The 72089-nt window shown below is 36.0% G+C and overlaps 3 protein-coding genes across 3 annotated transcripts; all 3 read left to right on the top strand.

Moving 5' to 3' along the window:
- The first annotated feature begins 42428 nt into the window (after window positions 1–42428).
- On the top strand, window positions 42429–43626 carry LOC129892815 (uncharacterized). Its single transcript, XM_055968359.1, has 2 exons — window positions 42429–42555; window positions 43304–43626. The coding sequence occupies exons 1-2, from the start codon at window positions 42429–42431 to the stop codon at window positions 43624–43626; spliced, it is 450 nt and encodes a 149-aa protein (XP_055824334.1).
- A 4740-nt stretch (window positions 43627–48366) lies between these two features.
- On the top strand, window positions 48367–48789 carry LOC129892806 (uncharacterized). Its single transcript, XM_055968353.1, has one exon. The coding sequence runs from the start codon at window positions 48367–48369 to the stop codon at window positions 48787–48789; it is 423 nt and encodes a 140-aa protein (XP_055824328.1).
- Window positions 48790–49403: 614 nt separating this feature from the next.
- Window positions 49404–49970, top strand: LOC129892799 (uncharacterized). The gene has a single exon (XM_055968348.1). It carries the CDS (start codon window positions 49404–49406, stop codon window positions 49968–49970), a length of 567 nt encoding a protein of 188 aa, XP_055824323.1.
- The last annotated feature ends 22119 nt before the right edge of the window (window positions 49971–72089 follow it).

The following is a 72089-nucleotide window of genomic DNA, read 5'->3' as shown; positions in this document are numbered from 1 at the left end:
ACCCTGATGCTTGCAGTAAGGAAAGTAGTCTGGCATTCCCTCATATTGAATGGATTGCCACCTGCCATCTCCATTTTCATCTTCATCAAAGCCCATCCAGATGTGCTGGGGTCTTTGTTTAGTTAGATCAATTTGGATTTTGACTTTGGCCACACTACCCCTAGTTTTTTTGTATGTGGCCAAGTCCAAGAACAAAACCTTGCCAATAGGGGATAGTAAAGGGGTTACTACTTTAAGCCTATAGCAATGCCATGGTAGCTCAGGTAATATAGCCCAAATAGGGACCAGAGGGGTTTCTTCTTCTGGCTTGAAGGTGGGAGTCCATAATTGAAGTCTCATCAGCTGCCCATTGATATGCATTTTCCCTTTGGACCATATAGTAGAATGGTCATATTCATTGTCCAAGTCTATGTAGATGTGTCTAGAGTTAAAGTGAGTAAGTTTCACTCCTCCTCTAAGTTCAGTTTGAATGATGAATTCCTTTCTGATGATTTCCATCTTAGGCATGGTGTTGGTGAATTTGCCAATTAGTGTATACCTACAGTCAGTGGCTAGATTCACCATGAAGTCTTCTTTTGTAAACACCACAGCAGGATATCCCTGTTTTGTTGTGATTTTTGGAGGAGTAATATCAATATCATCAGCTTTCATAGCCTCCTGTGCTCTCAACTTGGTAGCTAAAGTGTGGGGGATGACAGGGTTAGGAGGGGCCAGGTTAGGATTTGTGTGGCTAGGCGGCTTGTTTCTAATGTTAGCCCAGGCTTGAGGTATCACATGATTAATAGGATTAGGGACAGTTAGGTTGGTTCTATTAACTTGGGTTCTAGTGGGATCAATTCTACCAGCCTTGGTTTTCACAGGTTCAAAGTTGTTGGAAACTACCAAAGGTTGGTTATTGGGAATGTAGGGAGTATGTTTGGCTTGGTTATGAGACTGCTGTTGGACAGTATCCTGGTGTTCTTGAACTTGGCCCTTGCCTTTTAACTTAGTTATCTCAGCAGCAGCTGTTTGAGTACTAGGTGGTTGATCATTTATATCAACTTTAGCCATGTTCAGCTCACCACAATCTTGAATATTACCCAATTCTATATGCTGCAGCACAAAGTTGTTATGAATAATATCATGAGTATTATGAGTAGTCAAGTTAAGAGACTTACCTGTTACTCCTTGTGCAGACAGTCTGAAATTCTGGAAGCTGTGGTCACTTCCTGTAGCCTTGTGACCTGTAATCAAATTATTTCTCACATGTTCCTGATTATGTTCATCATTTGTAGTTTGAGAGACTAATCCATGTTGTTGAGCCTTGTCCTGAGGCAGGTTCACTTCCTCATCTGCAGCACAGTGTTCTTCCCTCCTTTGGTCGTCTTGACGACTTTTCGAATTTGAGCTTTTTGGGGAAGTTTCACTATAACATGGATATTTTGTTGGGATTGTAACACCAATATGAACATTTTGGTCTGTTTGTTGCTGCAATTAATTCAGTAGAACTCCGGCAAGCCCACTTTGACAGTCGTCTTGACGACTTTTCGAATTTGAGCTTTTTGGTTGTAATTCGAGGCATTCAGTATGGCTGGGAGTCCTCTCCACATTGTTGCCTACCTGTTGACATTGATTGTGCCTCCATTGGATCTCCGGAGCTCCGGCGACTCCATGATTGTCAGGGTTAGAATGTAAATTCGAAGCTCCTGGTGTTGATTCGAAATGGCACTCCGGTCCTGGAAGATGTACCTCGACATACAGAGCATTTTGGCATTCAATTTGATCAATTTGGGTTACCGTAGTTCCGGCGACTCCATTGTTGTCAGCGGTTGACTGGAAATTCGAAGCTGCTGGTAATGATTCGAACTAAAGCTTGGTGCTTAAGTGGTGCTCCTCATCATGCTGAACAACTTGGCATTGTTTTTGTTCCATTTGGGACGCCGGAGCTCCGGCAAATACCACTCTCTCTTCGCCGGAGATGGTTTCTCCGGTGAACGATGTTCCTATAGCTACTTCAGGTGTTTGCGAACAAACCCCAGATGGTACAATGGATCGAATCTCGCCGGAGTTGGTTCGAATTTGAGGGCGCACCGACGAAGGTGCTGCGGCTGTTCTTTCAGATTGCGCCTCTTCATTGTGCACACTGATATCAATTTTTTCTTCTGAAATTTGGACTGTATGTTGTCCTGATGAGGATTCATTTCCTCCAATTTCTTTTAGTTGAATCAATCCATGACTTTGAAGATAATTGATTTTTTGAAAATTTTTTAGTTCCTCGGTAGTGACACAAATCAAACCAGCTTCACTTGAAATTGCCGTATTTTTTTGCAGATTCAGAGTGTCATTAGCTGGCGATGTTTGTTGATCTATATTTGGTGGCCACGGGAGCTTCACCGGCGGCGGTGAAGCCATTTAGAACTGACTGGAGATGAACAGTGTGAGATAGAGAAGTAGGTATTAAATGCAGATGCGCATATTATAAGGTTCAAATTTGAAAATACAATATAAGTCTTTGAATGATCCAAAAGACTGAAAAATAAAGATAGACTAGTGACGATCCAAATTCTGGGACCTCACCACTTATCTGAGAATACACAATCCGCTAGAATATCAACTGCCACGTAAGATACCCAAACTAGTATCTGCATCAAAAAGGGATAGAGAAGTAGGGGTGAGTACAATTCACATGTACTTAGTAGGTTTTAGCTGACTGAGTATAAGGAATTAATCAAACCTATGAAATAAACTAAGGAATGCTTCCACGTGCATATAGAAAAGTCCCACTTTGGCATCGGTGGCGCTAGTTTATATATATATAGTGACGCGAGTAAAGTAAACCCATAATAATAGCTCATAATCACAATTAATTAAATAATTCAAGTAGCACAGTTATCAATGCAATGCAATATAATATGATGATGCAATGATATAGTGGTACGGTGGAATCAAGACTATTACACAGCCTGTCGTATACACCTGCCGAGCGGTGCTACCAAGCAGGACCCATGGGGGTCTCGCAGACCATATACCTCAATCATAATATCTCATTATCCTTGCCACCTCCTTGTGGTCAAGGGATCACAATGCATCCACTACCCTGTCGTAATACTGCTTCGGACAGGGACTTAAGATACAAAGGTTTAAAGATATTTCATTTTCTTTCTCAAAAAGAATTTCCATATTTCTCAACTTCTATGATGAATGAGGATGAATGCATCAAAACACATATGAAATGGAAGTAATATTCAACTCACATATGGTAGAAGGTTCAAAGTTCTCAAAACATAACCTACACATGATATTCACCCTCAATAAATAGTAATAGGAATATTCATCCCTTTCTCAACAATATTCAAATACTCAAGTATTCTCAAAACCCCCAACTCAACCTCTCAGGTGAGCATCATAAGTCAAATAATATACTCAAGCCTCTCTGTTAGGCAAATCACGAATCATATGCTCTCAAAGCAAATAAGATAACAAATAAGGCCTCCACACGGGCTATGTAATACAAATAAACCCCCACATGGTAATACATTAATAAATAAGTCCCCATACAGGAATCATAATATATATAACATTCTCAACTCATATTACGACCTCATCCCAAATTCTATAACATATGAATGACTAATTACCCCATTTGAATCTCAAAAAAGGATAGCCAAACCTACCTCAATTGTCGAAACCACACTCGAACACCTCCACTGAATAAGCAACTTTTAAATTCAATGCCCGTACTGAAAACCCATTATTAATAATAAAACATACACATCACAAGGAGTCCAATGATACCCATATTGATAGGTTTCAGAACCAGGGGTAAAATAGTCTAAAAATTAATTATTTTCGAAAAAGGTCAAATTTGGAAATTTATTGAACAATCACATTCTACTTGTAATAAGGAACTCATGGTTGAAAAACCCATTAAAATAGATCTCAAAATGAGTTAAAAATCACCATTATCCTTAAATTAGAATTAGGGAAGAAACAAAGATTTTTGGGGTTTGAAACTAAACTTTAGGGGTTAAAATCATCAAAAAATTAATGAAAAGGGAAGGTTTTAGGTCAAAAATCACTTACCCAACACTTTGCCTTAAAAATCTCTTCTCAAATTACCTCAAGGAGTTCAAGAACTCAAACAAATGATGAAAAATATTGAAATGGGAAGAAAGGGGCATTTTCTGCCCAAAAAGCTACTGTTCACGCATGTTACTGTTCACGCCTGTTTTGTACAAATTTTCTAAAATCACCCTCAAGGTCATTACAGAAAGCATCTCACTAGCATTCATTCTTTCATTCAAAGACTTCCATAATCGTAGTCATTAGTTGCCATAAACATTAGTTTGGAGTCTATAACCTTAAAATCATGTTTTATTGAAAATAGAGTAAAACTAGGCGGGTTCAAGTCAATCCAACTTTTAACGTTTATATAAATGAAATCATGCATAACACTATGATGTTAATAGATTTAAAATCATGCTTTAAATAACCCACCCTAAATTTCAAGAACCTTTAAGGAATTAAGTAGACAAATTTCTTGTAATCAATAAATTCATGCATTTGAAATTATAGTGCATCAAAATTGATCAAGAATCAACGGTTAAATCATGATTCATGCTTTTGAATAAAATTTAGACTAACCCATAAGAAATGGTTACTTGAAATTAAAGACTTAGTTTGGAAGGGGCTTTGGGCTCCATGGTTGGAAGATCCCATAGGTAAAGACCCACTTAGCTTGATAAATTTTGACCTTGATATTGATAAGGGAGACTTGATCTTGAAGAAGCCTTAGAATTTGCTTGGTGATGAAGAAGACCTTTGAGAGGAGCCTTGGGGAGGGAAGGGTTTTGGTGGATTAAAGTTATTGTGAGAATGAGGGATTTGGGAAAACTTAGGATTATTAGATAGGGAGTATTTTGTCCCAAAACGACCACACTTCACTAATAAAACATAGAAAAAGACTAAAGTACCTAAACTTAGCCGGACAGACCCTACTATTGGTCCTTATGAGTCATTTAATTTTCTACATTTCATACAAATAACTCATTGACTTCCTCTAATACCTGTATAATTATCAAGATTTAGCCCTCCCTCTATGAGTCCACCTTATAACTCGTCAAAGAGTCTATGAGTTATAGACCCAACTCGTCCTGCAGGGTCTAAGAAACCTATAAATCCTGAGTCTCTCAAGTTTCTCCACGAGTCACTTCAATGACTCATCAATTCTTCTACGAGTCGTAACTCGGTGCGTAGACTCACTTCCTTACTTATTCAACTTTCAAACCTCAACATCACTTCTATAAGTTAGTACTATGACGCATGGAAGTACCTACGACTTTTAGGTTGAGTCGTACAAGATGATACAATCCATTTTCTTGAAATGTTTCCTTTTTCTCGACTTTTTGACTTATAGGGTCTTATAGTGTGAGCCATATGTTTCAACATAAGACTCATACGTTATAAATTATGAGTTATAATATTGTAATAAATAATCATATATTGCAACATTACTGTGATAACTAATAAACATGAAACATTGCATGGAGTTGACAAAATAAAATGCAACTAGTAAACATGAAACATTGTCATTAATTAAAAATATGATATCACTTTACACATCAAGACTCTAAGCTTCTAGACTCTATCCAGAAGCCTAATCCCATTGCATTCTATTAGCACAATTATCATTCAATAAAGTCTTGTTGGGTTCCAAAGTAGTGTCAGTTATCAAATGCTCAATAAATAAAAGCGCTTATGATCCACACACGACATTAGTCTCATTTTTTGGGGAGGTTCTATCAAGACCCAAGCCAAGCCCTAGGTATGACACATCAATTGAAATCTCGAAGTACCCCAACTAAGTCTATTAGCATATCATTCATGAGCATACATAAGGTAATTAAAGCTGAGACTGAAACATAGATGCGAAAGTAAAATCTCAACTCAAAGTCTCAATAAAAAAGAAAATAACTCCGAAAGAATATGAATACTCCATGAATGTAAGAGCTCGAAAGTTCAAAGATTGAAACTAGGGAAAATTTAGGAAAATTCTTGACTGAACAAGTTCCCATGAGTCGACCTATGACTCGTAGAGGATTCTATGGATCATAGGATATATTCATAGGATTGGTACTAAAGTCTGATTTTGACTAAGTGTCAAGGATGGTTGACGAGTCATCTTTACAACTCGTAGAAGAGTCGACAACTCATAGGCATAAGTTGTAGATGCCAGGTACATTTCTAGTAGCTACTGGTTTAGGACTTGGGAGTTTACTATTTAGTCTAACCCATAGAGGAAATGATGACCCGTAGGGGGCCATTCGTAGGGTCGTACCAGGTGATTCTTAATTTTTCATAGGTGTTAAGGTCAATTCTTCAGTGTGGGAATAGATTTGGAAATGTTTTAAGGTCACAAGAATCCTCTATCATAAAGTCGAATTGAAAGCTTCCTTACTGATTGAGTTTTGGTAAAAGATTTTACGTCGATTAACTTTAAACGATCATATATCCTATAATATAAAGAATTAGGTACCCATGACCTATCAAATTAAAGGTATTTGAGTCCTTTTTCCAAACCCACAAAGTTTGCCGCATTTTAATCTTGGAGTAGAATGTTATGACCATTGTACTAGAGACTACCAGATCAGAAAATTTAGGATCAGTAGCTATGACTTGAGCTACAACCCATAGAAAAAGCTACAAATCGTAGAAGTCTATTTCTCAAAAAATTCTTGCACATTTTCCAGGGATATTTTGGTCCTTTTCCAAGTTTTTAAGCCCTATTCTAAGTCATTCTTGAGTGCTTTAGCTGAGTATATCATCCAACTAACTAGTTTTTCTCTCATAATCAACAATCTAAACATCCTAGTCTCAAGAAATTCTCTCAAAACAAACCTAGGGTTCCTCGTCTCCATCAAGAACCCCAAAACTTTCAAGTCAAAAATTTCAAGAACTCAAGTCTCCTTTACTATTTTAAGGCTAGAATTAATGAAGGTATGTGGGTATTCATCCATGGGTTCCTTCCACTCATAGAGACTAAAGAAATGTCTACTTTTATACTTAATTCAAGTATGTATATTTATGGTTCTTCTCAATTTTTATTCAATTGCATGAATTATGATTTATTCTATGATTACAAATCTACTTCAACATGAGTTGATGATAATTGCATTAAATTGGTGATTTTCTTATGAATTCTCTACAATGCTATCTAGGGTTCATGATCTCATTATACATCTTATTTAATTCTTTTTGAATAGCATGAATTAAGATTTAATTATTGGTTATTTACTTAATTAAGTATAAATTACTATTAAGTTGCATGAGTTTTGATGATTTACAAGTAATTTCTCTATAAAGCTATTTAGGGTTCATAAATTCCTTAATGGGTCCTCTCAATTGTGATTCAATTAATATTGTCTTGTATGATTAAACATGATTTCCATTTAATTACATGATTTTAAGATGATTACATATAGTCTCCTGCATTATGCTATGATTTCCAATGATAAGCTAAATATTATGAGTATGATTTGATAAGGCTTTTAAGCAAGTTACATGAAAGGTTTGAAATAAGCTTTATGATGAAATTTAATTCAAGTATGAATGATAGTGGGTTCTTCTCGTGTAAGTATGAATGTGTAATGATGAAAGGCCTATACTCATATTATATTGAAGTAAGATTAAGAAGCTATTCTATGATTATATTTTTATGAATAGTGGATGGGTAGTAGATATGACCCCCCACATGATGTTGACTTCGTGATTTATAATTTTTCTATTCCAATGAGAGCTTACCTAGAACCGAGTGGACCTTGGGATAATCACTCTCTCCCATAGTTGAGGCAAGAGACCCATAGTAAGATCTCATTATCCCATAACTATATGTCACTATAGGATAAAGGATCGCCCAGAGTAGAGGCTCAATTCCTTAAGGGTAACCCGTAGTTAGGGCTTGATCCTTCATGTAGCTTAGTGGATCCACTTAGGCATGACGAAGTCTACCTCTGCAAGTAGTCTCCCCCATTTTCCGGTGTAGGGATAACATCAGGACTCCATGTTATAGCTCACATGATTTACGTCGGTTAATGGTTGCTCTCACAAAGGTAAAACATCTCTCTCACAGTGTTTAAGGTATTTCTTACTATGAATACTAATATCTCTCACATGTCCGCGATCTCTCATAAGGTTAAAGGTCCTATCCCACACAAGTTATATGAAATGAAGTTGTAATATGATGTTTATGATGCATTGACCACAAGTTTTTAATATGATTTCAAATTCTTTTCGAGCCTTATTCATTCTTTTCATTACATTGTTCAGGCATCCTATGTTCATATTATTTATGCCTTATTTTATTGTTTATGCATATCTCACATACTTAGTACTTTCTATGTACTAACACATACTTTTGCCTACATTGTATCATACTATAGGGGCCAATGATCACGTTCATCCTACTCATGACTTGATCTTGAGCTTCTTATCTCATTGTGGTGAGTCCTTATAACATCCCCTAAAAGTGTTGTATACAGTGTTCCAATTCTCGATGAAAATGATATTATTTCTATATTTTTGGCATAACTTTTTATACAATGGTCTAAATTAAGTGATTCAACTTTTTGAATAACCCCAACATCATTACCTACAACTTTTGTGAAGACTATAGCTTAAGTTCAGAGCTAAGTAGGTCAAACAAATTAATCTTTGCAAGATCTGGTGTTGTGATGAAATAGAGTGTTTGTAGAAAAAGTATCATATCTCACTATAGGTTAATCTAATTTTAGTTGATTCTTGAACGACATGAAAGGAGACTTCTAGAGCTACAATTCATATAAGATACCAAATCCTAATTACCAAGTTATCTTGTTCAAACATAGCTCTAAAAAAGGGTATTCCATAAAAAGAAGATTAATCTCACCAACCATAGAAGATCTAGATCCATATGACATCACCCATGACATGAATAGTCCGCCATTTGAAATAACACATGACATCACAATTCTCCATTAAATTTTCAGATTTTTATTTGTAATTATTTTAATTATTGTTAGCTCCCTCCTTCACACCTAAAAGTACTTACCTTATTTCATTATTTTATTCATCAAGCTTTCTCAAGCAAATCTTCTCTCTATACACTTCTTTAGTCATTCTCAAAATATAGTTTTAGTTTTTAGTAGTGTAAAAATACTATTTCGGTGATTTATATACTCCGGACAGTACACAAAAATTTACAACAAGGAGAAAAGGCTATAATTCAAGAGTGTTCATTACTTCCTTCGATTTTGAGTAAAAATTTAGATTCCAAGTATGTAAGACTTCAATATAACTATTTAGGGACCAGTGCTCCTCCTCATTCTCCTCCACGTGGCTAGTTGAGATTTTGTTTGAAGGCTAATTTTGGTGAGTTCCCATATTCCAGGAACAATACTCCTTTATCTTTCTAGCTTATGATATGTTGTGATCTTTAGACACTTACTATGAGATTTCTTTCTATTATGATTGAGCGTGAGCCCCCGTTAAATCTAAAAATTAGAGGTATTGTTAGGCATATATAAGTTCAAGATTTACTATTCTGGTTTCTGCTTATTTATTTATTGTCATTACCAATAAAAGGCTAAAAGAATGCTAAGAGGCTTATTTGAGGTACTTTTGGGTTTCTCATTCGCCATGTCACGTCTAGGCACTAGGCTTGGGTAGTGACAAACTTGGTATCAGAGCCTGAGGTTTTGAATAGTACTCAAAGTCTAACATACTGCGTCAAATAGGATCTTGTTCATGGTTGTGAAGTATTCCACAACTATGAATAGGAGACTATGGGACGTTTAGGAAAATTTTCACTTCTTTCAAATTCATGTCGTGCCTTAGAGTGTCCTAAGATTTCCTCTAACTAACGACCCATTTCGTGTTCTCTAGCTAATAACTCATGGAAGAGCACCTCCAAGGGCAAGGGTTGATGATGAGGACTAAGCTCCTCCGGTTCCTAATACCTCACATCATGAGAAGGGGGTAACCCATGCTGAGTTTTATAATATCATTACATTGTTGGCTCAAGTCTTAGACAACCAAGGGCATCAAGGTGTTCCTCCTCCCCAAATAAAAAATTTGGCCTCTAGGATTCGGGGTTTCTAAATAAAGAATCCGCCCTAGTTCGATGGTTTTAAACTAGATGAGGACCCTATAGAGTTCATTGATGAGGTGTACCATATTGTGGCAATCGTAGGTATGCCAGCGAATGAAAATACTGAGCTAGTGGCCAATCAACTCAAAGGTGTGGCTTAAATATGGTATGAACAATGAGTTGTTGAGAGGGATGAAGAAATATGGTCGATAGGATGAGAAGAGTTCAACGGTGCCTTTCTAGACTTCTTCTTCCCATTGTAGCTAAAGGAGACCAAAATCCAAGAGTTCATCAACCTCCATCAAGGGAATATGAGTGTCAGGGAGTATGCCCTCAAATTCACTAATTTGTCAAATTATTCCCCCTTCATGGTCTCTGACCCAAGAGTTAGGATGAGCAAGTTTATTTTTGGTGTCTCAATCATAGTGTCCAAAGAGTGAAAAACGACCATGTTGGTCAAGGAGATGGACATATCTTGGTTAATGACTTAGGAAGAACAAATTGAAGAAGAGAAGCTGAGGAAGAGATCAAGGGGGTTCAAAAAGGTCAGAGTGGATTGTGGAGGGTTTAACCCTCAAAGGTTCGATTATGGTAATAATGGCAAAGGCCAAGGTAGGCAATGGTTTATGGGACAAGGTTCCACCAATACTTCTCGTCCAAGGTTCAACAAGGACAAGGGTGCTAATCTAATAGTTTCAAGAGAGAATGTTGGTGCTCAAACTTTCCCCGCTTGCAAAAAGTGTGGAAGGACTCACAAAGGGGAATGCTTAGCCTTCTCTAATGCATGCTTTAAGTATGGCAAGCCGGGCCACCATGCTAGGGATTGTAGAGGTGGTGGTGGTAAGACTCAAGTACAAATTTCTCATGGTCAACAATCCCAAGTAGGTGGCTAATGCACCAACTGCTTTTATGCCTTGCAAGGAAGGCAAGAGGTTGAGGACGCACCCAATGTTGTTACTGGTATGTTAAAGGTCTTTTCTTTTGATGTGTATGCATTATTATATCTGGGTGCAAATTTATCGTTTGTTACTCTATTCCTTGCTAATAGGTTTGATATGTCACTCGAAATATAATTATAGCCTTATTTGGTATCTACCCCATTGGTGAGTCGGTTGTTACTAGAAAGGTCTATAGGGGTTGTCCCGTGTCTATCTTGCATAAAGTTATTCCTTGTGATCTCATTGAGCTTGATATTATAGATTTCGATATCAATATTGGGATGGATTGGTTACATGCATCTTATGCTTCCATAGATTGTAGGAATCATCGAGTCAAGTTCCAATTTCAAAATGAGTCCATTCTTGAATGGGAGGGTCATGATTCGGTAGTGAAGGGTAAGTTCATTTCTTGTCTTAAGTCTTGAAAATTGATTGCTAAAGATTGTATTTACCACATTGTACGAGTTAGGGATGTCAACTCTAAAATTCCTCCTCTTGAGTCGGTTCCTGTAGTCAATGAGTTCCCCGATATCTTTTCCGATGACCTTCTCGATGTCCCTTCCAAAAGGGAAGTTGATTTTGGTATTAATCTCCTCCCCGATACCCAACCTATTTATATTCCTCCTTACCGGATGGCCCTAATGGAATTGAAAGAGTTGAAGGAACAATTAAAGCACTTGTTAGAAAAGGGGTTCATAAGGCAAAATCCTAATTATGAAGTTATCTTATTCAAGAATATTCATCTTACCAACCACAGAAGATCTAGATCCATTTGACATCACCCATAACATCAATAGTCCTACATTTGACATCACCCATGATATCACAATCCTCAATTAAATTTTTATATTTTTCTTTATAATTATTTTAACTATTGTTTGGTCCCTCCTTCACACCTATAAATACCTATCTTATTTCATCATTTTGTTTATCAAGCTTTCTCAAGCAACTCTTCTCTCTATACCCTTATTTACTCATTCTCAAAATATAGTTTTAGTTCTTAGTAGTGTAGAAATGCTATTTTGGTGATTCATATACTCCAGATAGTATACAAAATGCTCCGGTGATGAAAAAAGGCTAGGATTCAAGAGTGTTCATTAAGTCTTTCAATTTTGAGTAAAACTTCAGATTCCAAGTATGTAAGGCTTCAATGCGAGTATTTCTTCCATTCTCATGCCTAAAGTATTTTGATTATATGATAAATTATGTTTATTTACCCAATTCTCTTCAAGCTTTACTCTAAGGTATGTGGGTATTTATCCATGGGTTCTTCCACCCATGGAGTCCAAAACTCTTTCAACTAAATCTTTTGATTTCTAGTAAGATTTTATTATGGGTAATTCTTATTTCTACTTAATAGCATGAATTATGGTTAAAATAATGATTACTGATGTATTTTAATGCAAAATGATTTCATATGTATGGATTAATGGTTTGCAAGTATTTTCTCTACTTAGATCTTTAAAGGCTCTTGAAATTCATGGTGGGTTGTTTAAAATATAATTTTTATTGATGAATTTCAAAGTATTTATGCATAATTTTATTTACATATATATATTTCAAAGTTGAAGTCATTTGAATCCACCTAGGTTTACTATGTTTTCAATGAAGTCTGACTTGAAAACTTTGACTCCAAATGAATGTTTATGAAAATAATGTCTATGATCAAAAGGGAATCTTATGAATTAAAAGAAGAATGAAATGATATAAATGATGAATTCTTTATGCAATAAGGATAATTTTCATATTTGAATCACCAAAGGTTTTAATGAGCTATTCCATCGAATATGATGTTTTGAATTTTCAAGATATATGCTATGACTATTTTGAAGTATTAAACTATTCTGTGGGATTGACTTAGCATCGAATGGGGCATTGAGATGAGATTCAGTAAGGGAATCCTAGTAGCAACCTATTATAACATTAACTATGTGCCAACATGGGAGCCCTTGTAGGCTTAGACTAATGGATCCACGAAAGCCCTTAAAGTTAAAGTAAAAATGTAAAGCTGACAGGGTTCTACCCTAGGCAGTGGACTCCCCGACCAACATAGGGGGTTATGTTGGATTCCATGTAATAGTTCACATGGTCTTAATATCAGTTATAGTCAATTTTCCATAAATGAATGTTTCAAATGCAATTTACATGATTACTCATGCATGTATATATCCACATATGTATGATTTAAATGATATTTACTTGATTACTCATGTATGCACTCATTTATGTACTTTACCTTATACATGTCCTAAATATTTTACTTTGTAATGTATGCCTACATACTTAGTACATTCAAAGTACTAACGCATACTCTTTTTCCTATATGATATCACCATGTAAAGACCGATGCTCCTCCTCATTTTCCTCCATGTGACTAGTTGAGATTTCATTTGAAGGCTACTTTTGGTGAGTTCCTATATTCCGAAAACAATACTTATTTATCTTTCTAGCTTATGATATGTTGAGATGTTTAGACACTTACTATGACATTTCTTTCTATTATGATTGAGGGTGATCTAGGGACTTGTCTTAGCCTCGTTAAATCTAAAAGTTAGAGGTATTATTGGACATATGTAAGTTGAAGAGTACTATTATATTTTATGCTTGCTTATTTATTGTCATTGCCTATGAAATACTAAAAGAATGCTAAGAGGCTTGTTTGAGGTACTTATAGGTTCCTTATTTGCCGTGTCACATGCAGTCCCTAGGCTTGGGTCATGACAGTCCTCATCCTCCGAGGATGAGACTTTACTTTCATGAAGCTTATGACTTTCTTTTATGTTTTGGGTGGCCAGAAACTTGTACTTAGCCCCCATCAAGCCTAGTATGTAGAGGCATTTTAGACACAGAGTTGATGTAGTCCATTTTGGACATATGGTTTGAATTATCACCGCTTATTTTTAGACTTCTATTATTGAGACTAATCTTCCGCTTTCGATTTTATGATATTTTATTTGACCTTATGAATGTTATGTATGCTAAGAGGCTTGGTTGGGATCCTTCGGGTTTTCAATCGCCGTGTCACACCCTCAGCCTAGCTTACATCATGACAATGAACATCTAACATGAATCTACTAGTCTAGATGGGGGTATAAGACAAGTTTCTAGCTCACCCATAATAGAAGATAAAAGTCATAAGAATGATGAAATGATAAAAAATTTATCCTCAGAGCATGAGGTTTCACCAACTATAAGAAATTAAAGCTCAACCCTAGCCATGAGTGTGAGGTGTATGATGATTGTCGCCCCCTACATTAAGGTGAAATGTAGGCAAAAAGTATGTGTTAGTACATGGAATCCATTAAGTATGTGAGAAGTATGCATGAATGATGAAAATAAGACATAATCAATATGAGAATGGGATGCATGACCAATATCTCAAAAACCAAAGTAAAAATTTGAAAACATTTAAATATCATAAGCATGTGGTCAATACATCAAAACATCATCACGAAAACTTATACCATTTTATATACCTTGGCATGGGATAGGAATTTTAACCGACATATAAGATCATGCGAGCTATAACATAGAAACTGATGTACCTCCCACATCGAGAAGAGAGAGGCTACTTTGCCAAGGTAGACTCTGTGAGAATATCATAACATCATGAGCTATATGTGGATCCACTAGCTAGGCCATATTACATAAGAAACCTATGCAGGCAACGTAGTTAAAGACTAAAGGTTGCTACTAGGATTCCCTTGTGAAACTACTTGAGTTTTCAGACCGAAACCCACCTTAAAGTCCTCTTGGTGCTTAGTCATTATCCCAATGAAAAGTCATAAATCATAGTCATTAACACAATTAGGAACGACAATAGATATCAATCCCCATCACAATATAATCATTAGAGTAGTTCATTAATATAATTGATTCATAAGAATCCAAGAGTCAGTGAGAAAAGTCTTTCACCTCTTTAACATGAATGTGTGAGGAAAACTCATCACAACCTTAATACTTTGCTTGAAACATCATTGAGTTCATAGTTCATCAACATTCATTACTTTAATGAGTCATTCATAAGACTTGATAAACATTCTTAGATTATTCACAGAAATTCCTTTATAAATCATGATCATAAATCCTTGAAATCATACTTGAAAATAGCATAATATATGAGTCAATGAAAATCAACTTGAAATCATGAAATGTAACTTGAATTATGTAAAATTAAATAAATAATAACGAAATAGACCATAATTGAGATGATCCAATGAAAACTTATGAAAATTAGGGTTTAGGAGAGAATTCATAAAAGAAAAATTAGATAAAACCTTGGAACTCTATTAATGAAAGGATCCATGAATGAATTCCCATATACCTTGATAAATTGAACCTCTAAATGCAATGAATCACAAGTTTTGAACTTGAATTCTCTTGGGAACCCTGCTTGTGAAAGAAGAAGACCTTGAGAGAGCTTTTAAAGAAAAGATTTTTTGATTTGGGTGTTAGGATGAAAATGAGGGAGTAGGATAGTTTGGAGTAGTTAATATAATAGGAATTAACCCCAAAAATCATCCAAATATATTAATGAACTAATAGAAAAATACCAAAGCACCCTCTTTAAATGACTGAATGAAACCCCTAGATGGACCATCTGCACGATTTGTTAAAAGATCCATGGGCGGTGTAGTGGTTCGTGGGAACTTCCTTGGTCAAGTCTAGACATGAGGAACTTGATAAGAGGGACCATTGTCTATGGTGGTCATGATAGGCCATGGTGGCCCTCATGAAGCTGAATTAGTTCCTTGGTTTTGAGGGCCGAGTTTCACGGACCATTACCATAGATCGTGAACCTGGTCGTGGTCCTCTCCTGATCTTTCCTTTGTTATCTAGCACTTCCACGGCCCATTTCTATTGGACATGGTGATGAGTACGGCCCGTGATGGGCCTCTTGAACATTATCTGGAATAAATTTTTCTATGATATCCATCTCAAACTCTATTTTTTGACTTTTCAACTTTCAGGATCTTACAGGTTCATAAGTCAATTTTATTTTGCAAAAACCATCGTTAATTAAGCAATTTTGCTGGAAAATTTTTTATTATTCCACTTTGCTTCAATAAAATTGGGAACACCTCCAAAATAGGCTCTATTAATGGCAAAAACTTACAATCTTCAAAAACTGGTATGTTGCGGTCATAAAGATTCATGACTCCCTTGTTCAAGATGATCTCAAGAGTCACAAAATAGTTTTTCTCTAAATACATAATTGCCAAAATTGTCTTTGCCCCTATCCAATCCATGGCACCAGAATATGGTCTTTTTTATCTAACATACTCAGTGACATCCTCATCCTTTTTATACTTAGCAAGCAATTGCTTTAAGCTTCTGCCACCAGCAGTTTTTGCTTATTCACACATAAATTTATAAATTTATTTGAAGGTATTATAGAAGTTGACATCTATGATTCTATCCATTATATCTTAGTGATCATCGAATTGGATATGCCTCTCTCACATGAGGTAAAGAACTTTATCAACATACTGATATAAAAATTAATTTTAGTTAGTAATTTAGATAAAAAATTAAGCTATTCATATATATCCTACCAGTATGGGAATCACATTGCCTCTATAATCAATTTTCTGGATGATTTGCTGAATGATCATTTCTGCACTTCTCTCTTTTTGCTGAAAGATTCTGTAGTTTCTTTCTTGACAAATTTAGTATACTGTTGTTGCCAGTGTCATTTTGTACACTTCAAGATGTATTGATTTTGTTGTTTCATGAGTTATGGACTAGTTCTCCTCTTGATTCCACTCTTTACTAGTTCTTGTGATGGATAACCATTGCAATAGTTTCTACCCGATCACATTGCTTATAGTATAAGTAAAGAATAAATGCTAATGAGTTTCAAGTTCTGTGTTACACAATGAGCATACTGAGTTAGTTTGTATCCCTCATTTGTCCAGTTTATCCTTAGTGTATTCCTTTGTATAGCCAGGTTCAAGATGAATATCCATTTAGGATTTCCATGATTATTGCATATCAACCTCCTCCATGGTACCTTAGTATAGTATCCTTTCATCTTCGTCTACATATCCTTAATGCTGAAAGTTGCTTCCTCTATGATCTCTGTCACTTACAAACCTGCTTTATCTATCCATTGCCTTACTTGAAGGAGTTTCCTCACAGTCCAAGAGGCTTGGTTGACTAATACCTCCCATGGTGTTTTTCCTTTTAGGCAGTAAGTACGGACCCAAACAATCCATAGCTTATCTTTTTTCTTTGACGGGTCCTACAGGTGTTTGAGTATGTCTGTCTTGTTCCACACATCCATATCTGTTATCTTAAGGCCTCTTACTACCTTTGGATTGCATATTTTATACCATGCTATAAGAGGTTTGTATTTAGTATGAGCATCACCAGTCCATAGGAATCTTTTACATATTACTTCCACTTGTTGTAGCACTTTATTTGGTAGGAGAAAGATCTGTAACCAAAAGGCTTGAATAGAGGTTAGGAAACTTTGTACCAACTGAAGACTCCCTGCATATGATAGAAATTTCACTGTCCATGCATTTATTCTTCCCAATACCTTTTCTAGAAGTGGCTGACGTTGGCTTATGTTTAGCTTCTTGGAGCTTAGAGGAACTCTAATATACTTGTACGGTAGAGATCCCTTTGTGAAACCTGTTTGCTGCAAGATCAGATGTTGAGTTATTTCTGTCACTCCTCCAAAATACATACTTCTCTTGGATTGATTGGCTATAATTCTTGATACTCTAGAGAACTTTTGGAAGAAGTCATATAGTAGAGTAGTGGATGGAATGTCGCCTCTGCTAAATAGGAGAAGATCATCAGAAAAACATAGTTGTATAATCTGTTGTTTCTAGCACCTGGGATGAATAGATTAAATTTTTATCCTTAGTAGTTTGATAGTAAAACAGGATTAGATGCAGGGATGATAAGCTATGCGACTGAGGATTATGTCCATGTCCTGAGTTTCAAAGATGTACACATTGAAAATCCAGTAATAAAAATACAGTTGCCAAAATATTTTTTAGTTAGTAATGATTGAAAAGATAAAACAAATAACGGATAGATCATATGTTGCAACTTATATCTGAATTGGTGGCAATATATGGTTCATCTATTGAATCTGTGACAACTTATACCTAAAAATATATATAAATTGAAAGTTATTAGAGAAAACTTAGCCAGTCCTCCCACCATTCAGTCATACTAGTCATCTTTTTAAAATGGTTTTCATCAAATTCGTGCGTGTTGTATAGTTGGAGTTCCTTTGTTTTCATCAATGCCACCTATTTGGCCTTTCTCCTTGTCACCACCTTATAGATATTTACTTTTTTAAGATTTGACTTCCCTCTTGTGGCCATCGGCAATTGTCCAATAGCTTTTTATTTTATATCTGATATTGTCTTGGCAAATAATTTTCTTCTCCTCTTAGCTTGTGGAGTAGTTTATGAATTCCAAATCTTCCTTGATGGAATGACACCTCTCTTGGATTTCTATTTTTTCACATCCTCAATCAATGCTTGAAGAGTCTTGACAATATTATTGTCTTTTTTCTTGCACTTTTTACATTGACAGGCACAATATTTATCCGTAGCAACCTTTGTTGCATACCCAAAAAATGGTGTTAAAATATTTTCATCATTTTTTTCAGGTCCAGAACTGCCAACACCATCCCTACCTTTTCAGCCCAATCCCCACCCTTTTTCCCACTACTAACATCAACACCAAGACCAGCATTAACACCAACCCTTATAGCTGCATTAACCATATCCTCATAAAAAATAACAAGTTGACCAACATCAACTCTTTTCCTTTTTATTGTTGTTGCTCAAAGCAATTCCCTTTTAACCCTATCCACCACAGGATCAAATAGGGTTTCAACATCACCTAGAGTAATAATGACATTTGCAACTTTTTTTCTGTTAGTACAAACCTTGGATGCAGAACATATAATCAAAAATATGAGTATGTTAGGTAATCTTTCAAGGCAATTTATGAGTCATATGTTCCAACATATGGGTCAGATGTTCCAACATATGAGTCACAAGTTCTAACATATCACCCATATGTTGTAAGTTGACTCATGTGTTCCAGCATATGAATTACAAGTTGACTCATATATCATCCATATGTTGTAACTTGTGACTCATATGTTGGAACACATATATCTTTCAAGAACTTACTGCATTATCTAGAGGGTTAAAAAGATCTAAAAGATTCTTGTTATTTTTGGCAGACAATTATCTCAGGATTCTTTGGATTGAAAGCTCTTCCTTGCTCATTACTTATTGCCTCAAATGAGGAATGGTTTCAAATGTCCAAGCCTATAAAAAGATGGTCAACAAATCAAATATTGTATTATTTAATAAGATATAAAAAATATCAAACAAGATATGTATTTACCATGAAAGTCCATGGAAAGCCAAATAAGTTATTTTTCTTTGAAGATAATGGAGCCAATAAATATTGGACAGTCAATCGATAGCTTGCATGGCCCTAAGGATAGTTGTTCAAAGCCTCAATATCCTCTGAGTACTTCACCAAATTAAGGGGTATGTTGTTGTGGACATCTTTGGACAAAATTATAATATGTACAATCCAAACTAAGCACAATGACTCCTTGTGCTTCTTTGAGATGTTGTCCACACTCAACAGAGCTACCAACCTGGGATTTTTGAAGCTTGAACCAACAAGGGACACCAAGTACTTATCACTTGACTCTTCTTTATTTGTTATTTTCTTAGCTTCTTCTATTTTTTGGTCGGTCTTTTGTTTGTGGGCTTGTTTTGGTGGTTTAAAATCAGGAATGGGCTGAGAAAGAGGACGAAATTTTAGTCCAGTCACTATAACAACATCCTTTTAACCAAAACAAAGTGACATACCACAGTAATTAATCCAAACCTCATCCTTCTTTTCACTATTTTCAAACATAAACCTTCTTTTCAGAAGATCATAGACCATTCTCATTTGAAAACGAATATTATTATCCAAAGTCAAATCAAGATATTTTCCAAAACAACTAAACAATTTTCCAAACTTTTCTTCTGGAGTATATCAACTCTGAACTTATCAAAAACTTTTCCCAAAGTTGACCTTATGATGATGTCACCAATAGCATCAGGCTAGAGATGCATAGAAAAACTTTCTGCATTGATAGTTTTTATAACTTTTTGAGGTGAAGAGCTGGTAGGATCAAAATCATATCATGTTTCCTTTTAGTTCTAATTTCAGCATTATTGATATCATTTTCTTCTTCCCCTTCATCATTATTTTTTTTCTTTTTTCTTATCATTATTTTTTTTCTTTTTCCTCTTCCTCTACTTTATCTTCTTAGTTTTCCTCTTCTCCATCTTTTGTTTCTTTAGAGGATTGAGAAGGGATTTCTGATTCTATAAAGGAGGATTGAGAAACTCCATCTTCTACTTGAGACACTGTTTGAGATGCAAGCTCATATAAAGTAGATTTATGATTCATCCTAATTGTTTTACATCTTTGTTTCCTTGGAGTTGTTTCTCCAATTGTTTGTTGCACTAGAGTCTTTTTATCTGAAAAAAGAGGTAGAAAAATGTAGTTATCACTGATTGAAAATATACCAATAAAATAGTTTACTAAAGGAGATTTATAATTCTTCCTAATTATTTTACTTCTTTGTTTCTTTGGACATTTTTCTCAAATTGTTTCTTTGACTGGAACCATTGTATCTGCAAAAAAAAGATGTAAAAAAGTAATTATCACTAATTTAAAATATGTTACTAAAATAGATTACTAAACTGTTTCTAGAGATGGGTCATATGTGGCAACAGCCAATTTGTGACTCATATGTTATCACGACCCGACCTAGGGTCTAGTCGTAACACGATCATCGAAACCCCGAAGGGCTCCAACAAAGGTTCTTGTTCATATCATAAGCATACATAAGGTAAATTAAATGCGGAAACATCATAGAAAAGAGTCTAACATAAAACGTAAGGGAAATATGATCTGACAACATAAGACTCTACATTCTTGTCCAACAATGCCTCTAATCATCAACGTGGGCGGGGGCTAAGACATATCTCTAGCTCACCCTCAAAGTAAAGAAGTAAATTTCTTTGAAAATAAGAACAACAATTCATACTTGTCCTCGACAGATGAGGACTCACCAAGACTTCGCCAATAGGAAGCTAATTGTTGACACCCAATTTTGACCGACCTATAATTACTTTTCGAATCACTATCTTAATAGATAGATATTTTTTTTTTTTTTTATTATTAAATAAATAAATTTATATTTAGTTTTATCCAATAAATCATATATTTTGATATTCATAATTTATAATATTTCTCTATTTATTAATATTATTACTATTAGCTTTATTATTCTTATTTTTTTTATGTAACAAGTTTCACACGTTCAAATATTTTTTGTGCCTAATTTACTGTATATGTGTAAAAGATATTTCTTAACTAAGTTTATTTTATATTGTACATATTACATATCAATTTCAATATGTCTTATATACATATGCATATAAAAAGTCATTACTTAATTAAGTTTACTATATCTTTGCTTAATTATGTTATTACATATTATACATCTATTTTGGTATGTATAGTTCTGAGAGTCCTCCCATTTAGGCCCTTGAGCACGGATGTACGAGTTCTAGTCTTAACTATTTTATTATTATTATTATTATTATTATTATTATTATTATTATTATTTTATAACTTTTTACTTATTCTTTAGGATAATAATATCTTTGTCGTATTCAAATCGCGAGCCACCTCTAGATTTAAGCATGTGTAGTACTTTTTGTTTTGCTTAAAATATTCCTATAAAAGGGGGAATTGTCTTGACTTTAAGTAATTTAATGCCATTTGTAAATAGGAGACATAATAATGAAAAGAATTAGATTAAATGTAAAGCATTGAAAATGTCATCGGATGCCTGCATCTCATTAACAAACGGAAAAGCATGCAATTTGATATATTTTAATATATACTTTTGAAAATGCTCCACTACTACATCACTTATGATTAAATTTGACACTCTTTAATCATTTCAACATCTTGATACATATAATTATATTCATACGTACGTTATACATACATATATTTATATTAGTGTATATATATATAAGTAGTTACTTTATGTATAAAATATTACTAATTGATAAAGTTTATGATTTTACTTATTCAATATATATTATGTTATTAATTAGATGGCAATCCATTTAATTCTCCTCCATTTTATTTAAAGCATAGTCCTTTTTATCCAATTTTATTTAGACATTTTCTTGACAATTAATTACATTTCTAGCCTAATTGAATTCAATATGATCTAAATTCCAAATCTCTCTTTTAATTACATCCGTCCATCTATACTAATCAACGTCCACAATTTAATTCCTCATTTTTTTAATCACTCAAACACTTATCCTAACTTTGACTTCATCTTAACCAGAAGGGAGAAGAAGAAAAATGATTTTCACTCTCTACTTCATCTAAAAGAAAAAATAGAGACAAACCAGGTTTTTCGCACGTAGATTCATGAATCTTTAGTTTTACTATTTTCCTTTTGTCTTCTTTGATTTTTGAGTTTTGAGTTGGAATCTTTGACAATAATATCAATAACCTTAGTTTGCTACACCACAAAAGGTAAACCTTTTGCCTTTATAACATTTGTTAATTTTTCCTGATTCGAGATGATATTTCCAGACTTGTAAAGTCTTTATTCTGTGGTTTGGGCTGCTATTACCTGTTGTTGAGTTCCTTGTTGTTGAATATGTCTTAGTTTTCTTGGAGGTTCATAGCTATCTACTGGTCCCATACCATGATCTTCTTTTCCTATAAAGATTTTGGGTTTTATAATGTGCCTTAAGTTTATAACCGTTTTGAGTCTTATGTTTGTTTAAACTTTGATTCATTTTTTGCTTACCTTGATTTATGTCTTCCCATTTTAAGTTCACTTAATATTCATTTGGTCGAGTCCATTCGATTTTCTGCCATCTGATTGCCATATTTTTATCGTCATGTTTCTTCATGGATGAAATTTGTTCAAGTAATAATTTACTGACTACTTATTTTGATTTCGAGTAAGTTCTTGTATTGTCATATAGTTTTTTTTGAGGTCATATTTTATTTAATATTCTGAGAGACCTTGATTTCAAACTCTTCATATTCCTTCAAGTGTAGTCGTGTTTTATTCAGAAAAAAATAAATCATTTCAAAGTATGGGATGGGTCGATGAACTGAATGATTTTAATATATGAGTGTCATATTTTCTCATCATTCCTGCTAATTCTTTTTTTATTTTATTAATATTGTGTCGTTGTGAAAATATGATCAGTTCCTCGTTTAGATTTATTTAGTTTGATATTTTGATAATGAATTTTTATAAAGAGTCTGCTCTTCGAACTATTTCTATGACAATAAATGCGTTCGGCATTGGTTGTTATTTGTTGAGTTCGAAATTTCTATTTTTAGCTTGAAAATTCTAAGTTCGATATCATTAGTTTCCTCTTTACTGGTTGTTAAGTGGTAGAAATATGTAGTTGCTCACGCTGTTGACATGGTACGAGTATAAATCCGTCTAGTTGAAAATGGTTTGGGTTAAAACCATGTTACTTTCCTCCTTCTAGGAACTATTGAAGAATTCTCCATGTGTATCCTTCGTATGATCAGCCCCTCCATGTATGTCTTAAGAAGATCTTTGTATGATTTTATCTTTATTTAAAATCAAGTTTGGTTTTGATCAAAACAATCTAATTTATTAAAAGTGTAACATTTCTGGTTGCAGTCAGTTATTATGTTAGAATTGTGTGTATTTTTTGTTTGCTTCTTGCTTCTGTTTTCCTCCTTTATACTTTTAGTATGCTACTCTTTGTCAAGGATGATTGATTTTAAGTTAGATTCCCCATTTAGCCCTCTTTGTTTGATCACATCATCATTTCTAATTGAATAGGTCCTACTTACACGAATAATACTCTCTGTTAAAGTTTTTTTTCTTCCTATATTTTAAATTTCTTCTCTTCAAGCATGAATGACAATAGCATGTCCTCCCCTGTTACATGTCCTCTAATGAATAATTTTGATTAATTTTTCATATTTTGCTTATCCATTTTCGAAAGCTTGCCATTTATGGGTCTTTTAGAAAGTCAGGTGATTTGATTTGATTCGTCCGTAAGCTTGTCAAGAGGTTGATCATATTTATAAATTTCTATTTTTTTTAGTTGGTTAATTAAGAATTCATTTGGTTTATCTTAATGTTCTATTATGAATAATCCCCATATCATTTCCTCTTTAAATTTAAATTGTCCTGTTAACTCTTCATCTTTTTTTTTCTTTTGGCCTGATTCATGTAAGATATTGAATATGTAGTATTCATTGACTTCAATGGATTCCTCCTTTTAAGTATCATATTTGTTCCTTTGAAATTTTTACTGTGCGCAAATTGATTTTGTGTTGGTAATCTCAAATTTCTTCCTCCCTGTTTGTATCTCTATCTATATTCAAACTTATGTTATTAAATATGGGGCATTGATTGGTGTTCTAAAACAAGTTTTGGCATATGATTATTTGTCCAATCACTTACTCCATGGAATTATTTTGAAAATATGTTCACTGCTCCATTTTCTTTATTTATATAATATTAGTTATTATACATGTGATGGCAGAATGTTATTATTTTACCGCTAATGAATGTTTGTTAATAATCTGCAGTGCTATTCTGTTTGATCACATTACTTATGATGTAGATAGAGTATTAATCCTTATCCTTTTTCTCTTCTTATTTCTCATGTACACCGGAGGGCTGGAGTTTCCACTTTTAAATTCATTTTTGGCCCAAACTATTGGGCCAACAGCTATTAGGATCACCACAGAGCTCGGAGTCTTGTAAATTAGGAGTCAACATCCCTTGGCCTTCCTCATTACTCTTTTGATTATGCTTTCTCTTGATACATTAATTGATTTATATGTTTACATATATGGAATATTAATACTAATCTCTCCTCTTTATTTGAGACCCTTTTTGCATATGGGCCAATATTATTTGTTAATTATTTTTTAAATGTGTTAGACACTAGTTTAAAGGCTAAAAATATAGATTTTTTTATTATCAAGAATAGATATGGCCTTGCACCATATTTTTTGCAAAACAAGATAATTATAGAATGAATCCCAATAGTTAGGTCATCTTAGATTCTTTTGATAAATTTCCTTATAAAATAATTTGTTATTCACATCTTTGGCCATTTAGATTAAAAAATATAATTTATTATTTTCTATTTTAAGGCCTAGATGTCTTACTTGTTTCCCTAATATATTATTTCGAGATTTCAGATTTATAACAGATTTAAAATGCAAGGTATATATATATATGTCATACATACAAGGTATTATTTTATTTTACTGTTGCCCTAATTTTACTATACTTGATGTATTACTTTGTTATAGATAACATATTTTATATACCCACTATCCCTTTTATCAATGCTATTTTTCATTTTTTTTTGTAAACTCTTACACTTTAACACACACATTATTTTACTACATATATATCTATTATCGTTTTGTCCCTACATATATCTACAAAGTGGTGGTTAGACCGGCTATGTTGTATGAGGCAGAGTGTTGGCCAGTTAAGATCTCTCACATTCAAAAGAGGAAAGTTGCCGAGATGAGAATATTGAGATGGATGTGTGGTCACACCAGGAGCGACAGGATTAGAAATGAGGCTATTCGAGACAAGGTAGGAGTGGCCTCGGTGGAAGACAAGATGCGGGAAATGCGACTGAAATGGTTTGGACATGTGAAGAGGAGAGACACAGATGACCCAGTGAGGAGGTGTGAGAGGTTGGCCATGGATGGTTACAGAAGAGGTAGGGGTAGGCCGAAGAAGTATTGGAGAGAGGTGATTAGACAGGACATGGCTCAGTTACATCTTATCGAGGACATGACCTTAGATAGGAGGGTGTGGAGGACCCACATTAGGGTAGAAGGCTAGTACATAGTCTCGTTATTCTTCCCTATTCGTAGGCGCATTAGCACATTACAATTCATTGTGCTCTCATTTCTGCTATTTCTGTTACTATTTATTACTTTCTATACTTTTGATTACTCTATTTTATCTGTGACGCTGTCGTTATTTATTTTCCTATAGCGCCTTGAATTTCTTAACCTTATCTGACCCCCTTTTTATGCCTTTTATGCCTTTTTTAAGCCGAGGGTCTCTCGGAAACAACTGTCCTACCTTGGTAGGAGTAAGGTGTGCGTACACTCTACCCTCCCCAGACCCCACATTGTGGGATTTCACTGGGTTGTTGTTGTTGTATACTATTTTTAGTTGTGATAACTCCATTTTATCAATTATTTGCTCGAATTATATTTACTATACAGTGCACATGTGACTATATTTGACACCCATCTTTGTCTTTTATTTATTTATTTATATATTTTACATCTTAATTCTAGATAATAAAAATAACAAATCCTCGTGTATTTCCAACATATGGCAAACACTTATTTATTACAAATATATTATTATTAATTTATTTATTTTTTTATTTTTTATTTTTTTTTACTTAGTATATACGTATATATGATATACCTTCTATTTTCAACACTTTTTTCAAAACTAATGATGTAATGACCCATTTGATCATTTTGAGAATGAGTCATCTCTCTTCATAAAATACTCTCTATGTAAATTTAAATTAGAAATTTGGACCTTTCGGTAACTTTGGTTAATTAGTTGAGGGATAATGTTAGAGAATTAATTTAATTGATGGGCTAAAGTGTTAATTTATTTAATATCATATACCAATTTTCTTATATTTATTAAAATAGGTTAGTAGGGTTTGTAAATTTTAATACATAATTAGTTTGGAAAAGGAAAATGAATAATAATAAAAGAAAAAATAATAATTATATATATATATATATAATATGATGGCTTAATGCCATCAGATGTAACGATAAACAGAGAACAACGATGAGAAAACGAGAAACAGAAATGGGAAGGAAAAAAATACGGAGGAAGAAAAAAAAAAGGGGAAAAGAAAAATAAAGGAGAACAGAAAAATAGAGATTTTCATTCCAAAGCGTCAAGGTAATTATTTTTATCCTTTCCATTAAATTTTCATGTGATTATGAACATATTTTTTGGGTATATTAGTGGAGAAACAATGCTGAAATAAGAAAATATGACCCTAGGGTTCTTTATATAAAATCTTGATTTGAGGGTCGAATAATGATCTATTTTAGCTGAAATTTGACATGTGAGTTTATTTTATCATGAGTGAACATAATCGAAAAGAAAATTTCAGATTTAACTTCAATGACATAGAATGAGTTAGTTCCCAATTTTTGATATATTAAGACAAATAATTAAATATTAGTTATATTATATTTTATGAATTCCATTAAATTTATGATGTTGGGGAAATTAGAACCTAACCCTAGGCTTAAAATTTGGAAATATGAGAGTTGACATGTTATTTGACATCAATATTAGGAACTTGATTATAGATTTGGGTAGGCTTTGGGTCTAGGCTAGACATATAATAATATGGGTGTTGTTAGTTTCAAAATCTTATTGTGGTTATTTATTTGATTAGATTTTACTTATTTGGAGGCCCAACGAAAAGCGAAGGCTCATGTACTGGAGTAATTGCTTGATTAATTAAGGAAAGTAAATTTCTAAAACTCAGTTTAAGCTTGTAGATACTTGTATTTCTGTGTTATGTGTACTGGGGAGTAATGTGAATTAGACTGGGTTATTAACTATATGATTGACCTTAAAAATGGAGATGCGGGGTATAAAATGGTGATCTAATGACATGTATTGGTGAGATTGATATGTTGTGATTATGGGTTTATTTCGATAGGTGAAATGACTATGTTGATGTGAGATAGGAAAAATTATTGTTGTTGTCATGTTATTATCATGAATTATATGAACATGAATTGATTGCATTGGTTCTAACATATTGTATTGAGACTGAAAATGATATGAAACAAAAGGGATTGGGCCACACGCTTCGTGGCAGATATTATGAAACAAAGGGGTCAGGCCATACGCTCCATGGTAGGTATTATGGAAATAAAAGGGTCTGGCCACACACGCTGTGGCAGGAAATATATATTCAGGGGTCGGGACACACGCTCCGTGGCAGGTTACATGGACAGAAATGTCCCCTATGGGTTCCGGACTGTAATTTAGTGGATGTGTACCGATAGGACAGACATGCATCATCTCATTTCATTGCATCGCATTTTGTTGATATTTGTGAATTTGTGTTTACCCCTTTATTGCTCTGTATATGCTGAACTTGACTTGATATGATTTATTGATGAGACTATTGATGAGTATTCCTGGACTGTATTACTGTTATTACTATACAAGTGTAGAGTTGGGCTAGTTTTATGCAGGTTGTAGTTGAGGAGGTTCGGTTGGGATGACAGAATTACTTGTATCTATCAAGCTTTGCTTTGTTTTAGTTATCAACTTGCTGAGTACCATGTTGTTTGGTACTCAACCTTTGCTTCTACACTTGTGTAGGTTGTGAGCCCGGACCTGCTTTATCTCCTAGTGCTTCCTACCAATTTTAAGGGTATCATCTCGAGTATTGATGTAACTGTTATATCCATCTAGCGGACACCTCTTACTCTTTTATTATGTTTTAGTCCTATTCTAGAGAGAAAGACATTGTGACTGTATTTTCTTTCGTATTCGGTAATGTATTAGTGGCTTGTATAGATGACAACCAATCTTGGGGGATTTTGAGTTTATTTTACGTCTTTTTGCTTAAGTTAAATTTTAATTCCTTTCTTTTTCTTCCGCATCTACTTTCCATTGGGTATTAGGTTGACTTATCTCAGTGGGTTGAGATGAGTGCCATCATACCCAGATTTAGGTCATGACAAAAATGGTATCAGAGCCCCAAGTTCATAGGTCTCACGTGTATACAAGCCGAGTCTAAGTAGAGTCTTAAGGATCAGTATAGATACATCTGTACTTATCTTCGAGAGGCTATGAGGACTTTTAGGAATTTTTCCCTTTGTTCTTTCACTTTGTATCGTGCGTGTTGTGTTGATACTGAATATTCATGTGTCCTTTGTGACAGATGGCTAGGACCAGGACTACAGCTAGAGGTAGAGGAAGGGAGACACTCCCTGAGGTTGATGTTGGGACCCCAACTAGGGTTAGAGATAGAGGCCGAGCTAGAGTCTGTTGTCGGGGTGTGGCGGCAGGCAGAGGTTGTGCCCGAGGAGCGGCGCCAGCTAGAGGTTATGCCAGAGAGGCTTCTCTTGATCCATAGATTGATGCTAGAGAGGAACAAGTACCTCCAGAGCCTCCTACTGCACCATTTCTTCAGGACACTTTGATGCGAGTATTGGATGCGCTCGAAGGGTTTAATTAGAGTGTGAGGGCGAATGGTACATCTAAGGGTTCTCATACTAGAGCAGGAGCCCAGACCCCAGGGAAGGATCAGATTTCAGTTGTTTAGGGTCCGGTGGGCCAGCCACCTACGGGCCCTAAAGCATATAAGGATGGAGTGCAGGTAAGGGGAACCCAGGGTGCACCTGTAGTCATGTTGACTAACGACGAGCAACGCTGATATGAGAGGTTTCAAAAAATGGACCCACCACAGTTTCAAGGTGGGAAGACTGAGGATGCGCACGATTTCCTGACCACGTGCTGAGAGTTTTTGGAGGTGGTAGGGTTAGATGAGACTCACAGAGTTCGTTATACTATACTCCAGTTATGTGGGCCAGCCAGAGAGTGGTGGAGAGTGTATCTAAGTTCCAAGCCAGTTGGGTTATCCCAGATGACTTGGGATGAGTTTGCTAGTGACTTTTATGACCGTTTCATCCCCTGGAGTGTGAAGGAAGAGAGCCAATTATGGTTTGAGAATTTGAGGCAGGAGAGTCTTACAATTGCTGAGTATAAGACTCATTTCTACCAGTTGTCCAAACATGCCATGGCTGTACTTCCTGGTGAGACAGAGTGGATTCACAGATTTGTGCGAGGACTGAACTATACTATTTGTACAAAAGTTTTTTGACCCACCCATGAGGGAATTTCTTTCCAGTCCATCGTGGGTGCCGCCAAAGAGGTGGAGTTAATAGAGAGAGAAGTTTGGGGACCCCAAGAGGGCCCGTGCTTCTGGTCAGTTTTAGGGGACCTCACTTGGAGGTAGAGGGTCTTATAGAAGAGGTGGTTCCTTCCAACGTAGAGGACCAGTTCATGCATCTATGCCTGCTTCTGAGGATGGTCAGACACTTTATGAGTGCTACAGTATAGGTCAGAGTTACCAGGGGTCACAGTAGAGGCCGGTGAGCCAGGGTGGTTATACAAGTTCTTCAGGTTCATCGCAGAGGTTTTTGTACGGGAGAGAATGTTATACTTGTGGTAATTCGGATCATCTTTTATGGCAGTGTACATCTCAGGGTCGAGGAGGAACCCAGCCTAGTTCTTCAATTTCAGTTAGAGGACCAGCGCCGCCGGTCAGAGGTTGAGGTAAAGCCTAGACTAGTAGAGGTGGTCGCACTCCTAGTAGGGGTGCTGGTGGTGCTATAGTCCCTCAAGAAGGAGGTAGAGGTATTAGGCAGGTCGTAGGTGGTAGGGGAGCTCAGTGTTATGCTTTTCTAAGGAGACCCGAGGCTGAGGCTTCCGACGCAGTTATCACAGGTATTGTCCCAGTCTGCCATCGACCTGCATCTGTATTATTAGATCCAGGGTCTACATTTTCCTATGTTTCTACCTATTTTGTATCTAACTTTGATTTGACATGTGACCGTATGTCCGTGCCCATTTATGTTTCTATACCCATGGGTGAACCCTTAGTAGTGGATCGAGTATATCGATCCTGTCTTGTTTCCTTGGCTGGGTATGATACTTGGGTAGATATGATTATTCTGGGGATGTTAGACTTTGATGTGATATTGGGTATGGGTTAGCTTTCTCCCCATCGTGTTATTCTTGATTGTTATGCTAAAACTATTACCTTAGCGATACCTGGTGCCCCAAGGATTAAGTGGAAAGGTACTAGTGGCTCCTATCTTAGTAAGATTATCTCATATATTCGTGCTCAGAGATTGATTAATAGGGGGTTTATGTCTTATTTGGCCTTTATTCGGGATACCAGTATTGAGTCACCTCCTATAGAGACTGTCCTAGTGGTTAAGGAGTTTTTTTTGATGTATTTCCTACTGATCTTCCTGGTGTTCCTCCGGATAGGGACATTTATTTTTCTATTGACTTAGAGCCTGGCACTAAACCCATTTCTATTCCTCCATATCGCATGGCTCTAGTTGAATTGGAGGAGTTGAAGGATCAATTGAAAGACTTGTTGAGTAAGGGGTTTATTTGCCCTAGTGTATCTCCTTGGGGTGCACCAGTTCTATTTGTAATGAAGAAAGATGGGACTATGAGGATGCATATCAATTACATACAGTTGAACAAGGTAACTGTTAAAAATAAGTATCCTCTTCCCTATATTAATGATTTATTTGATCAGCTACAGGGAGCGACATTGTTTTCCAAAATAGACTTGAGGTCCGGTTATCATCAGTTGAAGATTAGGGTATCAGATATCCTTAAGACAGCTTTTCAGATTCGTTATGGTCACTACGAGTTTTTGGTGATGTCATTTGGGTTGACCAATGCCCCTGCAACATTTATGGAGTTGATGAACGGAGTGTTTTGCCCGTACTTGGATTCTTTTGTGATAGTATTCATTGATGACATCTTGGTGTATTCTAAGACTGAGGCAGATCATGTCCGCCATTTGAGGTTGGTACTTCAGAAGTAGAGAGAAGAAAAGTTGTATGCAAAGTTCTCCAACTGTGAATTTTGTCTTGATTATGTTACATTCTTAGGACATGTAGTGTCCAAAGAGGGGATTGGAGTGGATCCAACTAAGATTGAGGCAGTTAGAGGTTGGACAAGGCCTACTTCTCCTACTGAGATTCATAGTTTTGTAGGGTTAACCAGTTATTATAGATGATTTATGCAGGGCTTCTCCACTATTGCAGCTCCATTGACTAGATTGATTCAGAAGGCCATGGATTTTCATTGGTCCGATGAGTGTGAAGCGACCTTCCAAAAGCTCAAGACTTTATTGACTTCGGCTCCTGTTTTGATGCTACCCGAGGAAGGTGTGGGATTTACTGTATACTGTGATGCTTCCGGTGTTGGTTTAGGCAGTGTGTTGATGTAAAAGGGGAAAGTGGTTGCCTATGCCTCGAGACAGTTGAAGGCCTATGAGAAAAACTATCCTACTCATGATTTGGAGTTAGCGGCTGTGGTTTTCGTGCTTAAGTTATGGCGTCATTACCTATACGGTGTGCATTGTGAGTTCTTCACTGATCATAGGAGTCTTCAGTATATATTTCGTCAGAGGGATCTGAACTTGAGGCATCGTAGATGGCTTAAGTTGCTGAAAGACTACAACATGACTATTTTGTATCACCCAAGAAAAGCCAATGTGGTGGAGGATGCCTTAAGTAGGAAGTCCTCTAGTATGAAGAGTCTTTCCGCAATCCGAGTTGAGGAGCGACCATTGGCTAAATATGTTCAGAGGCTGGCTAATAGCCTTGTCCGGTTGCAGATTTCAGAGGATGGTGGTGTTCTTGCCTTTGTGGAGGCACATTCTTCCTTGGTTGAGTAGATTCGGGAGAGACAGTTTGAAGATGAGAAGTTATATATCATTCGAGACAAGGTGTTAAGAGGTAAAGCTAATAAGGCGATAGTTGATTCGGAAGGAGTATTGAGGATTAGCGGAAGAATCTGTGTGCCTAAGGTGGGTGACCTGACTAGTCTTATTTTGGAAGAGATCATTGTTCAAGGTATTCCATCCATCCAGGAGTAGCCAAGATGTATCATGATCTAGGCCAGCACTATTGGTGGTGTGGAATGAAGAAGGATATCGCAGAGTTCGAGTCCAAGTGTTTGACTTGCCAGCAGGTAAAGTGTGAGCACAAGCGGCCTGGGGTATGAGTCAGAGGATGCCTATTCCCACTTAGAAGTGGGAAATGATCACCATGGACTTCATTGTAGATTAACCTCCCACCGTGGGTAGTTATGATTCTATATAGGTAATTGTTGACAGACTGACAAAGTTTGCCCATTTTATTCCGGTTAAGGTGAGGTACATAACAGATAAGCTAGCCCAGTTGTATATTAGAGATATCGTTCGGCTTCATGGTGTCTCGGTATCCATTGTTTCGGATCAAGGTTTAGTATTCACTTTGCACTTTTGGCAGGCATTACAACATGGTTTGGGCACTAGACTTTATATGAATACTGCTTTTCATCCACAAACCGATGGTCAGTCCGAGCGGATGATCTAGGTGTTGGAGTACATACTCCGAGCTTGTGTTATTGATTTTGGTGCTAGATGGATCAACACTTGCCCCTAGAGGAGTTTTCATACAATAACAATTATCACTCCAGTATCCAGATGGCTCCATTTGAGGCTTTGTATGGTAGGAGGTGTTGATCCCCTATTGGATAATTTGACTTAGCTGAGATGGACTCCTTAGACACAGACTTGCTTAGAGATGCTATGGAGAAGGTTCATAGGATTCAGGGTAGACTCTTGACAACCCAGATTAGGCAGAAGAGTTATGCAGACCAGAGAGTTCGAGCATTGGAGTTCATGGTAGGCGATCATATTTGGCTTCGAGTATCACCCATGAAAGGCGTGATGCGGCTCGGGAGGAAGGGCAAGCTCAGCCCTCGATTTATTGGCCCATTTGATATTTTGGCGTGAGTTGGAGAGGTGGCTTATAGATTGACCTTGCCATCTATCTTATCGGCGGTGCATAACATGTTTTATGTCTCTATGCTTTGAAAGTATGTTCCAGATAAATCCCATATGTTATCATTCGATTCAGTTGAGTTGGGTCTAGACCTGACATTTGAGGAGGAGCCTATAGCTATTCTAGATAAGCATGTTCGTAAGCTTAGAACCAAGGAGATAGCTTCAGTGAAGGTACAGTGGAAGCATCGTTCAGTCGGAGAGGCGACTTGGGAAACAGAGACTGATATGCGCGCTAGATATCCCCAGCTTTTTGAAGCTTCAGGTACTTTCCTTTACTTTATGTTCAGGGACGAACATGATTTTTAGTGGTGGATAATGTAATGACCCCTTTGGTCATTTTGAGAATGAGTCATCTCTCTCCATAAAATACTCTCTCCGTAAATTTAAATTAGAAATTTGGACCTTTCGGTAACTTTGGTTAATTAGTTAAGGGATAATGTTAGAGAATTAATTTAATTGATGGGATAAAGTGTTAATTTATTTAATTTCCTATACCACTTTTCTTATATTTATTAAAATAGGGTAGTAGGGTTTGTAAATTTTAATATATAATTAGTTTGGAAAAGGAAAAAGAATAATAATAAAAGAAAAGAAAAATTAATAAATTATATATACATAATCTGATGGCTTAATGCCATTAGATGTAACGATAAACAAAGAACAACGATGAGAAAACGAGAAACAAAAATGGGAAGGAAAAATATACGGAGGAAGAAAGAAAAGAAACAGAAAAAGAAAAATAAAGGAGAAAAGAAAAATAGGGATTTTTATTCCAAAGCGTCAATGTAATTATTCTCATCCTTTTCATTAAATTTTCATGTGATTATGAACATATTTTTAGGGTATATTAGTGGAGAAACAATGAGAAAATAAGAAAATATGACCCTAGGGTTCTTTATATAAAAACTTGATTTGAGGATCGAATGACGATCCATTTTAGCTAAAATTTGACATGTGAGTTTATTTTATCATGACTGAACATAATCGGAAAGAAAATTTCAGATTTCACTTCAATGACATAAAATGAGTTAGTTCCCAAATTTTTATATATTTTTTTTTTGAGGGAATAGACCCTACACGAGGCTCCCACCTCTCGTGCACAGTCAGGGGTTGAGCATCACCCCCAAGCCTTAACATAAAATAAAATAGAAAAATACAAGGAGGGGGACATAAACCTTACCTCCGATCCTATGTTGGTTCATAAGTCGGCTAACCTATTAAGGTCGGCTAACTCATCCCCGTAGCAAAAGGAGCTATCTATAACTAGAAAGCAGTAAACCTATGAGAGGACTCCTCCCGATACAAGTCGACTAAGAAAGCATAAATGAGGGAGACTCTCCCCTTCCATGAAAAGACAAGAAAGTAACCTACACTAGTCCTATTCAACTATGCTACGTACCATACATAGCTAAATTGAAGAAGAACAAGTATATGAACCTTCTATCTTGCATGGGGTGAAGAAGCTCTTTTCATCTTTGCCCTTTTTCGTCTTGTCGTACCAAGTAAGTCCAAGGGAAGTATGCAACAGCATCGCAATCATGATTATCAGCTAAGGAGGATGAAACGAGAATTTTGTAGCTTCTGATGTTCCAGCAGCCTTGGATATTGGAGGGTTCTTGTGTGCCTGTACAGAATCTAGGAGGGATGTTGCAGGTGTTATATCATGGTATCTGTTGGCTGCATCTACAAGTGTAACCATGCACTTTGTAATCCCTGCATCTGCAAAGAAAAACAACCCTTTTGCCACTGCTGTTGCTGCAGCTGTAGCCCATCTGTTGCAGGTCTGTCTTGATGTTGCTTTATGTTCTAGTGAGTGGTTGTATGCTAAAGTACTTGTTCTTTGGGATTGTATTTGTGTATTGTACCTGCACAAGTAAAAGAACAAGAAGAAAAATACCTCCAATACTTCTACACAGCAAACATTGTGCTGTGGTTCTGCAGGTCCATTGGGGACTTGTAGTTTGTCCTTGTGTGCTGCATGTTGTTGGAGGTTTTATGTGTTGTGGCTTGTAAACATGTCCCCAACTGTAACATGCTTTAATGTATCTCCAGATACCTGCAAATGCATAGAGACAAGCCAACAAGACCAAAAACAAATAGACACCAACCTCCTCATTATGCTTACGTCGGTTAACTTGTTCAAAGTCGCTCGACTAACGTTTCCAATTATCCATTTGAGGTGGAACTTCTTGATCCTTGTAGTTACTGTATTTTCTGTGTTCTTGTAACATTTGGAAGCCTTTTGGACAAGTTGGAATCTCCAAGTAGTGAATTGCTCCATTTGAAGACTTAAGTCGGCTAACTTTTTCAAGGTCGCTCAACTAACGTCTCCAATTATCCGTTTGGGATGAAACTTCTGGCAATATTTGGAGGCCTTTTGGACAAGCTGGAAGCTCCAAGTAGTGAAGTGCTTCATTTGGAGAGTTAAGTCGGCTAACTTTTTCAAAGTCGCTCGACTAACGTCTCCAATTATCCGTTTGAGGTAAAACTTCTTGGGCTTTGCAAATACTGTATTTTCTGTGTTCTTGCAACATTTGGAGGCCTTTTGGACAAGCTGGAAGCTCCAAGTAGTGAAGTGTTCCATTTGGAGACTTAATTCGGCTAACCTTTTCAAGGTCGCTCGACTAACATCTCCAAATTTCCGTTTGAGCTGAAACTTCTTGGGCTTTGCAACTACTGTATTTTCTGTATTCCTGCCTAGTTTGGAGTCAATTTGATGTTGCATGATGCTTTTGTTGGGGGCTGCAGCTGTGGCCTGTGCTGGAATTTTGATGGCTGTTGCTGCAGCTGTAGTCCATCTGTTGCAGGTATGTCTTGATGTTCCTTTATGTTCTAATTATTTGTTGTATGCTGAAGAACTTGTTCTTGGAGGTTGCAGTTGTGTATTGTACCTGCACAAGTAAAAGAACAAGAAAAATTCTGCACAGCAAAAACTGTGCTGTAGTTTCTCCTTGTATGCTGCAATTTGTTGGAATTCCAAGATCAGTTGCTGACACTCCAGCACCAGCCCCTTGATGTAAGTTCTGGTTGTATGGAGGAATTCCACAAGCTGCAAGCTCCAAATGGTGAAGTGCTCCATCCTGCCACTGCTGTAATATGCAGCACACATAGCTGGTCCTCCAACTGTGGATTGATATGTTGCATGTGTACAAGTTCCTGCACAGTCAAAAAGTAGAAGGAAAGGAAATAAAAAGAAAAAGGCTACTCTAATCCTAGGTAGGTAAGATGCAGGGGAGACTCTCCCCTTTACAATGGTCCTAACTGTAGAACCTTCAAAGTGGTTATCACTAGTCATATTGATATCCAATTTGAAGAGTAAGTTAGAACATTGAAGATAAAAATAGTTCAAGGAGGTTGTTTGATCCTTTTTAATCTTTTTCTCCTGAAGCTTGCCATCCCTATCTTGTCCAGCTTGATGTAGCCCTTGATTTCTTGTGGAAGTTGTTGCATATTATAGAATTGTTGAGTATTGTCAAGCTTATGGCTGTGCTTAGAAAGAGTATCTGCAACAAAATTGGCTTCTCTGAATACATGTTTGCAATGAAAGTAGTCTAGTAACTGGACTAAATTCTGAAGTTCTTCCATGTATTTGTGTATGCTCCATGGAGGCTTGATATCTTGCTTCAACCACATAGTTAAAAGTTCTGAGTCCACCTCCAGTACCACTCTACTATAACCATGTTGAAGACACCAAAGGATGCCCATAGTAGCTGCCTGTACCTCAGCTTGATTGTTGGTTCCATGTCCTAATGGAGTTGCAAATGCATATATCAAGTTACCCTTGTGGTCTCTCAATATTCCCCCTGCTCCAATCTTCCCAGGGTTGTCCAATGCACTCCCATTAGTATTCAACTTTACTATTGAAGGTGGAGGTCTGATCCACACAACTTTGATCACTTTAGTGTCATGTTGGCAATTTTCTACCATCAGAACCAGATCATTCCAACTCTTAGGCCACTTAATGTAAGGATAGACAGTGCTTATCAGCATGTACAGGTCCTTAGTAATGGAGAACTTAACTCTAGTAGAACTAGATTTATTTCCTCCATATTTGCTTGCACATCTATTCTTCCATATATGCCAGCAAACAAAAATAGGAGTTGCCTGCAACATGAGCTTATGGACTGCATTATTGGGCTTAGAAGTCCACCACTTCATCAGGATGTTTCTCAGAGGCCAGTTGTCTTGCAGGATTCCCCAAGATCTGGAAAATTGCTGCCAAATATGTTTTGCTAAATTTCCAGAGGCAAATATATGGTCAACAGTATCCAATCCAGGCCTGTAGCAACAAGAGCATTCTGCTGGTTCAGCTCCAAATTGAACTAGTTTTTCATTGGTTGGAAGTTTCAATCTGAGTGCTCTCCATAGTAAAAAGGACACCTTGAAAGGGATGTTAGTGTGCCAAGTGCAACTATCAGTCAAGCTCTTACATTTGTGCTTTCTAACTTGTTCCCAAGCAGATTTGGAAGTGAAATTACCATGAGATGTTAGTTTCCAGCATGCTTTATCAGCTATGTTGGGATGATAATATACCTTAGTGTTAAGGATCTGAAACACAAGCTGAGGAGGGGCATATTTTCTGATTTTCTGCACATTCCATTCCCCATTCATAAGGTATTCAGAGACTGTAGTATTATTGAGCCTAGGTAGATAGTTATTGTGATAAGCAAGGGGTCCAATACCCATCCAATCATCCCACCAAAAGCTGCATGTACCTGAATTGATATGCCAATGTATATGAGGCTCAATATTAATTTTATTTGCCATCATATGCTTCCACATAAGAGATTGACCTGTGTTCCATTTTTTATCACCGGATGTGCTCTTTGGCAATACTTAGCCTTTAAGAATTCTCCCCATAAAGTCTTTTTGGATCTAAAAGTCCACCACTGTTTGTATTGTAAGGCCAGACACACATCTTGTATGTTTTTCATACCAATACCCCCTTCCTCCACAGGGTAGCTGAGTGTCTCCCAAGAAGCCCAGTGGTACTTCCTCTTTTCTTTGTATGAATTCCATTAAATTTATAATGTTGGAGAAATTAGAACCTAACCCTAGGCTTAAAATTTGGAAATATGAGAGTTGACATGTTATTTGACATCAACATTAGAAATTTGATTATAGATTTGGGTAGGCTTTGGGTCTAGGCTAGACATATAATAATTTGGGTGTTGTTAGTTTCGAAATCTTATTGTGGTTATTTATTTGATTAGATTATACTTATTTGGAGGCCCAACGAAAAGCGAAGGCTCAAGTACTGGAGTAATTGCCTTATTAATTAAGGCAAGTAAATTTCTAAACTTTAGTTTAAGCTTGTAGATGCTTGTATTTCCGTATTATGTGTACTGGAGAGTAATGTGAATTAGACTGGGTTATTAACTATATGATTGGCCTTAAAAATTGAGATGAGGGGTATAAAATAGTGATCTAATGACATATATTGGTGGGATTGATATGTTGTGATGATGGGTTTATTTTGGATAGATGAAATGACTATGTTGATATGAGATAGGAAAAATTATTGTTGTTGTCATGTTATTATCGTGAATTATATGAACATGAATTGATTGCATTGGTTTTGACATATTGTATTGAGACTGAAAATGATATGAAACAAAAGAGATTGGGCCACATGCTCTGTGGCAGATATTATAAAACAAAGGGGTCGGGCCACACGCTTTGTGGCAGGTATTATGGAAATAAAGGGGTCGGATCACATGCTTCGTGGCAGGAAATACATATTGAGAGGTCGTGCCACACGCTCCGTGGTAGGTTATATGGACAGAAATGTCCCCCATGGGTTTCAGACTGTAATTCAGTGGATGTGTACTGATAGGACAGACATGCATCATCTCATTTCATTGCATCGCATTTTGTTGATATTTGTGAATTCGTGTTTACCCCTTTATTGCTCTGTATATGCTGAACTTGAATTAATATGATTCATTGATGAGACTATTGATGAGTATTCATGGACTGTATTACTGTTATTACTATATAAGTGTAGAGTTGGACTGGTTTTATGCAGGTTGTAGTTGAGGAGGTTCGGTTGGGATGACATGATTACTTGTATCTATCGAGCTTTGCTTTGTTTTAGTTATCCACTTGCTGAGTACCATGTTGTTTGGTACTCACCCTTTGCTTCTACACTTGTGTAGGTTTTGAGCTCGGACCTGCTTGATCTCCTAGTGCTTCCTACCAATTACGAGGCTATCATCTCAAGTGTTGAGGTAGCTGTTACATCCATCTAGCAGACACCTCTTACTCTTTTATTATGTTTTAGTCCTATTCTAGAGATAAAGACTTTATTGACTATATTTTCTTTCGTATTCGGTAATGTATTAGTGGCTTGTACAGATGACAACCAATCTTGGGGGATTTTGAGTTTATTTTATGTGTTTTTGCTTAATTTAAATTTTAATTCTTTTCTTTTTCTTCCGCATCTACTTTCCATTGGGTATTAGGTTGACTTATCTCGGTGGGTTGAGATGAGTGCTATCACATCCGGATTTGGGTCATGACAAATGCAAACTTTTCTTGTTGGTATTTTCTAAAGCAAACAAAAAATGAATAAATATCCCTAAATCATTTTTTAAAAAACTAAATTTAAGGACTATCTTCGGATAGACTCTGAGGGATGCTTAACACCTTCCCATCGAGTAATCAGAACCCTTACCTAAAATCTCATCGGTTTCGCAAATCAAAACAGAGTTTACATTTATATTTTTTAAAATGGTTTTCCTGATATTTTCCTTAAAATTAGGTGGCGACTCTAAACATTTTCAAAATTAAAGGCATAGCCATTTTTATGTTGTGAACTATTTTGACCAGTTCGAAAATAGGGTGCGACATGTTGGCGACTCTGCTGGGTAACACCCCATATACTTAGCACTTTAGGTTTTAACCTTAGTAAAATTTAGTTGCACCATATAGGAATATTTACTTATTATTTGTCTATTATTTACTTTAATTATTTAATTATGATTTGTTATATTACTCTTTATTTGAAAAGACGCAAGCTAAATCCAAACTTGTGCTCCTTGTTTGTTTGAAAACACTATATGCTACTGCTTTCCTTACACTGTCACTTGCACTTTGAATAGAGTCCTTGGCCGTACACAATACACACACCGGTTCACGCGAGGAGTGTCTCACACTCCCCCAAACCTTCTTTTGGATTCCTTAGTTTCAGAGTAGGCGCAATAAGATTAGTGTGCCTTCTTGCAAACATTCAATCCCACTCTTGAACACCTAGGAAAAATCTTACTCTAGAAAGTAGGTCATGATGCATACACCTTAGGTGAGGCGATCCAAGACATTGTCTTTCACAATTAGGAAAGCCAACCTTTGTCAAAGGTTACACACCTGATGACATATTTTATGTAGAAATTGTTATGAATGATCCAAAGAAAAATACATGACGGATTTGGAATAAACATAATTATCATATCCTCACCTTTCTTTCAGATGAATATCAACCAAAACCTCCCAAACAGTCAGATGGTTGTTTTGTCTCCCCACATCATACAAGATTGGTGGCAAAACATTCATCGGGCACACGGAGCTAAGATTAGAAGGCATTTAGGTGGATTGTTGTCACTCATGGGAATTCGAACCAATAAGATCCTCATCACGCTACTGATGGAGTTTTGGGATCCAAGCATAGTGACCTTTAAGTTTTTGGATTTTGAGATCACTCCAACACTAGAGGAGTTTAGTGTTTTTTTGGAATTACCGATAAGAGGAAAAACACCGATAGGTCCATCAACCCTAAGTACACGAGATTTCCTTGGGCTGTTAGGGATGCATATCTTGCCATCACTAAGGAGAGTAGAAAATGGAAAGGTAATGGATCTTTTTGTGGTGCCGCATAACTATTCCTTGGTGTATATGATTCTTGCCAAAGTATTTTGATCATTGTCAGCATGTACAAGGGTACATAACTTCTTTGGGGGCTATAATCTTTTATTACAGATCTGGGCAATAGAGCACTTCTATTGCCGAAAACCAAGAATGGACTACATTGTAGATGCCCGCAACCTGATTTAGAGCCATAATGATTGTCTTAGATTTTGGGATGCGCCTATGGGAGAAGAAGAGTGGTGTTTGTTCTTGACCAACCTCACAGCAGATTCCATCCACTGGAAGTATTATTTGACAAGAGGATTGGTTTTTGTCCAAATGCAACACCTCTATTTCATTGAGTTGATCAGGCTAGGAGGTATTCAGCCATATGCTCCTCTCCGAGTCTTAGGATAATTTGGAGCTATCCAAGACATACGGCTATGGGCAAATATGGCGTTACATGAGGATGATCTCACTTTGGTCCCAGCAGCACGAATAAGAAATTTGCAGTTGGAATGGGATCACATGATTACAATACAAGAAGAAAGTTAAAAATGGTACACGCCAGAGTATTATGTGTGGCGTACCACTGTGAGCCATTTGGCTCAAGCAAGTACAAAGGGGATTGAAGGTTTTGCGGATAACCAGCGGGTTAATTGGGTTAGGGAGAAGGTAATCCCTCACATAGAAATCACAACACCAATGTACAATCAAATAATTCTAGGATCCGTAGATCATTTGATTCAAATGGTAGATGAAGATTCAAAAGAGGACCCTAAAGAAGATCCAAGTGAAGAACTAGAGGAGCCAGAAAAGGAAGATCCAGAAGAAGATCAGGAAGAGGATCCGAAAGAAGAAGCTCATTCTGAGTATGGTTCGATAGGGTTCGATAAAGGGGTAGTTTCAAACCATATTGATGAATCCCCAAAATATCATCCAAGGCCATATTATGATTACGACAATGATGATGACTCTCCAACATGTCCTTAGATTTCATTCTTATATTTATTTTGTTATCTCTTTGTTCACCTTATGGCCTCCATGTACTTTCATTTTTAGGTTTCCGCCAATCCACTTTATTGTAAGATCCAAATCATCTTTGATTAATGAAATTATATTTGTTCCAAATCCAAAATGTGTTTGAATGGATCATTTATTATCAAACTAATTGCAACGTAGGCCAACCTCTAGCAAAAAGAGGCTCCGTATTAGGACACGTTTGAATGTCGCTAACTTGGCATATATATGTGTTATATATTTGTTATACTTTTAAATATCTCCCAAACTAACATAATATTTTTTTTGTTAATCCCTAAAGGAACATTGATTTGTGTTGACTTACAAACTGGCTGACTCACGGTACAACCTTTGATCAAGGGGAAAGATGAAAGGTGAAGAAGAATTTAACGCTGTAAACATAATGATACCATTACAAAATCCTGAGAGTTCTTAAAATGTGGCCGACACTCGAAATGATGAGAAAATGGCTCAAATGGCACAAGATCTTGAGATATTGAGAGAGGAATTACGTCAAGTGTAAGACTTGGCCAAACTTTTGGCTACTACCCTCCCAACTTTCAAGATGCTCAGCTATTTCCCAAGAGTTGACTTGCATTCTGCAGATTCACCAAATATGCCTAAACATGCTCCTACTCATGGTCAAGAAACACTAGCTCATCTATCTATAATCTGGATTGCTCCTGACCTTCCTACTCAAGACCCCGCTACACCTACGTACCTAGCAACACAACAGATATTTGGAGCACACACCGCCACTCTTTATGATTCACAAATGTCACTTGCATTTGCCTTTGAGGCCCCTACTTTCACGACACAGGCTAGGGTCAAGGTCCCGTATAAGGTTGACCAATATGCAAAGATGGAGAAGGATGCCCGATTGAAAGAAGATGAGTCAATAGATGCCCAACTTCGAGGTCTAAGATAGGCGTTAAAAAACTTTCAAGTCACTAAGGGGATAAAGAGCCTAGATTACGATGACTTATGTATCCACCCAGACATTGACATGCCGGTAGGATACAAGCCCCCAAAGTTTGACATATTTGATTGAAAAGGCGACCCTCACATACTTCTAAGGGCATACTGTGACAAGTTAGTCGGTGTAGGGAGAAATGAGAAGTTAAGAATGAAATTTTTCATTCGAAGTCTTTCTAGAGAAGCGTTGACTTGGTATACATGCCAGAATCCTCGTAAATGGCATAATTGGAAGGAAATGACTGAGGATTTCATGAATCACTTTAGATTTAATATCAAAATCACTGTGGATAGGTTCTCATTAGCCAACATACAGAAGAAACCATCGGAGGACTTCCAGGAGTATGCACGACATTGGAGAACTAAGGCTGCTAGGGTTCAACCTCTACTGGATAAGAGTGAGCTCTCAAAATACTTTATTCGAGCCCAAGAAGGTATCTACTTTGACAAGATGATGGGCCAAAATTTTGCAGAATTGGTCAAGATGGGGGATTTTATAGAGGAAGGCATCAAATTAGGTAAACTTCAGTCCATGAATGCATTGCAAGCTACAAGTAGGTCCATACAATAAGGCTCCATTGGTGTCATCAAGAATAAAAAGGAGGATGTTTCAGCCATCAATTACCAGCATGAAGGACAATCCCACTGATACCCCAACAATCCCCAAATTGTTGCACATACTCCATATACCTCGTACTTAGTATATAATACCCGACCACACTATAATCCACCCCGAGCACCAATATACCAAAGTCCAATAAGACTATATATCCCACTCCAAGCACCAACCCACCAAAATAGACCAGCATATGCACCAAGACCATGTCTAAATCTCAAAGCTAGAAATACTCGCACCTACACACCTATTCCTGAACCTTATGCTCAATTGTTTGAAAGACTGAGGATAGAAGAAGTGCTACAACCAGTTGAGGGAAAACTTCCAGAGCTAATCCCTTATAATTTTGATGGAAACAAGCGATGCGATTACCACTAGGGAATCCAAGGGCATGACACAGAAGATTGTTATGGCTTAAAGAACCAGGTTGAGTTTTTGATCAGAAGAGGAATAATAAAATGCACTCAAACACCTCCAAATGTGAACAACAAACCTTTGCCAAATCATGAGAATCGAGAAGTCAATATGATTTCTCTATAAGAAGAGTACAACTGGGGAGAAACCATCGCGCCTGTCTGGAATGCTGAAGAAGCTGCCACTGCATCTCTAGTGCAACCTGTTATCACTGTTCAACTAAGGGACCTTTTGCTGTCCAAACATATCTCCCAAGAGTTGTAGTAACCACTATAGTTGTTAGAAAGGCTGAGTTTGATACCAAAGGAGTCCCATGGGATTATAAAACAGAAGCCAAGGGCAAGATGATTGACGCCGCTGTGGCTCATGAAATGACTAGGTCACGAAGATGCTATGCTCCAAAGGATATGAATCAAGGAGTTCTTGGGAAGGAATCAAATCCCAAGAAGAATGTTACCAATGCTGAAGTCACAGAATTTTGGAGAAAGATGCAGCCAAAAAACTATTTAGTCAAAGAGCAACTAAAGAAGACATCGGCTCATATATCCATAATGTCTTTACTAATGAGTTTTGAGGCACATAGGAATGCTTTGATGGAGGTGTTAAATGGGGTTTGCATTCCAAAAGAGATCACAAGTGAAAATTTAGCTGCAATAGTCAGACGAGTGGTGGAATCTAACAAAATCTCTTTCCATGATAATGAGTTACCAGTGAAAGGGACTGGACACAATAAAACACTTTATATCGTGGTTAAATATTATGATAAGATTGTGACCCGAGTTTTGATTGATGGTGGTTATGGATGCAATATCTGCCCTTTCACAACTCTGAGAGTTTTAGGCTTGAATATGGGAGATATAGAGGAAAGTCGTGTAAAAGTTAATCTTTTGATGGAGCACAGAGAAGCTTCATTGGAGAAATCCATCTCACATTGCAAGTGGGACCAACATAATTCCCTGTCTTATTTCAAGTGATGGATGTGTCATCCAACTACAACCTGTTGCTGGGAAGACCGTGGATCCACATGGCAAAAGCAGTTCCTTTAACTCTTCATCAATTTGTAAAGTTTGAGTGGGGTCATGCAGAAGTTACCATTCATGGAGCTCAATCACCCCATCTATTTTTTCAATTCTGTTCCAGTCATTAAGGAATTAGACGGAGCCACTTTTCATACTTTAGAAATAATACAAGCTGTGAGAGTTGATGAGAAGTTAGAGTCGGTTAATGTGAAATTGTCAGAAGAAGCGAAGATAGTCACGGTAGAGATGTTGAAATATGGGTATCAGCTTAAGATAGGGCTTGGACCTAGGGCCAATGCATAGTTGAACCCATCCAGCTGAAGTATCAGAAAGGTACTACTGGACTCGGATATGGATCTACATCGGGATGAGTCCACAATACAGGATCCATCAAGTCAATGTTTGTACCAGAGCAAGTTCCAATTCTAGATCACACATCTGACGATGACATAGTAGAAGGAATACGATATTTGTTCATGGCCATGACTGGAGAAGAGGAAGAGATAGATCTCTATAAATTGACCATCCGTGATTCCAAGCCTAGAGAAAGCTTGCAGAATTAGACCATCAGTCCGTCCCTGTTTCAACAAGAGTCCTGGAAGTATGGAAAGTAGTTTTGTATTTTTAAATTTGAATGATCAAAGTTGAGGCTTGTATCATGCTTTATCCCTATTTGTCTCTTGCTTTCTCTAAAAAAAAAGAGGAAGCTAGAACGCTTTTAAATAGAAGTCTTTAGTTTCTTTAAAATTGTCTCATTATTTTATTTACTTATTTATTCTACTTGCCTTTTATACTTTTCAGCATTCATATTAAAAATCCTAGCTCAACGGTTATGACATGCAACAAATCCATCAAGCAAAGTAAGAATAATGAACATGATCACAAAGAATATGATGAAAGCATGATGCCTGAAAACCTACCAAAGGAGATCGAACAATTTGAGAGCCAAGAGAAACCTAATATGGATGAAACAGAGGTTGTCAACTTAGGAGATGAGGAAACTGTGAAGGAAACACGAATTAGCATATATTTGGAGACCGAAAGAAAGAAGGAGTTAATAGAATTGCTTCGGCAACATGTCTATATATTTGCTTGGTCTTATGATGATATGCCAGGATTATGCACTGATATCATCTCACACAAACTACCAATTGATCCCACCTACCTACCCATTAAATAAAAGACAAGAAAGTTCAAACCTGACTTGAGTCTAAGGATCAAAGAGGAGGTAACCAAGCAGATTGAGGCAAACATTGTGAGGGTCACAAATTACCCCACTTGGTTGGCCAATATAGTACCAGTGCCAAAAAAGGATGGAAAGATCAAAATATGTGTGGACTATCGAGATCTTAACAGAGCTAGTCCTAAGGATGATTTCCCTCTACCAAATATTCATATACTCATCGACAATTGTGCAAAACATAAATTGCAATCATTTGTCGATTGTTTTGTGGGATATCACTAGATACTGATGAATGAAGATGATGCAGAAAAGACAACATTTATCACTCTATGGGGAGTGTATTGCTATAGAGTAATGCCATTTGGCCTAAAAAATGGTGGTGCAACCTACATGAGGGCCATGACCTCTCTTTTCCATGATATGATCCACAAGGAGATTGAAGTATATGTGGAGGATATCATTATCAAATCCAAGAGGAGTTCAGACCACCTATATGATTTGCAAAAATTCCTTGCGAGGTTGCGAAAGTATAATCTAAAATTGAATCCAGCAAAGTGTGCATTTGGAGTACCTGCAGGAAAACTGTTAGGATTCATTATTAGCAGGAGAGGCTTATAGTTGGATCCCTCTAAGATCAAGGCAATTCAATAATTACCTCCCTCCAAGACCAGGAACGACGTGATGAGTGTCTTGGAAAAGCTTAACTACATCAGTCGGTTCATAGCACAATCCACAGTAATTTATGAAGCCATTTTAAAATTACTAAAGAAGGATGCTGCCACAAAATAGACGAATGAATGTCAAAGGACTTTCGATAAAATTAAAGAATATTTGTCCAACCCATCTGTATTATTCCCACCTGAGCCCGGAAGGCCATTGCTACTATACTTATCTGTCATGGATAATGCATTTGGATGCGTATTAGGACAACATAATGAGACAAGTAGATGAGAGTAAGCCATTTACTACTTAAGCAAGAATTTCACACTGTATGAGACAAGATATACCTTGTTGGAACGAACGTGTTGTGCTTTGACTTGGATCATGCAGAAATTTAGGCATTACCTGTCTACATATACCACGTACTTGATCTCAAGAGTGGATCTACTCAAGTACATCTTTCAGAAGCCAATGCCTACAAGTAAATTGACAAAATGGCAAATTTTGTTGAGCGAGTTCGATATTGTGTACATGACATAGAAGGCCATCAAAGGACAATCCTTGGCTGACCACCTCACAGAAAATCCAGTGGATCAAGATTATAAGCCGCTCAAAACTTACTTCCCTAATGAAGAAGTATTGTTTGTAGGAGAAGACGTATCATAACCATAGGATGGTTGGAGGATATTTTTTGATGGAGCATTAAATTCGAAAGAAGTCGGAATAGGAGTAGTCTTAATTTCAGAAACAGGTCAATATTATCAAATTTTAGCCAAGATTAGGTTTGATTGTACCAATAACATGGCAGAGTATGAATCTTGTATTCTCAGACTTAGAATGGCCATAGACATATACGTCAAAGAGCTTTTGGTCATAGGCGATTCTGACTTATTGATTCATCAGGTGCAAGGAGAATGGGCTACTAAGAATGTGAAGATCCTTCCTTATTTGCATTGCATAAAGGAGTTGAGTAGGAGATTCACAAGGATTGAATTCAAACATGTCCCTCAATCTCAAAATGAATTTGTCGATGCTTTGGTGACAATATCCTCAATGATTCAGCATCCAGACAAGACTTACATCGACCCTATTGAAGTAAAATTACATGATAGACATGTGTATTGTTTTCATGTTGTTGAGGAAGTGGATGGAAGACCATGGTACTATGACATCAAGAGATTGATAGAGGCACAAGAATACCCCAAAAATTCCATGAGCAAGTAGAAATAGACTTTAAGAAGAATGGCCAATCATTTCTTTCTTAATCAAGAGATCCTATATAGGAGGACTCCAGATTTAAGATTGCTGAGATGTGTTGACGCCAAGAAAGTGATGAGACTTTTAGAAGAAATACATGCAGGAACACGTGGACCTCATATGAATGGGTTCACTCTTGCTAAGAAGATCTTAAGAGCTGGATATTTTTGGATGACCATGGAGAAAGATAGCATTCGATACATGCAGAAGTGTCATCAATGCGAAGTGCATAGAGATTTTATATGAGTTCCACCAAATGAGCTCAATGTTATGGTTCCCCATGGCCATTTGCCGCTTGGGGCATGGATGTAATTGGACCCATAGAGCCTCCTGCATCAAATTGACATCATTTCATCCTTGTAGATATCGATTATTTCACAAAATGGGTCAAAGATTTGACACATAAGGAAGTAACTAAGAAAGTCGTGGAAGACTTTGTTCACAACAATATGATTAATCGGTTTGGGATTCCAAAATCAATTATAACAGATAATGCGGCCAATATCAACAGTGATCTTATGAAAGAAATTTGTGAGCGATTTAAGATTGCTCATCGAAATTCCACATCTTATCGGCCGTAGATGAATGGAGCTATTGAAGCTGCAAACAAGAATATCAAGAAGATTTTAAGGAAGATAGTGGATAGTTACAGAAAATGGCACAAGAAGTTACCATATGCTCTGCTTGGTTATCGTACCACAAATAGAACTTCCACAGGGGCAACTCCTTATATGTTGGTTTATGGTTCAGAAGCAGTAATACCTGCTGAATTAGAAATACCATCTTTGAGGATTATTCAAGAGGTCAGTTTAGATGATGCAGAATGTATTCGCAGTAGGATTGAACAATTGATGCTCCTTGATGAGAAAAGAATGGACATAGTTTGTCATGGTCAACTTTATCAAAACAGAATGGCCAAAGCATTCAACAAGAAAGTCAAACCTCGACAGTTCACACTAGGACAATTAGTATTGAAGAAGATATTTTCTCACCAAGGAGAAGCTAAAGGGAAATTTGCACCAAAATGGCAAGGTCCTTACATGGTTTATAGAGTATTATTTGGAGGAGCAGTAATCTTGGCAGAAATGGATGGTACAGTGAGCATGAAGCCAATCAACTCAGACTCCATCAAGAAGTACTACATTTGAAGACATCAAGACTAGCTTTCATTTTTTTTACTCTTACATTCCATGTAAACAGAACTACGTCTAAACCTGAATTCCCACTATAGGGTACGTAGGCAGCCCACATCGGGTTCGGTCCTCTCTTAGAAAACCCAAAAACATTATTTCCATGTATTCAGAACTACGCTCGACATGACTTCCCTCGGCGGCATACGTAGGCAATCCTTGTCGGATTCAATCTCTTCAAATTTTCATTTTTCAATTGTATTTGAACTACGTTACGACCTGATTCCACTTGGATATGTAGGCAGCCTGAGTCAGGCTCGGTTATTGCATTGTATAATGTTCACTTCTTATCCTTGAACTACGTATAGACCTGATTCCCACTGGGGGATATGCAGGCAACTTTAAAGGTTCAATCATACCTTAGAAAACCCCTGTTTTAGTTAGGTATCTTTAGAACACGAAGGATCTCGCAAACGAGTAAAGAAAGCGTCATCAGAAGACAAGACTATGAGAAAGATAATACTTGGATATGGAGAAGCTTGATGGACTTCAAAACATGTCGTAACCTTAAGTGCTAAAGGATTACTCTCTCTCTCTCTATATATATACATAATATATACATAACCTACTCCTTTTCTAAGAACAAACTTATTTTTAGTATATACTTCTCTACTATTCCACCTACCAAGTTTCGTGGTTAAGATACTACGGATGGACTAAAGAAGTATTGGAGATTTCCAGTGATAAAGCCTGAATCCGCGAGTCGATACAAATCAACACCCCCCTCCCAAACTAAATTGTTGTTTAAGCACAGGAAAACAAAAGATCGAGGAAGATAACCTCAAGTCTAGGGGATGACTGAAGACGCCGGTACGCTCAAGATCCGAATCAAAATACTGAAGACAAACAGGCCTCATATGATAAATAGGATAGTTTACTTTTTGTCAAAAATATCTCCATCAATCAGAGCTTATCATCTAACATCGTTCAAATTCCATCATCTGGAGGTGGTATATAGCAAACATCATCCAAACTCCATCGACTGGAGGCTGTATATAGCAAACATCGTCCAAACTCCATCGTCTGGAGGCTGTATATAGCAAACATCATCCAAACTCCATCGTCCGGAGGCTGTATATAACAAACCTCGTCAAACTCTGCCGATCAGGAACATGCATACAACATTGTCGTACATCTATAGTTAAATTTCATATTGCAAGCTTTACATCGCCGGATACAGTCATTATAGTACAAGTTTTACATCATCGGATACAGGCGTTAGATTTACAAACTCTACACCACCGGATACAGGCGTTACATTATAAGTTTTACACCGCCAGATCCAGGCGTTACATTACAAGATTTACACCATCGGATACAGGCGTTACATTTACAAGTTCTACATGGCTAGATACAGTCATTATATTTACAAGCTCTACATCGCCAGATACAGGCGTTAAATTTATAAGCTCTACACCGCCTGATACAGGCATTACATTACAAGATTTACACAAATAGATACAAGCACTTTATTACAATCGTCCCGCAAGTCGGAGGTTTTACATTATTAGTTACTTTGCTTACATCACATTCATCCCACAAGACAGAGACATCAACAATCGTTTGGACATCTACACTTTACTCTTTACATTAATATTTCAATTTATTATTTCGGAACTGCGATAGGTACTTGTCACTCTTTTACCTATTTTACAGGGCACCGCATTACAACTGGAACTCCCTCTAGCAGCAAACTAAGGCGAGCTAGTGGAATGTCAAGCATCCCTAGCTACGTCAAGGATTCTCTTTCAAAACTCAAACTCAACTTGATTTTCAAAGTTTGGATTTGAATTTTATACATAACTCTTTCATGTCTCGACATCACCAAAACTCGATACTGGGGCAATTTGTTTTGAAAATTCATGTTCTTTTCTCTACCATAGGTCTTCAGTAGAAATTACTATGGAGCATTTCTCATTCCGAGTTTGTTTCTTAGAATTACCTCCAACCTGATTTCCCACATCCTGGAATATCCTAATAACCTCAGTTTGAGCATGATCATATTCGTTCTATTTGTGCTAATATATTCGACTCCATCACCCGAAAGAACTCGATGTTACCATAATCCAACACTGGGGAAAATTTTGAATTCGATCAAAATTTGTTGTGATTCTACCATCCTAAACTACACACAGCTTGGTTCTCGTATAAATAGAGATATGTAGGCAACTTGAAACTGTAGTCTCAGCCGCAATATTTTTGCAACTCCCACTCATTTCATTGGGTCCCTCCGAAGTTATTCCATCGATCGGACAAAATCGGCTACTCCGTCAAATTTCTTTGCTCGTCAATTCATCCTTCATTCCCAAGAAAATAAGGGGCAAGATGTTTACACCCAATTTTGACCGACCTATGATTACTTTTCGAATCACTATCTTAATAGATAGATATTTTTAAAATTTTTTTTTTTTATTATTAAATAAATAAATTTATACTTAGTTTTATCCAGTAAATCATATATTTTGATATTCATAATTTATAATATTTCTCTATTTATTAATATTATTACTATTAGCTTTATTATTCTTATTTTTTTATGTAACTAGTTTCACGCGTTCAAATATTTTTTGTGCCTATTTTATTGTATATGTGTAAAATATATTTCTTAACTAAGTTTATTTTATATTGTACATATTGCATATCAATTTCAATATGACTTATATACATATGCATATAAAAAGTTATTACTTAATTAAGTTTACTATATCTTTGCTTAATTAAGTTATTACATATTATACATCTATTTCGGTACGTATAGTTCTGATAGTCCTCTCATTTAGGCCCTTGAGAGCGGATGTATGAGTTCTAGTCTTAACTATTTTTTTTATTTATATTTTCTTTATTATTATATTTTTTATCACGTTTTACTTATTCTTTAAGATAATAATATCTTCGTCGTATTCAAATCGCGAGCCGCCTCTAGATTTAAGCATGTATAGTACTTTTTATTTTGCTTAAAGTATTCCTATAAAAGTGGGAATTGTCTTGACTTTAAGTAATTTAATGTCATTTGTAAATAGGAGACATAATAATGAAAAGAATTAGATTAAATGTAAAGCATTGAAAATGTGATCGGATGCCTACATCTCATTAACAAAAGGAAAAGCATGCAATTTGATATATTTTAGTATATACTTTTGAAAATGCTCCACTACTGCATCACTTATGATTAAATTTGACTCTCTTTAATCATTTCAACATCTTGATACGTATAATTATATTCATACATACGTTACACATTTTCTTGACAATTAATTACATTTCTAGCCTAATTGAATTCAATATGATCTAAATTCTAAATCTCTCTTTTAATTACATCCGTCCATCTATACTAATCAACGTCCACAATTTAATCCCTCATTTTTTTAATCACTCAAACACTTATCCTAACTTTGACTTCATCTTAACCAGAAGGGAGAAGAAGAAAAATGATTTTCACTCTCTACTTCATCTAAAAGAAAAAATAGAGACAAACCACCTCTATATTCCCTCTTCCTCGCCGCCGCACACCCCTAATCCCCTATTTTCAGAGAAAAGATCTTACACATGCCTTCATCTTCTTCTCCTTTCAGTTTCTAGAAAATCTGCCTGCCATCATCGGCGGGATTTCCTCCAAGCCGCAACTTTCAGTCAAAGCAAAGAAAAGGTAAGATCTGTGAAATCTTTTCTCACCTTCTCCTTGTTGGCCTCATAAATGCCTTTGATTTCATTTAAATTAATTTTGTTTTTTTTTTTTAAAAAATTCGGATTTTGCTTAAATAACAAGGTTTGTTGCTCTCCAAACGGACAGATAGACAGAGAAGAGAACTCACATTCAAATACACACATGCAGATTCACGAATCTTTAGTTTTACTACTTTCCTTTTGTCTTCTCTGATTTTCGAGTTTTGAGTTGGAATCTTTGACAACAATATCAACAACCTTAGTTTTCTGCACCACAAAAGGTAAATCTTTTGCCTTTATAACATTTGTTCATCTTTCCTATTTCGAGATAATTTTTTCAGACTTGTAAAGTCTTTATTCTGTGGTTTGGGCTGCTGTTACTTGTTGAGTTCCTTGTAGTTGAATATGTCTTAGTTTTCTTGGAGGTTCATAGCTACCTACTTCCCCCATACCATGATCTTCATTTCCTGTTAAGATTTTGGGTTTTATAATGTGCCTTAAGTTTATAACCGTTTTGGGTCTTATGTTTGTTTAAACTTTGGTTCATTTTTTGCTTATCTTGATTTACGTCTTCCCATTTTAAGTTCACTTAATATTCATTTGTTCGAGTCCATTTGATTTTCTTCCATCTGATTGCCATATTTTTATCGTCATGTTTCTTCATGGATGAAATTTGTTTAAGTAATAATTTACTGACTACTTATTTTGATTTCGAGTAAGTTCTTGTATTGTCTCATAGTTTTTTTTTGAGGTCATATTTTATTTAATATTTTGAGAGACCTTGATTTCAAACTCTGCATATTCCTTCAAGTGTAGTCGAGTTTTATTTGGGAAAAAAAATCATTTCAAAGTATGGGATGGGTCGATGAACTGAATGATTTTAATAAATGAGTGTCATATTTGCACATCATTCCTGCTAATTGTTTCTTTATTTTATTAATATTGTGTCGTTGTGAAAATATGATCAGTTCCTCATTTAGATTTATTTAGTTTGATATTTTGATAAAGAATTTTTATAAAGAGACTGCTCTTCGAACTATTTCTATGACAATAAATGCATTTGGCATCAGTTGTTATTTGTTGAGTTCGAAATTTTTATTTTTAGCTTGAAAATTTTAGGTTCGTTATCGTTAGTTTCCTCTTTACTGCCTGTTAAGTGGTAGAAATATGTAGTTGCTCACGCTGTTGACATGGTACGAGTATAAATCCGTCTAGTTGAAGATGGTTTGGGTTAAAACCATGTTACTTTCCTCCTTCTCAGAACTATTGAAGAATTCTCCATGTTCATCCTTCGTATGATCAACCCCTCCATGTATGTCTTAAGAAGATCTTTGTATGATTTTATCTTTATTTAAAATCAAGTTTGGTTTTGATCAAAACAATCTAATTTATTAAAAGTGTAACATTTCTATTTGCAGTCAGTTATTATGTTAGAATAGTGTGTATTTTTTGTTTGCTTCTTGCTTCTGTTTTCCTCCTTTATATTTTCAGTATGCTACTCTTTTTCAAAGATGATTGATTTTAAGTTAGATTCCCTATTTATCCCTCTTTATTTGATCACATCATAATTTCTAATTGAATAAGTCCTACTTACACGATTAATACTCTCTGTTAAAGTTTATTTTTTTCTTCCTATATTTTACATTTCTTCTCTTCAAGCATGAATGGCAATAGCATGTCCTCCCCTGTTACATGTCCTCTAATGAATAATTTTGATTAAATTTTCAAAATGTGCTTATCCATTTTCAAAAGCTTGCCATTTATGAGTCTTTTAAAAAGTCAGGTGATTTGATTTGATTCGTCCGTAAGCTTGTCAAGAGGTTGATCGTATTTACAAATTTCTATTTTTTTTAGTTGGTTAATTAAGAATTCATTTGGTTTAGCTTAATGTTCTATTATGAATAATCCCCAGATCATTTCCTCTTTAAATTTAAATTGTCCTGTTAACTCTTCGTCTTTTTTTTTCTTTTGGCCTGATTCATGTAAGATATTGAATATGTAGTATTCATTGACTTCAACGGCTTCCTCCTTTTAAGTATCATATTTGTTCCTTTGAAATTTTTACTGTGCGCAAATTGATTTTGTGTTGGTAATCTCAAATTTCTTCCTCCCTGTTTGTATCTCTATCTATATTCAAACTTATGTTATTAAATATGGGGCATTGATTGGTGTTCTAAAACAAGTTTTGGCATATGATTATTTGTCCAATCACTTACTCCATGGAATTATTTTGAAAATATGTTCACTGCTCCATTTTCTTTATTTATATAATATTAGTTATTATACATGTGATGGGACAATGTTATTATTTTACCGCTAATGAATGTTTGTTAATAATCTGCAGTGCTATTCTGTTTGATCACATTACTTATGATGTAGATAGAGTATTAATCCTTATCCTTTTTCTCTTCTTATTTCTCATGTACACCGGAGGGCTGGAGTTTCCACTTTTAAACTCGTTTTTGGCCCAAAATATTGGGCCAACAGCTATTAGGATCACCACAGAGCTCGGAGTCTTGTAAATTAGGAGTCAACATCCCTTGGCCTTCCTCGTTACTCTTTTGATTATGCTTTCTCTTGATACATTAATTCATTTATATGTTTACATATATGTGAATATTAATACTAATCTCTCCTCTTTATTTGAGACCCTTTTTACATATGGGCCAATATTATTTGTTAATTATTTTTTAAATGTATTAGACACTAGTTTAAAGGCTAAAAAAATAGATTTTTTTTTATCAAGAATAGATATGGCCTTGCACCATATTTTTTGCAAAACAAGATAATTATAGAATGAATCCCAATAGTTAGGCCATCTTAGATTAATTTGATAAATTCCCTTCTAAAATAATTTGTTATTAACATCTTTGGCCATTTAGATTAAAAAATATAATTTATTATTTTCTATTTTAAGGCCTAGATGTCTTACTTGTCTCCCTAATATATTATTTTGAGATTTCAGATTTATAACAGGTTTAAAATGCAAGGTATATATATATATATATATATATGTCATACATACAAGGTATTATTTTATTTTACTGTTGCACTAATTTTACTATACTTGATGTATTACTTTGTTATAGATAACATATTTGATATACCCACTATCCCTTTTATCAATGCTGTTTTTTTTTGTAAACTCTTACACTTTAACACACACATTATTTTACTACATATATATTTATTATCCTTTTATCCCTACACGTAAATAAAATAATAAGATCTTATGAGTTTCAAACAACGTATATATGCATAATTTATTTATAGTAAATATATGTGATACCATGAACTTTACATAATATTTTAACAATTTTATACTATTTTTAGTTGTGATAACTCCATTTTATGAATTATTTGCTCGAATTATATTTACTATACAATGCACATGTGACTATATTTGACGCCCATCTTTTTCTTTTATTTATTTATTTATATATTTTACATCTTAATTTTAGATAATAAAAATAACAAATCCTCATGTATTTTCAACATATGGCAAACATTTATTTATTACAAATATATTATTATTAATTTATTTATTTGTTTGTTTTATTATTTTTTTACTTATTATATACGTATATATGATATACCTTGTATTTTCAACACTTTTCTCAAAACTAATGAAAACTTTTCTTGTTGATATTTTCTAAAGCAAATAAAAAATGAATAAATATCCCTAAATTATTTTTTTAAAACTAAATTTAAGGACTATATTCGGATAGGTTTTGAGGGATGCGTAACACCTTCCCCTCGAGTAATCAGAACCCTTATCTAGAATCTCGCCGGTTTCGCAAATCAAAATAGAGTTTACATTTATATTTTTTAAAATGGGTTTTCTAATATTTTTCTTAAAATTAGATGGCGACTCTAAACATTTTTAAAATCAGAGGCATAGCCATTTTTATGTTGTGAACTATTTCGACCAATTCGAAAATAGGGTGCGACACTAACTAACCACGTGGATAGACGGGATCCTCAACCTCAAACCCTACATTATGAGACAATGTAGGCAACAATATGTGTTAGTACTTTTGAATTTACTAAGTATGAGGGCTTGGCATGCATGTAAATAATGTGGTGCAATGATCAAGTAAAATACATGGTAAATCATGAGAGAATCATAATGATCAAAGCATTTGAAAAGCATAGTTGATATCGTGGGGGTACATAAGAGATCATACATATGTGGGATAGGAACAATAACCAATATTAAGACCATGCGAGCTATAACATGGAATCCCAATGTTGCTCCTACACCGGAAAAAAGGAGAATCTACTTGTCAAGGTAGATTCTACCCAGTTTAGCGGGTCATGTACATACGCTATATGTGTATCCACTAGCTAAGACATGAAGGTTGCCTATGGTGGCAAGTAGTTTATGGGACATGAGGCTGCTACTAAGGCTTTTGGTAGGCCCTCCACCTCAAGTCCACTCGGTGCTAAGCCACATCCCACGGAATACATAACATAACATAGTAGTCATTGTTAAATATATCATAGACATGATCATAGGTTTGAAATTGATAGAGTAGCTCATTTTCATAACATACTTGTAATGTGGGAATTTTTCTTTCATCATTACAATAACATAATTGCATAATTCATATAGATAGGTCCCAGGTCACCACATAGGGTCCTAAGTCACCTTTTCATAATTTTCATAAAATTCATACCTTGAATGTACTTGTGATTCATGATCACAATTCGTACTTGTATTTAGAGTAAAACTTCATATGCATAATCAATTTGAATAAAAATTATGATAATACCTTGAAATCATTGAATTCATAATCATACTTCATAATTCATCATAGAAAATAGGCTTCATACATTGTTAATCATAAATGGACTTAAAAATCATGTAATGATCAAATACAATGATTAAAAATATAATTTAAATACCCCAATACAATTCATAAGACTAGGGTTATAAACCCAATTAAAATGCATGAGATTTTGAATAAAATTCTTGAGATTCTATGGGTGAAAGTGACCCATGGATCAATTCCTACATACCTTGATTGAATTCAACCTTGGAATTGGAAAAGAAAGCTTATTCTTGAAGAAACCCAAGCCAAAAGCTTGATGAAGAAGATGACCTTTGGAGGAGCCTTGTAAGAGAAGTCTTTTAGTTGATTGGGAGTTAATGAGGAAAAAGAATATATTAAAGAGTATTTAGGATATTTTTAGTAAATCTAGTCCCAAAAACATCCACATAATTTAATCAAAGAATAGGAATGTCTAAAATATCCCTTATTTAACTGCAGCTGAGACTCACCACGGAGGACCCATCATGGCCCGTGGTGATAACTACGATATGTGGTGGTGTCCGTGGTGTTTGAATTAGACTTTGAAATTTTTGAGTTGCAGGGAAAGTTTCAAACTTTTATCATGAGAACTTTCACGGTTTGGGAAGTGCACCACGGTTCGTGAAGAGTAGGCGTGGTGCAGGTTCTGCAAGGTGATCTACAGGAGTGACCACCACGCACCTCACCATGGTCTATAAAAAATTCCACGAAATATGGTGGCTAATCATCGTCCTTTCCTTGAGGTCAAGTTTTGAGGCTACAGGGGAGGGGTCACCACAGAAGGCTTTATGGCCCGTGGTGCCCTGTCATGGACCTCACTCTACAGGGGTGAACTTTAGGTCACCATCACGGTGGCTCACCATGGTCCATGGTTCTCACTAAGGCCCGTGATGGCCTCTTTGGTCATCACCTGGTGACAAATTATAGCTTTTCTGGATTTTCATGTTTTGATACTCATTTCCTGACTTTCCAAATTCCAGGATCTACCAATATCTCATCTGTAACACCCCTTAAAATATTATATGTGGTGTTTCAATTCTTGATAAAAATAATTCGATTTCTGTATTTTGGGCATTACCTACAACTTTTGTTAAGACCATATCTTAATATTTGAAGGCTAAGTAGGTCAAATAAATTAATTGTTTCAAGATATGGTGTTATGATGAAATGGAGTATTTGTAGAAGAAAACTCATATCTCACTGTATGATGATCCAAATTGGTTTATTCTTAAAGAAATGAAAGTATACTTCTAGAGCTACAATTCATATGAAGACACCAAATTCTAATGAGAAATTTATCTTGTTCAAATACAACTCCAAAAAAGGGTATTCCGTTAAAAAAGGTTTATATCCCCAACCATGAAAAGATCTAGATCCATTTCACATCACCAATGACATCAATACTCCTTCATTTGACATCACCCATGACATCACAATACTGCATTGAATTTTCAAGATCATTCTTTGTAATTATTTTTATTTATTATTAGGTCCCTCCTCCACACCTATAAATACCCACCTTATTTCCTTATTTTATTCATCAAGCTTTCTCAAGGAACTCTTCTCTCTATACACTTGTTTACTCATTCTCAAATATAGTTTTAGTTTTTAGTAGTATAAAATACTATTTTGGTGATTTTTATACTCTGAGTAGTACACAAAATACTCCGGCGAGGAGAAAAGGCTAGGGGTTCAAGATTTTTCATTAAGTTCTTCAACTCGGAGTAAAGCTTCAGATTCCAGGTATGTAAGAATATTCATAGCATTGAATTTAATTCGTCGATGCACCTAATATTTACATTCATCATAATTGAGTTATAGTTGAGTTTTACCCTAATTGTTGAATTCTGAATGAGTTAATTCTTCTTCTATTGATTCAGATATATTTATGCATTGAGATTATTATTTGTAATGACCCTTTAGGTCATTTTGGGAAATAGTCATCTTCCCTTCATAAAAGAATCCTTCTGTACATTTAAATTGAGAATTTTAGACTATTCGATAACTTCGGTTAATTAGTGGATGGTGATTTTAAATAATTAATTTAATTAATGGAATGAAGTATTAACTTATTTAATACCATTTTTCTTTTATTTATTAAAATAATTTAGTAGAATTTGTTACTTTAGTACCTAATTAATTAGAAAAGAAAGCAAGAAAGGACGAGAAATTTACATTCGCAGAAGACGACGAGAAGAGGTCGCCACACTTTAATTTAGGTAAGCTTAAGTTGGGGTCATATTAGTATTATTTTATTATTATTATTATCATATGAAATTATGAAAGCAATAGGAATGTAATCTGTGAACAACAATAGGAATTTGGCATGGTTGTTGCCACTGGTTTCATAATGAGTGGCTTCAATTTTAACTATTACTATATTGTTTTACATTATAAATTAAGTTTTGATATATTGAGATAGATAACTAAATATTATATGTATTATGTTATATGAATTTCATCAAATTTGTGACATTGGAGAAAATTGAGACTTAACCCTACGCTTGAAATTTAGAAAATATAAGATTTGATTTATTAATTGGCATTAAGATTTGGGAACTTGATTATAGATTTGTGTGAATTTTTGGGACTAAGATAGACATGGGTGTTGTTAGTTTCAAAATCTTATTGTGATTATTTATTTGACTAGATTATGTTGATTTGGAGGCCCAACAAAAAGGGAATGTTCAAGTTCTGGAGTAATTGCTTGATTATTTACAGCAAGTGAATTTCTAAACCTCAGTTTAAGCTTGTAGATGCTTGTATTTCCATGTTATGTGTACTGAAAAGTAATGAGAATTGGACTGGATTATTGACTGTATGATTGGCCTTAAAAATAGAGATGAGGGGTATAAGATAGTGATCTAATGATATGTATTGGTGAAATTAATATGTTGTGATTATGGGTTTATTTTGGACATGTGAAATGACTATGTTGATGTGAGATAGGAAAAATCATTGTTGTTGTCATGTTATTATCATGAATCATATGAAAATGAATTAATTGCATTGGTTCTGACATACTGTGCTGAGACTAAAAATGATATAAAATAAAAAGGGTCAGGCCACACTCTCTATGGCAGGTAATATGAAATAAAGGGGTCAGGCCACATGCTCCGTGGAAGGATGAGGGGATAGCCCACATGTTCCATGGCAGGTAACATGGACAGAAATGTCCCCCATGGGTTCCAGACTGTAATTCAGTGGATGTGTACCGATAGGACAGACATGCATCATCTCATTGCACTGCATCGCATTTTGTTGATATTTGTGATTCGTGTTTACCACTTATTGCTCTGTATATATTGAATTTGACTTGATATAATTCACTTGATAAGACTACCGATGAATATTCATGGTCTGTATTATTATTATTGTGTAGAGTGTAGAGTTGGGCTGGTTTTATGCAAGTTGTAGTTGAGGAGGTTCGGTTGGGATGACAGGAGTACTTGTATCTATCGAGCTTTGCTTAGTTTTAGTTATACAGTTGTTGAGTACCGTGTTTTTTGGTACCACTCCTTTCTTCTACACTTGTGTAGGTTGTGAGCTCGGACCTGCTTGATCTTCTCGTGTTTTATACCACATTTGAGGCTATCATCTCGAGTGTTGAGGTAGCTGTTCTATCCATCTAGCGGACACCTCTTACTCCTTTAATATGTTTTAGTCCTATTCTAGAGACAAAGACATTGTGACTGTATTTTCTTTCATACTTTGGTAATGTATTAGTGGTTTGTACACATGACAACCAATTTTGGGGGAATTTGAGTTTATTTTATGTGTTTTTGATTAAGTTAAATTTGATTTATTTCTTTTTCTTCCACATCTACTTTTCTTTGGGTATTATGCTTACTTGTCTCGGTGGGTTGATATGAGTGCCATCATACTCGGATTCGGGTTGTGACATTATTATTTTTATCTCTCATATTATTAGAATTATTGCTCGTTGCTACTTTCTCATGAACCCTAATTGATTTGATGTTCACAAATATTTTTACGCGTGTTTTGAGTAAAGATGTTGGCTTTTAATATTCATTTAACAAAGAATGATTTGAATTAATAATATATATGTATTTTATTGAGTTTTGAAATAGCAAAAGAATTGAGTTTAAACGAATTTTATTCTTCGGATTAAATGAAGTGTCACAACCTGACCTAGGGCCTAGTCGTAACACGGTGATTAAAACCCTGAAGGGATTCAACCAAGCCTTTTGTAAATATTATAAGCATACATAAGGTAAAGAAAAATTGGAAACATCATAAGAGAGTATAAACTATAAATATAAATTTAAGAATGTCACATGACAACATAAACTCAAAACATTTATCCAACTAGATGCCTCTACTCATGAATATGGGTGGGGGCTAGGACATGTCCCTAGCTCACCCTCAATTTAAAACATAGCAAAAGTCTTTCAAAATAATAACTAACATGGTAACTAGTCCCCGATAAATGAGGACTCACCACCAACACCGCTAGATAGGAAAGCTTAACTAGTCACGTAGATGAGTATGATCTTCAACCTCAACCCCTACATTATGAGACAATGTAGGCAAAAAGTATGCATTAGTACGTTGAAATATACTAAGTATGAGAGCATGATATGCAACATAAATCGTGGAATGCAATGGTCAAGTAAATCACATGATAAGATGAGGTAAGTAAAGTCATGAGAAAATGATATTGGCCAAAGCATTTAAAAAGTATAATTAAAAATCATAGCATACATAAGAGATCATACATATAAGGGATAGAAACCATAACCGACAATAAGACCATGCGAGCTATAACATGGAATTCCATTGTCTCCCCCTACAATGAAGAAAAAGGGAAATCTACTTGCCAAGGTAGACACTACCCCACTAGGCGGGTCATACATACGCTATATATGGATCCAATAGCTAGGACATGAAGGCAACATATGATGGCACATAGTTTATGGGACATGAGGATGCTACTAAGGCTTTTGGTAGGGCCCCATCTCAACTCCACTTGGTGTTAAGTTAAATCCCATGGAATACAGGCATAGCATAGAAATCATAATTTCATATATCAGTCATGATCATAGGTTTGAAATCATAGAGTAGCTCATTTTCATAACATACTTGTAATGTGAGAATTGTACTTTCATCATTACAATCATAATTTCATAATTCATATCTTTAGGCCTTAGGTCACCATATAGGGCCCTAAGTCACCTTACTTCATAACTTGCATGAAATTCATACCTTGAACTTAGAGTAGAACTCAATTGCATAATCAATTTACTTTGAAAATCATGTAATTGACTTGAAAACATGCATGATCAGAAACATTATATCAGCCCATACATAATTCATATAGATAATATCCCTTGGAAGTATAATTCATACTCATAATTTACATCATGAACCCTAGAGATCAAAATAAGAGAATTCATGGAAAAACTCTTTAATTTAATGCAATAACCATCAATTTATATCAAAATAGACTCATGATCATACTTTAATAAATAATTCATGCAATAGGAATAAAGATCATAAAACCCATAAAATACCATACTTTAATTTAATAGAAAATCTTGAGAAATTAATTGGGTTTCATGGATGAAAGAATCATGAATCAATACCCACACACCTTAAGTGAGAAGACCAAATAATTTGGAATAACTTGAGAGTTTTGATGGAGTTCTTGAGTGAATTTATTTAAAATCTTCAATGGAGCCCTTGAGAGTCTTTTGTAGAGAGAGAAATATTTGAGTAGGTGAATTGTAGAAGAATGAATAGAGTTAGAGGTTTAGGTCAATTTATAGAGTTGAATTAGGTCCTATAAACGTCTAGGTTCATTATCTAATAATTAGGGAAAAGTCTAAAGTTCCCTAGCTAAAAACTAAATTCGGCCAAAAAAAAGCTCGTCAGGTCCGCGACGCGAATGCAAGCCGCGCACCTTACTGGTTTACGCTGTTCCTTTGAGAAATCTATCTTTTGATCTACAGGTCCTAAAAATCCACTGAGACTATTTTCCACAGGTTTTGACCCCTGATCGATATTTTAAACTCAATTTTTCCAAAAAGATTAAGGACAATGCATTACATAAGCGGCCTATTCCCAAGAATTCTTAAGGCACTTATGAGCATTTTGAGGGATATTTCATAAATTTTTGAGCAAGATATTTTGATGAGATGTAAATGATGTTTTGAAGTGTAATGATTGATGAAGAGGTAATGAGATGAGTTTGATATTTTAAATAAAAGTCCAATAAGACTAGATGATGGGTTAATATGAGCACATATTTTGGAAGTTGTATTGACCACCGAGTTGGGTAAGAGTTTGATAGAATCAAACTCCAAAACTACATAACCAGCGTAGGATGGAGGCTATGGCTCTTAAGTCCCAAAAAGAGGACTTTGATGATTGGATCCAAGATGGTAATGTCATTTACCCTGGAAAGGTATTGTATGGATTTGGCAATGACATTCCTTCATTGTATCATCACTAGATCATAAGTGATGGTTGTCGGTTAGAGAAACTCTCAAATGAGAAAGCATTCATTATTATTATTTTTAAACTTGCATTACATATTGATATTGAGATGATGTTGAGTTCTAAGATGAGTCTTCCTGAGAGGCTTTTCTTGATATCTGTCTTTACTTTCCTGCAATTTTACATAATCGTACATTTTATGTACTGATGTCATTTGACCTGTATCATTTTATGATGCAGATACAGGTGTTAGAGATCCTCAAAAGGCGTATCTTTGAAGATCATTACTTTCGAGCTATTTGGTGAGTTCTTCTTGTATTCAGAGGAACTCTTTATCCTTTTATTATTATTGAGTATTTTTTTTCTTTTGAGATATCCATGGACATGTCATTGGCACCGTCTAATAGTGTTAGAGGTTTGTAGACATAGTTTGATGATGTAATTGGATTAGTTCTTCTTTGAAACTTCTTCTTCTAAGGATTATTTCATTCCTTTGATTGTGATAATGGTGAGCCCACATAAGTATTATTATTTTCTATTAAGTCTTCTGTTGATGAACAAATTAGTGATGAGACCAAGTGGTTCTGTCGAAGGGTAGAGATGGTTTCTAAGTATCGGCCACGCCTAAGGTACTCTCTCAAGGTATGACAAACTTGGTATCATAGCACAAAGTTCAATAGTCCTAGGGTCTCTATGAAACTGTGTCTAGTAGAGTCTTGCTTATGGGTGTGTTGTGCACCACACTTATACTCAAGAGGCTATAGGACATTAGGAATTGTTTCACTCCTTTAATAATAAGAGTTCGTGCAATAGAGTTTAACTCGATAAATCTTCCTTTCTACATGTTGCAGACCATGCCTCCTAAACATACAACCAGTCAGAGGAACGCTACTATACTGAGGTTTCACAATCAGAGATGCCTCCATCGAGAACTAGGGGATGACCTGCAAGTCTACTGAAGTACCCTAAATACCGACTATTTAGACCACTCCTACTTTGATGGTAGAATTTAAAGGAGCTATTGCCATGCTCACTCAACTGGTAGATGCACAGATGGGTAACCATAGTTCACCAACTCCTAGCTCTAGCTCTCAAGAGTTGTCTACCACCACAAGAATTAGTGATTTTTCTAAGAATGAACCCGCCAGTCTTCACAGGGTATAAGGTTGAAGAGGATCCTCAAAATTTCATTGATGAACTATGGAAGATCTTGAAAGCGATGTATACTACCGAGGTTGAGGGTGTTGAGTTAGTTTCCTACCAGCTCAAGGATGTGGCGAACGTATGGTATGTTCAGTGGGAGAAAAGTCAAGATGAGGATGCTGGACCTACAGTTTGGGATGAGTTTGAAAGCGCCTTCCTTGACCACTTCTTTCCCCAAGAGCTATGGGAAGCAAAATTTGAAGAGTTTGTGATCCTTAAGCAGGAGAGCATGAATATGAAGGAATATAGTTTGAAGTTTATTCATGTCACGACCCAACCTCCGTAGGCCGTGATGGGTGCCCGAATTGGACACTCGCGTACACCCCTGCTAACTATAAGTAAACATGTCCCCTATTTGATTCATGGCGTACCAACATGCAAGATAATATATAAGCCGATAAGGCTATTGTAACATATAGGCACAACCTTACACGCATACATATACAACCCACATACATATCTATAGGCCTCTAAGAGAAAGAACAGTAACATAAGGCGGGACAAGGCCCCCACCGTATCCGTAATCAAATAAATATATACATAGAAGGTTACCAAAGCTCGGCTCTGATTCAATGGAGTTTCTTCCAAATTTACTGAGTGGAATCCTAAGTTGGCGGATCCCCAAAGTGTGCACCTGTACCTGCAAGAATGAAACGTAGCCCCCCTGGAAAGAGGGGGTCAGTACGACATATGTACTGAGTATGTAAAGTATAAACCATCAAAAGGAGGGCATAGCTAACATAGGGATGCAGGGGAAAGTATAACATTCAACTAACCACTGTACCCGCATCTAAAAAAAAAGTCATAGATACTATCATCACATACTATACCCGACCCGTTCAGGGACCCGGTGTAATAGCCACATCACTCTGTTATCATAAGCATCTATGTACTATTAATGCTATCTCATATAATAATGCCGAGGAATGTACGGATCGATCCATTTATCGTATAGTAATGCCAAGGAACGTTTGGCCCAATCCATATATTATATAGTAATACCGAGAAACGTTCAGCCCGATCCATATATTATATAGTAATACCGAGGAACATTCGGCCCGATCCATATATTATATAGTAATGCCGAGGAACGTTTGGCCCAATCCATATATTATATAGTAATGCCAAGGAGCATTCGGCCCGATCAATATATTATATAGTAATGCCGAGGGATGTTCGGCCCGATCCCTATATTATATAATAATGCCGAGGAACGTTCGGCCCGATCCATATATTATATAATTATATTATAGCCGGCCCAGGACTCAGTGAAAGATTTATCACAGTATACACAAGTGGAGTAGTGAGTAACCATATGCAATCTGAACCGTCATTGGAGACTTGTTGAAATAATCTAAATGAACTATCACTCAAAAATTTAGACAATAGCCATAACAAGTACCTTTGGAGCGTCCTTATGGTTTGCATCAAAGTAGCACTTCTGGAGTCATCTACTCGTATCAAAGGGTAATAAAATATCTTTTGGAAATCAAGAAAATGCCCATCTTAGTGGCCTTGAGAATGGGGCTTCCTTGGGATCACACATACTTCGTCTATTTATTTCATAAAGTTCGTATAAAAAAAAAGATTAACTTTACCTACTTACTACTTCCCAAGGTATAGAAAAAAACGTGAGAGGCCATAGTTTAATTATTAGAAGGGTTCTAGCTTAAAGGAGTGAATAAGAGTCATGCTTTATACCACAACCTAAATTATACAGACTTAGCATGGTTGGACACTTTCACATGAATCGAGGCAAAAGGACATAAGCTTTAGGAAATTAAAAACGTTAGCCATCTTAGTGTACTTAAGAATAAGAGCTTTTTGTAGACTTTGGGCATTCTTCATCCGTGGCTTTCTATGGGTCATGCCAAAAGAAGAAAGAGAATAAACTTTATATACCCTCTACTTTCCCTCATAGAGTCATTATATACATATGTGCCGTGGAACGTACGGCCCGATCCTTAGATAGTAACACATATCATACTTGGACCATCAAGGGACTCAGTAACATAAACATTTCATCATAACATCATAACTCATGTCAATGGCATATCAAGAGAGAATAAGGGTAGCTTTACATACTTATGTCAAAACATGCCAAAAGAAGGAAAGGTAGCTTCACATACTTGCTACTCTCCATCGTATATAAGCCTTGAGAGGTAATAACTCAACTAGTATAGGAATTCTACCATCGAGAAGTAAATAATACTTATGAGTCATAATTGGAGTTCTATGAATGGAATAATCCCCACATTTCGTATATCAATCATTTAAGGCTAAGACATGCCAAAAGAAAAGAAGATAGCTTTACATACCTTTTTCGGGATTAATTGAAATCCGGGTTGCCTTGATACCTCCTTAACCTATTGACATGAAAGTAATACTACTATTAATAGTCTTTCACTTTCCAATAGCCCACTCCACAACCAAATACTAATAGGAGTCATTTCCTTATCCATTACCCCCGACTAGTTTGTTACTAGTTCCGATGCTACGGAAAATCGGGCAGCATTTCCCCTGCAACTTCAACATCCCCGAGATTCTAACTCGGCCACAATATCAACAACCATACCAAAAACAACAACTAGAAGAATATTTATAATTAAATAACTTCAACCTTACACAATACAAGTTCTAAACAACTAGCTCCAAACTATGATACCAAAAATAGAGTTTCTAGTTTCCATTTTGCAAATCATTTAACCATACGAAGCGGGGGTCGTGTGGATGAAACCAGAAGCTCCCCCACCTCCTTTAGAAAAATTTTAGGCCCTGAAACACACCACCACACGACCAGCAGCATCCCCCACACGCACAACGCCTCATTTCGACTACAATTTAACTACGACGACTTCAATTTAGATTGTTTCTTTCGCTGAGCATATCCACAATTTTTTTATACTTTAATCAGTATAAAAGGTACCTAATACACTTCAAAACAACCCCATAAAGTCCAAATTTAAAGGAGAAACCTTACCTTACCCGAAATTGGCCAAAACTAGCCAAATTTGCGCCTCGGAAACCTCCTTAGCGCAGCTGAAACTTCGAGGCTGTTTGGTAACGTTTTGGGCTGCTCCAAACCATAAATTTTCATTAATAACACCTTCATAACATCGTGGTTCACCCTAGATAATTAATTCACGGAGAAAAACGAAGAACTCACCTTTTTTCCCTCCAAATTGTGGCTTTCTCCCTCTCTAGTTTCTTCTCTTCTCTTCTTTCTTTTCTCTAGAATTTTCTTGAATATTTTGGAAGAATTTGCAACTTAAGGGATAAGGATGACTAAAAATCATCAACATATATATGTATATAAAGGCTACTTAACTAATGGGCTAACTTTACAAGACTTGGGTCATTTCCTTGTGTTGGGCCTCTCTTGTTTTCTTTTTTTTTTCCCAAGCCCAATCACTTAGTTTCTATTTTTTTGTAATTCATGAATTTTTTTTTGAAATTCCAATTTTTCCCTTAGCCTCTTCCAAATTCCAAAATTTTCATAACCAACTTATGTGTAAAACAAGGTCAAGACATAGCATGGTCCTTAACTCGTTACAATTATCCCAAAATGTCCAAATGCACAAAATACGGGTTATAACATCCTTCCCCCCTTTAGAACATTCGTCCTCGAATGTTAAATAAAACTTTATTCAAAATCTTACACAGATTATAAGGAAAATTCCTTTTTATCGCAATAACACATACTTTCATCAACTTAAGAGTTTCAGAAGTTGGACTCACCTGTAGACATATGGAGTAGGTATGGATACTTGTGTTTCATTTCCTCTTTCACTTCTAAGGGGGTCACCCATCCTAGTACTACTCTCGCCCAAGCACGCTTAACCTCGGAGTTCTGATGGGATGGTGCCCCGGGGCTGTCTCGCGAAGATCTGCTGCATAGCGGGGTGGATAGCTAGGACTACTAAAAGGGCATGCCTAGATACCCGAAAACCGGTTTTCTCGAAAAAGCGGAGTAGTCGCTCTGGAGCAGGTTCTTCGACTGTCCCGAAGGAATCTCATCTCTCTTCCAATAGAACAGGGTCTCCATCTTCGAACTTCTCGTTCGATGAGACCCCAATAAAACTTCTCTCGCTCCATCCCCGCAGGGGCGGCTATCCCGATCTTTTATCTGTTCATTTCGGCATTCAAAGACCATTTAAATGGCAGAAGCCAAAACTCCCCGAGAGCGGAAGGAGAAAATTCGATTTGTTCCAATCAAAGAAAGAAGAGCCCTTCGATTCGGTGCGTTAGTGCTGGTATGATCGCCTCCATCCCTTAAGGTCTCCACCAATGGTTCCTCACACGGTCTCAGATACCGCGGCTTCTATCTGTTTATTGTTGGCCTCGATATCCATCCATCCCTTATGGGATCTCGTTTGAAGTTTAAGCGTTCTCATTTACATATGATAGTGTCAGTTGATTTTCTCTTACGCTTGTATTTCTCTTGTCCACTTCCCCCCTTTAGGGTGTACCCATGTCATTCTCTGTTTATTTTCCACTATTCATACGCATGTGATTCTATTCTAACATATTTGACATATTATACCTTCAGTTCGTAGCTATCTATTCCCTTTTTCGTCCGATACTCATACTTAATTGATCACATCTATCTTAAGTTCTCCCTGTATTTGTCCTTCTATTCTTTCGGTCCATATGATGAACCTGTATCTTATTCCCTTTTTATTCCAAAAAACAATCGTCAGAGTTTCCTCTATATTCCTTCCTATCCCAAACCCGCACTTAGGAAATACCAGTAATAGCTGCAAGGCCAACGTATATATACATCCATATAATATCATATCATAGCCATAACGCCTCACAGGACCAACATATATATCTATATATATTCATATCACAGCCACATAGGGCGCCCAATATCAACCACAGTATAAAATGATGGACTTACCTCGTATGTCCAACTCGAACTACACTCGTTACACTTTCCTGTCTACTTTTTCCTTCAATTTTCAACTTTCTATTTCAATCATATTTCAATCTTTTTACCTTATCCAGCATGCCTCTTTCACACCATTACTTACCTGTATACTGTGTGGCTTTTAATATCATTCGTCATTTTTTTCTGTCGATGTCGTTCTTCAGCTGAAACCAAAGGTTAGTAAAAAAAAGAAAAGGAATTTTATTTCCTATGGCTGGCTCTATCGCACGATCTAAGGCAAGAAAGAAAGATAACATCCTAAATGCCTTGTAGCCTCCTGTTTATAGAGGGGGGAACAACACACCGATAAACAAGATTCTACGAGACACAGTCTGTAGACATTATGAGGAAGAACCGCTCTGATACCACTTATCGCATGACCCAACCTCCGTAGGCTGTGACAAGTGCCCGAATTGGACACTCGCGTACACCCCTACTAACTATAAGTAAACATGTCCCCTATTTGAGTCATGGCGTACCAATAGGCAAGATAATATATAAGCCGACAAGGCTATCATAACATGTAGGCACAACCTTACACGCATACATATACAACCCACATACATACCTACAGACCTTTAAGAGAAAGAACAGTAACATAAGGCAGGACAAGGCCCCCACCGTACCCATAATCAAATAAATATATACATAGAAGGTTTAGTACCAAAGCTCGGCTCTGATTCAATGGAGCTTCTTCCAAATTTACTGAGTGGAATCCTAAGCTAGCGGATCCCCAAAGCGTGCGCCTGTACCTGCGGGCATGAAACGTAGCCCCCTCGGAAAGAGGGGGTCAGTACGACATATGTACTGAGTATGTAAAGTATAAACCATCAAAAGGAGGGCATAGCTAACATAGGGATGCAGGGGAAAGTATAACATTCAACTAACCACTGTACCCGCATCTAAAAGAAAAAGTCATACATACTATCATCACATACTATACCCGACCAGTTTCGGCACCCTTCACAGCCTACGGAGGTTGGGTCGTGACAGGAGCTTTGGTAC

Source organism: Solanum dulcamara, chromosome 1 (genome assembly GCF_947179165.1).
Source record: "Solanum dulcamara chromosome 1, daSolDulc1.2, whole genome shotgun sequence".
Lineage (NCBI taxonomy): Eukaryota > Viridiplantae > Streptophyta > Magnoliopsida > Solanales > Solanaceae > Solanum > Solanum dulcamara.
This window is presented reverse-complemented; position numbering and strand designations above follow the sequence as displayed.

What these genes read in the sequence shown, in the direction of transcription:
- LOC129892806 (XM_055968353.1), top strand. Translation starts at nt 48,367, where the DNA reads ATGGCAGAGTATGAATCTTGTATTCTCAGACTTAGAATGGCCATAGAC.
- LOC129892815 (XM_055968359.1), top strand. Translation starts at nt 42,429, where the DNA reads ATGGTAGATGAAGATTCAAAAGAGGACCCTAAAGAAGATCCAAGTGAA. An exon ending in AGAAGCTCATTCTGAGTATG is followed by an intron (nt 42,556 to 43,303) that starts GTTCGATAGGGT and finishes TGCATTCTGCAG; the next exon opens with ATTCACCAAATATGCCTAAA.
- LOC129892799 (XM_055968348.1), top strand. Translation starts at nt 49,404, where the DNA reads ATGAATGGAGCTATTGAAGCTGCAAACAAGAATATCAAGAAGATTTTA.